The following is a 72,089-nucleotide window of genomic DNA, read 5'->3' as shown; positions in this document are numbered from 1 at the left end:
TCTGAATTTTTCCCTCATCTATATCTATCTATATCTATATCTATGATCTATCTATAATACTAGATAGGTATGTTCGTGCTTAGTACCGGCCCAATATGAAGGATTTTGAAATAATTTTTCACTATTTGCCATGATTATCTGGAGGTGTAAATCTGAAATTGAATTAAAATTATTTACTTGATAGTTTTTTTTGACATTAATAAACAGTTCTTTTAATTCAAAATCGAAATACGAAGCACTGGACCAAAAAAAATTTGTTTAATAAATTTGAAGTATAAAGTACGTTTGACTATGAACATAAAGCTTATGAAAACTTAAATTTGTCGGTATAATATATCAATAAAATTTATTATAAAAACAATTTTTGTCCTCTTTCCTGTTTGAGACAAAAGAAGAGATAATACCCAATTACTCCCCTGAGTTATACCCAAAAAAGTTATGACACACCTCAACTTAAAGGGAGTCCTATTACCCTCTCGAACTAATTAAAAGTGTAATTTTGACACCCTTAGTGCCTATATGGCACATGCGTGGTACAACACACTGAAGTGTCTGCATAGGCACACGTGTGTGCCTCGTAGGCACTAAGGGTGTCAAAATTACACTTTTAATTAGTTCAGGGGGAATAAGACCCTCTTTAAGTTGAGGTGTGTCATAGCATATTTGGGTATAGTTCAAAGGGGTAATTGGGTATTTTCTCACAAAAGAATGTATAGTAGTATGATGAATTAGTTGGTAATTTGAGAAACTCAAGCAATCTACTCAATTGATAAAACTTTGATTTGATTAATTTAAATGTTAAATGATTACATTGTCTGTGATGAAAATTGGATCCAAATACACTTCTTCACTATCAAATTTTAATTAGGTTAAGTTTGAAAAAAAATCAAATTTATTTTAGTTTACATATATAAATTAAATTTTAATGTTTAAATGTAACGAATTTCAAATTAAATATAATTTCTATTTAAAATTATTCCCCTTATTCCAATTCAAGTATATTATTTTTCTTTTTAAAAGAATAATTTTTTTTTTTTGTATTTTTTTTTTCAAATTCTGCATGCCATGTTTAACATCATAAAATCTAGGTTTAACCTCAACTTCTAATAAAGTGTTTCAATCTGACACTTTTGATTCGAATTTTAAAAAACTTTGGTTTCATCTCCTTAATTATACACGTATCAACCTCAATTTGAAATGTTATAGGTTTTAAAACTTACTGAGGCGAATGCGTATAATTAAAGACGATGATATCAACCGGGGAATTATTTTATATCACTTTCCATATGATATAAAATAGTATTGGAATTACAATTATAATTTTGAAACAATTTAGTCTACATACTAAACGAATCTTTAATCTACTTTAATTGAAAGTTGCAAAATAAAATAATAAGAAAACAAAATGAAATTGAATGTTAATTGTGAGTACTTTAATAAATGGAGTAGCAAGGATGAGGGCCCATATCTTTAGAATTGCCAGGGATTTTGATCATGATGTGATTGACATGTGAGTTGTAAACTGGTATGGTACATCAGTAATTATATCAAAGTTAGTTGGGTTTTTCGTCATTTTATTGTTCTCGATGTACACCTGCTTTATGGCGAAAATGCCCTTGGTCGTTCTCTTAGTGGCTTTTCTATATAGTAGAAATATAATCTATAATCTATTTATAATCTATTAAAAATGTGAAGACCTTGGAAAAGTGATTTGAACTTTTTACTCTTTTCTAAAAGTCTCTCCTTTAGACAAAATCGTCTTTTCACTTTTGAAAAGTATTGAATATTTATTAAAATAAATATATGAAAAATTATCTGGTACAAACTCCTAAAATATATTGAAAGACTCCTAAATAAATGCGAATAAAGATATGGAAAATTTTGATTTATAATACGTATGTGAATATAAGGAAAGTTTGTTTTATTGGAAGACTCCTATATATGGGAAGTAAAAAATTAAGAAAAGTATTCCATAAAATATTTTCTTTTCCAATTAATATTCATAAAATAAAAAGATATGCCTTTCCTTTTGCTTATCTTTTCTGTTTTTCTTTTAAAAATATAAATTTAATTCCATAATATATAATTTTATAATAAATAATTGATTCTCTATAACTTTTTTTCATTTAAATATATCATAGAAAACCATAAATACCATCCAAAATATACCGTTATAGTGCAACACATAAATCAAAATCTGTCCAATAGCTCTGTTCAAGTCCTACTTATGTCTCCTCTTAGTATTTCTAGCTATTACCGGTTTTGATTTTGCGAGTAATTTTGGTACATCATTTTTTCCATTCCTCTTGCTCATTTTATATAAAAAACATATTAAACTGATTAACACTTGAGCTGAAGGTTTTTCGGAAACAACCGTTCTACCTCCATCATGTAGTGGTAATCTTTACCTTCACGAGGTAGTGGTAAGGTCTGCGTACAATCTATCCCCCCACACCTTACATGTTCTTGTTTGTTATTTTATATTGATTACCTCTATGAGGTAGTGATAAGGCCTGCTTCCAGGAAGAACTACAAGTTTTTGGTAATTAGATAAGTGACCAAAAATAATTATTTGGAATTCAATTTCTTAAGTAAAACAAAAGGATATAGTTTGGAGGCTAAATGTCACAACAATTCCACGAATTAAGTGAGTAATAAAAGTTACGCCCCGATTAATATGTTGTTGTCCACTTTCTTAAACCCCACATGTGGTAGTGGTGGCCACACCTTATATTTTTCTACATTGCGTACATATTTGGGTATTGCATAGGTTCACGATAAAATAAATATAATATTTTAAATATATCATAATTAATAGAAAATTATTTCAAATAAAACATCTATTATAAAATACTAATATTTTAACATTTCTAAATTTACTATCTCTGCTTAAAATACTATAGGACTATAAAAATCTATTTTAAAGTAATATAAATATATCGTCACTTAAAGAATTTTACCAGTATCGAAATATTTTAGAAGGGTACTGAATTATATTATTACCAAATGACATTTAAATCAAATATTCTACAATATATTTTGGTATCACTAAAATTCTCAAATGAACTGTCTGAGAATCGAACTATCAGTCCCAGTAAGTCAAATAATTTGGGGTAGCTATTGAAAATTCCTAGACATCGAAAATGTATGAAAACACAGAAAATGACCGTGAGGGTTATTACTACATCCACTACTAAAAGAACTTCCATCCGTGAAAGTAAAGGATAAGGAAATACCTGAAGGCTCAAACAGATTGGGATACTGCGTGCGCATACCATGCTCGATCTCCCAAGTAGCCTCCTTAGCTAGACGGTGACACCACTAAACCTTAACTATTGGTATGTCCTTGGAGTGCAACTGCTTGACATCTCTTTCCAAAATAGATGCTGGCTCCTCTACAAAACACCAACCTCTAGTCCATCTGAATCGAGTCCCACTAAAGTACGTGCAACTCATCTTGAATATACTGCTGCAACATGAATACATGAAACACCGGGTGAATGGCTAAGAAGGCAGGTGGCAACGCCAATACATAAGCTACCTCCCCAACTGTCTGCAGGATCTCAAAAGGTCCAATATATCTGGGGATAGCTTTCACCTTCTCCCAAACCTCATCACGCCCTTCATAGACGATACTCGCAGAAAGACCCTATCACCAACTCTCAATTTTAATAGACGATGTTTGCGATTAATATAACTTTTCTATCTACTCAAGGATGCTCATAGCCTGTCCTAAATCACTCAAACCCAATCCAATGAATTATGAGGAAAATCTATGCCACGAGGCCTAGACTCAGAAGTCTTAAACCAACCAATAGGAGATCGACATCGCCTACCATACAATGCCTCAAATAAGGCCATCTAAATACTTGAGCGAAAGCTGTTATTATATGCAAACTCTGCCAAAGAAAGAAACTGGTCCTACTAACCTCCAAAATCTAACACATATGCGCAGAGCATATCCTCTAAAACCTGGATAGTCTACGATAACTGCCCATCAATTTGGGGATAAAAGGTTATACTAAGGTCAACCTGGGTTCCCAACTCCTCTTGAAATATCCTCTAAAAGCTAGAAGCGAACTGAGAGCCTCGATCTGAAATAATGGACACAGGACCCCATGTAGGCGAAACACCTCCTTAATGTAAACACGGGTTAACCTCTCAACATTGTAGGAAACTTGAACGGGAATAAAATATGCAAAATTGGTAAATCAATCCATGATAGCCCAAATACTATCAAAACCATGGGAAGTAGGAGGTAATCCACCTATGAAATCCATAGTAACTCTCTCCCACTTTTACTCAGGAATGGGTTGCTGCTAAAGCAATCCCCTAGGTCTCTGATACTCGGCCTTTACGTGCTGACAACAAGGAAATTAAGCCACAAGCCCTTCTATATCTCTTCTCATACCACTCCACCAGTAATGCTGCCTCAAATCCCTATACATCTTAGCTTTCCCAGGATGAATAGAGTATCTGGATCTATGAGCCTCATAAAGAATCAACTAGATCAAATCTCCAATCCTTGGAACGACCATCAAACCTTAAGACACCCCTAGAATCTAGGGTAGCCCACCGAGACTCACCCCTCAACACCTGCTCTCAAATTCCACAAAGCCTACTATCCTCAAAATAATGACCCCAAATCTGCTCTAATAAGGTAGATCTGGCCTCAGCACTAGCAATGATCCTTAAGGGTTAGAAATATCCAGATAAACCATCAAGTTAGCTAAGGATTGGATGTCAAAAGCCAATGGCCGCTGAGAAGCTAAAATAAAAGCTAAGCTACCTATACTCAATGACTTTCGGCTCAAGGAGTCTGCTACCACATTTGCCTTGCCTGAATGGTAGAGAATAGAGATATCATAGTCCTTCAGCAACTCAATCCACCTACGTTGCATCAAATTATGCTCCTTCTGGGTCATAATACACAAAAGACTATGGTGATCAGTAAATATCTCACAATGAACCCCATAATGTCTCCAAATTCTAAATAAAAATACTATCACTGCCAACTCTAAGTTATGAGTGGGGTAATTGCACTCATGCACCTTTAGGTGCCTCAATGCATATGTAATAACATGGCCATGCTGGATTAGAACACACCCTAAACCAACACCATGCGCTTAGCAATAGACAGTAAAACCCTCACCCTCAAATAGAAAAGTCAAAATAGGAGCTAAAGTAAGCAAATCCTTGAGCTTCATCAAGCTTGCCTCATAACTCGTAGACCACTAAAATGGAACCTCTTTCCTGGTCAATCTAGTCATAGGGGCTGCAATAGAAAAAAAACTAAACGAACCGCTATAGTAACCTACCAACCCAATACAACTGCGAACCTTAGAAGATAACGTAGGCCTAACCCAACTATGAATAGCCTCAATTTTTATGGGGTCAACCATAATACCGTCCTTGGATACTACGTACCCCAAGAAAGCTATAGACTCGAGTGAAAACTCTCACTTTCAGAACTTGGCATAAAGTCGTTGATCTCTCAAAGTACGAAGCACAATCCTCAAATGCTGCTTGTGCTCCTCCCCACTCCTAGAATATACTAGAATGTCATCAATAAATACTATCACGAAGGAGTACAAATACGGACTGAACATGCAATTCATCCGATCCATAAAAGTTGTTGGGGTTGTAGTAATAATAAATACTATCACAGCTATGGATAGTAGTATTAATAGTAGTAGAATAGTCTTTCTTTCTCTCTCTAGGTAAACAACTACCAATCTATGCAAATGTGGAAAGGGAGTAAATATAAGTGACACGATAAATAAATAATGCAATAAAGATAGACAAATTAAAATAACCTAACTGGGCTCCTATAAACCCGCTAGACACATTAAAGAAGACAACTAATCCAACCGTATCCCCATAAGCCAGTGGGACACATAAGAAGTAATTAATAAAAATAAACATAAATAACCTGTAACTAAATTGATCCCAAGAAACCATAGTAGTCATCCAGATATGCACCGGGCTTGAACCGGCTCCAATGATAGTAACGAGAGGCCAGCCACTGGACTCAAACCAAAAATAGTGGATAATAATGAGAGGCCACATATATGATATACAACAGTACTCATAATCAGATGTCTGACTCAAACTGGAACTCAGATGAACCACAACCATAATCAGATGCCGGACTCAAACCAGAACTCAAAGAAACCACAACCATAATCAGATGTCAGACTCGAAGTAGAAATCATAGTAACCATACCTAATTGTAATACTAAAATCCATACCATACCATAACAATGTCAACGTGGTACCAAAGTTCACAATCAATGGCAAATATAAAGTATATACTGAGCCTGAATGGAAGCTAAAATATGTTTAATCACCGTATGCATGTCTGAATTTAAAAGGGGAAAATTCAAGGTTTTGCAACTTAATTCCATGTACTAAAGTGATATATTCTATATTATACTAAAAGACAAAATATCAAAATTACTAGAACGGGGTCCTAACCGAATAATCAAGGCATGTTATATATATGTTAAACAATACGCAACTACAGTTACTTATCCAAAACTAGCATAATAGTACATAATTCAGTAAATAAGGGCAATCTAAGGTAGGGTAAGACTAGCCTACATAGATGCCAAAGTAAAATCTCTCCAAGAATCCTTGAAATATTGTCCTGCTAGAACCCGAGTTGAATAAATGGATGCGGTAATTTGCTACACCAACTTAAAAATTAAATTTTGAATAGGAAAGGAAGAATCATAGTATATATAATCGTATAGAGGGATACAAGCTTCATTATGCTGTTTAAAAGTAAGTTCAAATACTAAATTGAGAAAATGGTGTAATACAATCTGAAAGCGGGATATATTTTTGTGTCTATGGTCTTTTGTTCATTGAGAATTAGTTCATTAACTCTTGTAGCTTCCAGGAAGAACTACAAGTTTTTAGTAATTAGATAAGTGACCATAAATAATTCTTTGGAATTCAACTTCTTAAGGAAAACAAAAGGATATAGTTTGGTGGCTAAATGTCACAACAATTCCACGTATTAGGTGAGTAATAGAAGTTAGGCACCGATTAATATCTTATTTTCCACTTTCTTAAACCTCATATGTGGTGGTGGTGGCCACACCTAATATTTTTCTATATTGTGTACATATTTGGGTTTTGCATAGGTTCACCATAAAATAAATATAATATTTTGAATATACCATAATTAATCAAAAATTATTTTAAATAAAACCTCTATTAGTTTTTTTATTGGCAATAAAAGTGAACTATTACCATAACAAACAATCCAACAATTACACCTAAGGAGCACCCATGATGTTGCCCCTCCTTAGATAGGATGGCAGACCTTAGTAAGTCTCAGATAAAAAACTAATTACAAATGGTTTGCATCAAATATGATATTTTCTTTCTTGATTCTTATCGTGTAGTATTTACCGCCCTCTAATTACATTTTTCACCTATTGTATAACTAGCTCAGTATTTACATTTGATTCCTGGAACACTTTCAAATTCCTAGCTTGCCAAATCTGGTAAGTTACAGCTCTATATACGTCCATCATGATTTTCTTCTTGATTATACTCCAATGTTTCCCTGTTACTATCTGTATGGTCTCCTTTGTACCTCTCTGAAAGTGTACTCCAGTCCACTCCTTCACATCAAACCAAACTTTCTTTATCCAAGTGAATTACTAGACAAGTGCACAATAGTTTCTTTTTTATATTCTGTACACATTGCACACACTTTATTTTCAGATTCAATGCCAAGCCTTTTCAATCTGTCTTTCGTGAGTAATTTGCCTAATGTTGCTAGCCACAATATGAACCTGTGTTCAGGCAAAGTTTCTTTATTCCATACTAATTTAGCTCCCATTAATCTTCTTTCAATAGGTAGTAGCGCCAAGTATCCCCTGGAAATCGAATACCTACCAATAGTTGTTAGGAAGTATCGACCATTATTATACCAACATACCATCTTTTTCTCTAGCTTATGAATTATTTCCAACTGGCTACTATCTGGGTTTGGATTGGTAGTCCAAAAATTATCTACATCTTTCATATATATCCTATACACCCATTTAACCCACAATATGTCTTTATTTTCCATAAGCATCCATATTAGCTTCCCCATTGATGCTATATTCCATAGTTTTCTCCCTCTAATATTTAGACCTCAATATTTTTTTGGTTGGCATAACTTAGCCCAAGCCACCAATGATACTTTCTTTTTCTCAACTGCACCTCCCCATAAGAATTCCTGATATCTTTTATCAACCTCCTTCAATATGTATTGAGGAAACATAAACACAGAGCATCAAAAATTCTGTAAAGAAAATAATACTGAGTTTATGACTAGGAATTTTCCTGTATAAGATAAGTGTCTTGTGGATACTGCTCTGATCTTGTCTGTAATCTTTAGGCATAACTGCTGACATTCAACTTTGGTCTATTTCTTTGGTGACAAGGGTAATCCTAATATCTTATTGGGAATGACCCTAGAGTGAATCCTGTTACCTGTTGAATATCCATTTTAATACTGTCTTCATCCCCGTAAGAAATATGTTTGATTTGTCTTTGTTTGACTGTGTTTGATTTGTCTTTGTTTGACTCTAGGCCAGTTACCATAGAAAAGTGTCCCAAAGCTTCCCTTACCCTTTGAATTGATGTTATATTCCTTTTACAAAAGACCATAAGGTCATCTGTAAACACAAGATATGTCAAACCATGCCCCGTACACATAGGGTAAAATCTAAAATCTGGGAGCCTTCTCATTTACTGGAGTATCCTAGATAGATATTCCATTACCAAGACAAACAATAGAGGAGAAATAGGATTCCCTTGCCTCAAACCCCTCTTCCCTTCAAAGTATCCATCGGTTTCACCATTCATCTTCACTAAAAATTTTGTTGTTGTAACAGACACCATTACCAGCTTCACAAATTTGGATGGTAAACCATATCCATTTAACATTTTCTCAACAAAATCCCACCTTACCATGTCATAAGCTTTTTTCAAATCTATCTTCATTAAACATCTAGCAGATGTTTTTCTATTGTAATGTCTCAAGATATCAAGGCACATTAGTACATTATGTACTAATGACCTTCCCTGCACAAAATCTTCTTAGGAGTTGTTGATCAGTAAAGGTAATACTGCTTTCATTCTTCTACATTGGACCTTTGCTATGCATTGAGTACATTACAGTAGGATATTGGTATAAACTGACCTACATTTGTTGGCTTGTCTACCTTCGGGGTTAGAGTAATAATTATGGCATTCAGACCTCTATTATATAATACTAATATTTTAATATTTCTAGATTTACTATTTCCTCTTAAAATATTACAACAACAAAAACAACAACATACCCAGTGTATTCCCACCTAGTGGGGTCTGGGCAGGGTAGAGTGTATGGAGGCTATACCACTACCTAAGGTAAAGTAGAGAGGCTGTTTCTAATAGACCCCTGGCTTAGAACTAATAATAGTAAAGAGAACACAAAACATAAATGCATATAAATTTGTACAGTCAAAATAAACTAACAACGCTAGCCACAAGATAATACTAGAGCCACAAGATACTACTAAAAACTATATATCTGAAACCATAGACAACACTCAAGCCACGAACAAGAAACTTCAGACACAAATAAAGAACACTCCCTAGTATTACCGATGCACACCTACCTCCTACTCCTCCACCCTAATCCGCATCCTCCACACCTTTCTATCAAGGGTCGTGTCCTCCATAAACTGTATCTGCTTAAAGTAATATAAATATATTGCCACTTAAGGAATTTTACCAGTCTCAAAATATTCTAGAAGGGTATTGAATTATATTATTACCAAATGAAAATTTAAATCAAATATTCTACCATATATTTCAGTATCACTAAAATTCTCAAGAGAATCATCCCAGAACCAAACTATCAGTCCCAATAAGTCATAAATAACTTGGGGCAGCTATAGAAAAGCTCTAGACACCAAATATGTTTGACAACATAGAAAATAACTGTGAGGATCATTAAACTTGACACTGAAACACTCCCATACTTACCTTTAACAAAGACAGGAAACAAATATGTTAAGATCACACATATAACTTAAGCACAATTTTCCAAAATATGGAATAGGAACGGATACTTGGACTTTATGTCCTCCTCGACTTTCTAAGTATATCCTTATACTTTTGGTTCATACAAAAATCCTTTACCGAAACCACGTCCTTCATCCATAATTGACAGGCTTAACGATCCAAGATCTCCATCAAAACTTCCTTATAAGACAAGGAATTTGAAATGCCCACACCTTCTAGAGGAACAACCAACAAAGGATCACCCATGTACTTCCTCAGCATCGAATGAAAGATCAAATAAATGGAGCTCAAGATAGAAGGCAACTCTAATTCATATGCAACATTGTCAACCCTCTTCAAAACCAAATATGGACCAACATAATGGGGATTGAGCATTTCCTTCTTTCTAAAATGCATCACGCCCTTCATAGGAGACACCTTTATGAACATCAGTCACCAACATTAAACTCTAACTCCCTTCGTCTCACATCCTTGTAGGACTTTTGGCAAATTTGGCCAGTTTTAATCCTATCTCGATAATTGTTGTTATATGCAAACTTTATGAGAGACAAGTGATCAACCCAACTACCACCAAAATTAAATACACAAGCCTGAAGCATATCCCCAAAGGCCTAAATTTTCCTTCTGCTTGCCTATCCGTCTGTGGGTGGAAAGCGGTACTAAGAGTTACCTTAGTCCCCAAACCTTGGTAGAATGATCTCCAAAAGTAAGATAAGAACTGGGTACCATGATCGTAAATGATAGAAATTGGAGCACCATGTAACCTCACTATCTCTTGCCTATACAACTTTGCATAGTCCTCAGCAGAAAAATTAGTCCTTACAGGCAAGAAGTGAGCAGACTTGGTCATCCTATCCATAATGACCCAAATTAAATCAAACTATACCGAGATCATAGAACACCAGTAACAAAATCCATATTAATTATTTCCCATTTCCATACCGACATCTCAATCTCTTTAGTCAACCCATCGGGCCTCAAGTGCTCTACCTTCACTTATTGAAACACCATGTACCTAACCATAAAATTGGCCACATCATGCTTCATATCATTCCACTAATAAATCTCCTTAATATCATGATACATTTTCATTGAACCAAGATAAACCGTATAATGCGACTAATGAACTTCGGTCAATATTCTTCCTTGCAACCTATCAACATTGGGAACACATAACCTTCCTTGGTACCTCAATATACCATCACCACCAAACTCAAAAGCCATCATTTTCTTTCTACCCATATCCTCTTTGATTTGCATCAAGATAGGGTCCAACACTTTTCCTTTACCTCATCACCAAGAGATGACTTCACCACCTGTTGAACAATTATAACACCACCCTCAGAATCCAAGTGACAGATTCCAAAATTAGCCAAACAGTGAATTTCCTTCACCAAATCCCATTTTTCCTTATCCATATGAGATAAACTCCCTATGAAAAACTTGCTAAGAGCATCAACAACCATGTTAGCATTACTTGGATCATAGTGGAGACTTAGTCATAGTCTCTTAACAACTTAAGCAACCACCTTTGCCTGAGATTTAGATCATTCTAAGTAAATATGTATTGTAGGATCTTATGATCAAAACAAATATCTACATAGACCCCATACAAATAATGTCGCCAAATCTTTAATGCAAAGACCACAACTAAAAATTCCAAATCATGAATTGAATAGTTCTTCTTATGAAACTTCTACTATCTAGAAGCATATGGAACCACCTTGCCATAATGCATCAACACACAATCCAGTCCCACCCGGGGCATATCACAATAGACAACAAAACCAGCAGTACCCTCAGGTAGAGTCAAGGCCGAAGCCGAAGTCAACTCACAAGCATCACACCACAGGAACTTCACTTTATTCCAAGTCAACTTAGTCAATGGGGAAACAATAGATGAGAAACTTTCCACAAACCTTTTATAATAACTGGCTAAACCCAAGAATCTCTGAATGACGGTTAGAGTCATAGGTCTAGGCCACTTCTTAACTATCGCAAATTTATGTGGATCCACCATGATCCCTTCACTAGAAATAACATAACCCAAATAAATAATATTTAACTAGAACTCACACATGGAGAACTTTACATACAACTATTGATCTTTTAAGGTTTACGAAAGAAGGCAGAGATGATTGGCATGATCCACCTCACTCTTAAAATACATCAAAATATCATAAATAAACATAATCATGAATAAATCCAAGAACTAATGGACTACTCGGTTCATAAGATCCATAAATGCTATCGAGACATTAGTCAAACCAAAGAACATTACCAAAAACTTAAAATGACCATATCGGATTTGGAAAGTAGTCTTAGGGATCTCCACCTCCCTAATCCTCAACTGATGGTAACCCAAATGGAGATCAATCTTGGAAAAGTACTTAGCACCTTAAAGCTGATCAAAGAGATCATCAATCCTTGGAAGGGGATACTATCGTACCCCATGCTTTTTCCTAGCTTAATTTCGCTCCTCGAATGTCAAAGGTTAGTTTCAAAGATGAATAACTTTTACTACATACAAAATTTTCTAGATTTAGACCTCCATTAAATAGAAAATTGAATTAGCTTACCATCAATACTAATTTTGCCTAAATTTGATACTCGGTTGAGAAGTTATGGCATTTTTAGTAAAGCAGTATGCCATTTAGGCAAGCATCACATCGTGGAGAGGGCTAATTTGGAAATCATCAATTTTCAATGGACCTCCACAACTGTCCTACATTGCGGAAAAGTTCCAAGTCCCAGTCTTTCTTTTCCAGTGGCTCACTGCGATGGTGGCGCATCGCGGTGATGGCCAAAATAGGATACGTCCCTTTTTTAGAGGCCTAAAGTGATTTCATTATGTCGTGTTAGAGCCTAATTTCCTAATTGTGCCTTATACAGTGAGCCACCATGATAGTGGTGCATCGTGGTGTCTTACAAAGTTAGGATTTTCCAGTTTTGATTAAATTTTAATCGAAACAACGTCTATACTTCTTCAGAGGTAGCGGTATGGACTGCATACATCTTACCCCAGTGGGAATACACTGGGTCTGTTGTTGTTGTTGTTGATGATGATGATTAAATTTTAAAAAAGGGCAATTAGGTCAATTCCCAAGCCCTCAATTCATCCAAAAACAAGGAGTTAAGCATATCCTAAGCACTTTATGTTTATTTTCATCCATTCCCTCTCAAAACGAAACCCTAGAGCTCAAAAGCTTACTCTCTAAGTAATCAATTTCCTACATTGTTTCTCCAAGAAAACCCAAAAATAAGAATTTCAAAATCAAGATAATCAAGAGTTCATCATCAAAAGCGCAAATAGAGATTCAAGTTCAAGCTTTCTTAGAAATTTCATCAATTAAGGTTTGTAAGGTTTATGAACAAGGATCCTCTTTCATCTCTGTGCCCAAAACCAAGTTTTTATTTCAAATTTACATGATTTTATATGAATATACATGAGATTTATATTAGGGTTTATACCCAATGTTGCTATTTGCAAGAGTATGAGATTTCAAGTGATTTAGAAGTTGAATTGCATGTCTATTTTCATATTATTCATGCGTATTGCAGCAAATTCCAGATTTTAAATTGAATTATTATTGTTTTCATTACCAAGCATGATTAATATGATATTTTGACATGAGATTGATGCATGGGTTACTATCCCTAGATTGAACATGATAATTTCAAGAAAGATTATGCTTTAAGCATCAGATGATCAGTTTATCATCAAATTTTCAGTGAAGATTTAATCTTTTGATCCCCTGATAAGATTTGAAATCCACTTTATAGATTTATTATAGATTTCAAAAATCAAAAAAGTTTATTCACAGATTGAATTAGATAAATGCATAATTGGTTTCGCAATAACCCTTATGCTAGCTTTTAAAGTAGATTTTCAATAGAATGAACATATAGATTATAAGGGAGTAGTATTTAGCATCGAGCTAAAAATGTGGGATTAGCGTGCCCTATCTTTCACATAACTACATAGACAACGTAGGTACAAATTTAGATTATTACCATTTCTATATGGATGACAGATACAGATGTGATCACTTAGATTAGGTTATACTCCTTGGCAAGAGTATGACACCTCTTCCCATCGTGTGGTTTTCCCTAAAAGAAAAGACTACAAATTAATCTTAATAGAAAAGATTTTAAAAAAACTAAGTGTAAAGGCTTACAACTTTATTTAGATTATGCTTTACAGAAAGATATTAGCTACAGATTTCAACTTTTAGATTTCAGATATAAAAGTGAGTCGTTTCTACACTTAGACAACATAAATTACAGATAGATCACTAGCACAAGTTTTAGAACTAAAGGTTATGAATCACTAGATTTATTCAATATGCTTTACTACTCATGATTACAGATTTCAGTTTCTCAGTTACTCAATCTTATGTGAGTCATTTACATTTGGCATGAATTATTTTACAAATGATGATTAAGATTGATATACTATTTTTGCATGTGCATTTAACCCCCATATACTCAGTACATTCTTAAAGTACTGATCCACATATATGTCTATGTACTAAATTGTCTCATAATATAGGTTCAGGTGCTCAGTTCCAGCAGCGTGAGTAATTTCGAGCATCTCCATCTATATCTTGATAGTTGGTGAGTCCTCATAGTTTGGGGACTTAGTTATTTAGATTTTTAGTTTAGATAATTCAGTATTCTTTTTAGATAGTTTAAGTCAGCTGGAGGTGTGTCCCGACTCTCTATTTATTAGTAGTAGAGGATTATTGGGCTACTAGTTTTGATTTAGATTATTCAGTATTGAGGTTTCAGACATCATATTTAGATATTTTATTCAGATAGTTTTTCCATAAATAGTATGAATTTTATGTCTATATTTCCATCATTATGAGATTTAAACTTAGTAGAAGGCAGACAGGGTTAGCTTAAGGCTAGTCGTAGTCTTGAGAACCATGTGACGTCTTAGGACCAGGTTTTGAGGTGTTACAAATATGGTATCAGAGCTTAGGGTTTATAAGAGTTCTAGGGAGTCATACAAGCCATATTACGTAGAGTCTTAATCATGGTTGTGAAGTGCGCCACATTTATGAGCAAGCAGCTATGGGGAATTTTTAGGAAATCATCTCTTTATTTCATGATCTATCATGCTTACAGTATCTCTATCTACTTTTAACTCATGCTCTTATGTGATAGTTGAATATGCCTTCTCATCGAGATAATGCCCACAGAAATGATAACCAGCCGCCCCAGCCTGCTGATCCTCTAAATGAGAATGTATCCCATGCTGAGTTTTGGGCTGCTTTTTAGGCGTTGTCCCAGGCAATAACTGTCAATGTTCAGGGTAACCATCAGGCTGCAGTCCCACTTCGGCAGAATGGTGATCTAGCAGTAGCCAGAATTAGAGATTTTATGTCTTAATATTTATGTGTTGTGAGACTCCGAGTTGAGTTTCTCTTATGTGACCCCTCTAGTTGTATTAAATTTTGAAATAAGTCCTAAAAATATCCCAGAGACCTTCTTGTTTTCTACCCCAGTGGGTGAGTCAGTTGTTGCCGAACGAATCTATAAAAGTGTCCTATCACTGTCCTTCAAATAATCATGTTAGCAAACCTAATAGAGTTAGATATGGTTGAATTTGACCTTATTCTTAGTGTGGATTAGCTTCATTCCTGTTATGCATCTATAGATTATCGCACCCGAGTGGTGAAGTTTTAATTTCTAGATGAGACAGTCTTTGAGTGGAAAAGTAATTCAATGTCTCCCAAGAGTCATTTCATATCCTATCTTAAAGATAAAAATTTAATTTCCAAAGGGTGTATCTATCATCTAGTTTGAGTCAAAGACACTAAGTCTGAGACTCTAACAGTTCAGTCAGTCAAAGTAGTTAATGAGTTTCCTAATGTTTTTCTCGAAGATTTTGCCAGGGGCACTCCTGATAGGGAAATAAAATTTGGGATTGACCTTCCCCAGATACTCAGCCTATTTTTATTCTTCTTTATCGTATGACTTCAGCTGAGCTTAAGGAGTTAAAAGAGCAGCTCAAAGATATTTTAGATAAATATTTCATAAGGCCTTGTGTTTCTCCATAGGGCGCTCCCATCCTATTTGTGTGAAAGAAAAATAGTTCTTTGCATATATGCATGGACTATCATCAGCTGAATAAAGTTGTACTAAAAAACAAATATCCTCTTTCAAGAATTGATGACTTATTTGATCAACTCGAAGGTGCAAGTTATTTCTCAAAGATAGACCCTAGATCCAGCTATCATCAACTTAGAGTAAGGGAGTACGATATCCTAAAGACAACTTTCAGAACCCGTTATGGTCATTTTAAGTTTCTAGTTATGTCCTTCAAGCTAATGGATGCCCTATAATCCTTCATGGACTTGATGAACAGAGTGTTCAAACAGTATCTGAACATGTTTGTCATAGTCTTTATTGATGATATTCTCGTCTACTCTTGTAGTGAAGATTATTATGCAGACCATCTTAGAATTGTATTACAAACTCTTAGAGATCACCAGTTGTTTGCCAAATTCAGCAAATGTGAATTTTGGCTAAGATCAGTAGCTTTCCTTGGTCATATTATTTCCAATGAGGGAACTAGAGTTGATCCTCAAGAGACAGAAGCAGTAAGGAATTGGCCTAAACCTATTTCTTCATCAGACATTAGAAGTTTCTTGGATTTAGCTAGCTATTATAGATGTTTTGTTGAGGGTTTTCTCATCTATTGCATCTCCCATGTCTAGATTAACCTAAAATAAAGTTAAGTTCCAGTGGTCAGATTCTTGCGAGAAGAGTTTTTAGGAGTTGAAGACTCGACTCACTTCAGCCCCAGTTTTAGCATTACCTGATGGAACAGATGGTTTTATTGTGTATTGTGATACCACTAGAACTAGTTTAGGTTGTATTATGATGCAGAGAGGTAAGGTTATAGCCTACGCTCTAGACAGCTTAAGCTTCACAAAAAGAATTACCCGACCCATGATCTTGAGTTAGCTGTTGTTGTGTTTACATTAAAAATTTGGAGATATTATCTTTATGGGGTGCATGTTAATATGTTTATAGACCACAAAAGCTTGCAGTATGTGTTCACTTAGAGAAAGTTGAATCTTCGATAGAGAAGGTGATTAGAATTGTTGAAAGATTATGATATGAGTATGTTATATCATCTAGGCAAGGCCAATATAGTGGCATACGCCCTTAGTAGATTGTCTATGGGTAGCGTTACTCATATGGAGAATGATAAAAGTGAGTTAGTTCAGGAAGTTCACCGGTTAGCTAGATTAGGTGTTAGATTGGTTGATTCAGCTGAAGGGAATGTTTGGGTTCAAAGTAGTTCCAAATCTTCTCTAGTTTCTGAAGTGAAAGAGAAGAAAGATGATGATTCTAGTTTGGTCAAACTTAAGGAGTCAGTTAAATACCAAAAGATAGAGGTTTTATCCCAAAGGGGAGATGGTTTGTTGAGGTACCAGATTAGATAATGTATGCTACGTGTTGATGATTTGAGGCAATGGATTATCGTGGAAGCATATAGTGCACATTATTCCATTCATCCAGGTGCTACCAAGATGTACTGTGACTTTCGAGAAATTTATTGGTGGAATTGTATGAAGAGAGATATAGTAGAGTTTGTAACTAAGTGTACAACTTGTCAATAGGTTAAGGTAGAGCACCAAAGACCTGGTGGTACATTACAATAGTTTGGTATCCCTACTTGGAAGTGGGAAGAGGTGAATATGGACTTTGTGATTGGATTACCCCATTTGCATTGTCAACATGATTCGATTTGGGTCATTGTAGACAGATTGACTAAGTCAGTTCATTTCTTGCCAGTTCACACGTTCTATACAACTAAAGATTATGCCAAGTTGTATATCAGAGAGTTGGTTAGATTTCATGGAGTTCCTTTGTGTATCATCTCAGATATGGATACTCAGTTTACCTCTAAGTTTTGAAGTGCCTTTCAGAAGGGTCTTGGTACCCAAGTTCATCTTAGTTCAGCTTTTCATCCACAAACAGATGGTTAGGAAGAAAGGATTATTTAGACTTTAGAGTACATATTGAGGGTATATGTTCTTGGCTTTGGAGGTAGTTGGGATGAGCATTTGTTGTTGATTGAGTTTACTTAAAATAATAGTTACCATGCTAGTATTCAGATGACCACATTTGAAGATCTTTATAGGCGGAGATGTAGATTGCCAATTGGTTGGTTCGAAGTGGGTGAGGCGGCTTTGATTGGGCCAGACATGGTGTTTGAGGCCATGGAGAAAGTTCAGTTGATTCTAGAGAGATTGAAAGTAGCTCAAAGTTGTTAGAAATCTTCTACAGACGTAAGAAGAAGAGATCTTGAGTTTGAGGCTGATGACCTTATATATTTGAAAGTTTTACCCATGAGAGGGGTGAAGAGATTTGGCAAAAAGGGGAAGCTTAATCCCAGATATGTAAGCCCCTTCAAGATTTTGAGTCGTGTTAGAAAGGTGGCGTATGAACTTGAGCTACCCGTAGATTTATCCTCAGTTCATCCAGTATTCCATATGTCCTTGTTGAAAAAGTGCATGGACGATTCAACTGTTATAGTTCCTCTAGAAAGTACATATATTCAGAATAGCCTTTCATATGAAGAAGTTCCAGTATAGATTCTTGATTATCAGATTCGTAGACTAAGGAAAAAAGAAGTTCCCTTGATCAAAGTTCTGTGGAGAAATCAGTCCGTTGAGGGTGCTACTTGGGAAACAGAAGCAGACATATGTACCAAGTATCCTCATCTCTTCTCCACAAACTCAGATTCAACCGAAGGTAATAGTCTTCCTTCATTCAGTTCTTTTCCAGTCTCAGATTCAGCTATATAGCTATTTGCATGTAAATTTATGCACTCACAGATTAGTTCAGTAGCTCAGTATATTTTTGATTCAGTCATTCAGTTATTTCAATGGTGCATGAAAGCTTATAGCCTCAGATTCCTCAGTATTTTCAGCTTAACTAGCCACATTCAAGGACGAATGTTCCCAAGGGGGAGATATTGTAATACCCCATACTTTTTCCTAGCTTAATTTCGATCCTCGAATGTCAATGGTTGCTTCAAAGATGAATAACTTTTATTATGTATAGAATTTTCTAGATTTAGACCCTCAATTGAGTAGGAAATTGAATTAGCTTCCATCGATACCAATTTTACCTAAATCCGTTACTAAGTTGAGAAGTTATGGCGTTTTTAGTAAAGCAGTATGCTATTTAGGCATGCATCATGTCGTGGAGAGGGCTAATTTGACAATCATCAATTTCTAGTGGACCTCCGCCACTAGCCCGCGTTGCGGAGAACTTCCAGGTCCCAGTCATCCTTTTCTAGTGGCTCACCGCAATGGTGGCGCATCGTGGTGATGGCCAAAATGGGACTCATTCCTTTTTCCAGTGGCCCAACGCAATTTCACCGCGTCGCATTGGAGCTCAATTTCCCAGTTTTCCCTTATCAAGTGAGCCACCGCGATAGTGGCACGTCACGGTGGCATGCAAAGTCGGGATTTTCCAGTTTCAATTAAATTTTAAAAATGTAACACCCCACATTTTACATGTACTAGTAATGTTCACATAAAATGACATACGACTTGATTTAATTACTACCAAAATTTTTCAAGTGTTCAAGTGTTAGATTGGGGCACTATATGGAAGTCTATTTAGAGACTGTGGCCTTAAACGGAAAAAAAAAAAAAACATTGACATGCTTATGGAACTTAGGGAGCTAGCAGGTGAGTCACCTGTGTGCTTAGCTTAGAAATTATATATACATGAGGGAGAAGAATTCATTCATAAGTGAACTCACTTGAAGTCTAGACGTTAGTAAAAAGAAAGGGGAACAAAGACAAGGCTTAACGCCGAAACTTTCCAAGTCTTGTGACAAACGAAGCCCAAGTTAGGGAGGCTATTAAAGACAATGGTTTAACATTATATTGGGCCAAGATGTTCAGACCAATATTTTTATATAATAGGCCCAACCACATTCATTCACTACTAACAAAATTGAGCCCAAACAAAGTGCAAGAAAGAGTAAGGAAATGGGCCACTAAAGCCCATTGATTTAGAGATCCAAAAGGCCCAAGTGAAAGGGGAAAATTAGTCATTGACCAACTTGAGTTAATCAGCTACAAATGTTAGGAGAAAGTCGGTCTAAAGTCTCCTTAAAAAGGGACCAAAACTGAGCTCTAGGTTAACCAAAGAAAAGACCAAAAATTTCAGAATTTCTCTCTAAGTTTCTCTTGGTATTTCTTCACCTTGGAAGGCAACCAAAGGCTACTTTTGGAGTTCTTGAATTATACCTACACCTTGGGAGTTAAGGTATGTAAAAATAACCATATACTTGATATGAATTTTCCATGGAAAACAAGATAAGTTGGCTGGTTCACTGTGCAGGAATTTCTGGACAGCTTGTGTCCTGAAAGTTGTTGTTTGGTTTTCTTGGCTTTGGAACGATTTTTACCCTGATTTTTCACTTTAATATGATGTAAAGTTGAGGTTATTAACATGTTATAGTGTGTATATGGTTTCCAAGGTTGCTGGACTGTTTTGCTAGTTCTTTGGAAACAAGTATCCTTATATGATCTTATGTGCTTCCAAACTGGTATTGGACTGTTTTGTTGAGGGGGCTGTTGTTTCACGTTTCCCCCTACGTTTTGAGCTATTTTGTGACTATGTTAAGATTTATTTGATGTATATATATGTTGGGAGCATCTGGTTCAAAGTTGGGACAAGTATGAATTGTTAACGATGAAATGTAGGGAGACGACGAGATGTTGTGCTTCTTAGTTGAGCGTTTTGTAAAATGGTTATGTGTTGTAGTTATGGACTGTTGCCAGCATGTTATAGAACTAATATAGGCTGTATACATCATGTATATGATAATCTATGCTGGTTGAATACAGTTAGAATTGAGAAAGTCGGAATAACACCATTGAGTTGATGGTTATACGTTTGTTGCCAAAGTGTTGTGTCTTGTGAGATTGGGCTGTCCAGATGCATTGATTAGCTGCTAATACTAGCTTTAAAACATGATATTGTAGATAAATAGTTGGAAGAAAAGAAGTCATTTCGACGTAAAAACAAGTTGATATGTCGAGGTATGTAAGGCTATTCGATCTCTTATTATTTGGCATGGAATCCAAAGTCTTCATTGGCACATAGAGATCTTTACAAACTTTGACATAACCACTCCACTCTTTAACATGTACTTGTGTATCCAGATTCGAGCATTGTCACTGCTGCATACATACATTGGGTACCATGACATATGAGTCTTCTTTTTAGCTAAATAAAGTTCATACGTTGTTTATGTCCTACATGTTTCACTAATTGTACAACCCACTCTTTTCATTATGACATGATGTTACATGGACACATACTTGTCATTTGTCATGCTTATAGTCTTATAGCTCAAATGTTACGACCACCAAAGATTCATCTCAAAAGTAATAAGAAGATATATGTATACAGTTGCTTCTGTTGGGTGGTATCCCAGGGGTGAAAGAATCACCTAGCATGGGTCAATCCCAGTATTACAGGGGGTATCCCAGGGGTGAAAGGAAAGCCTAGCATGGGTCGATCCTGATATAGAATTACCACTGATCAGCTGGTCATTTGTATTACATGTTGTGCACAGATTATTCAAGTAATAAGAGTAAAGTAACATAATTGTTATAAGATACATGACTCCACAATATTCATAAAGGTGGTCTTTTACCCTACAACAGTACATGGTTTCATTTGAGTTTTTATCTCATATATAGTACATGTTGCCTTACATATTCAGTACATTATTTCGTACTGACGTCCCTCTTGGGGGACCTGCATTCCATGCTGCAGGTACAGAAGCTAATAAACCTCCCTAGTAAGAGTACAGGATATCAACCGCAGTCACTGAGCTCCAGGTTGCTTCGGGGCTTTGAGTCTTATCATATCTTTTTGCATTGTATAGTATCTTATCATGAGGCGGGGCCTGTCCCGACCCTTATAAGATAACGTTTCTTGTCTAGAGGCTTTGTAGACTACGTAAAGTATAGTATGGTCATGTATCGTACCGTAGACATTGTGTCTCCAACGGCCTAGTCATATAATATCTTTTGGCTTGCTAGTCCTATTTATCTTTTGAGGGCATGTTTAGTATGAAAGTAACTTATAATGTTCATAGGTAATGTATCGCTACAGGTTGGTTCTCCCGAGCCTTACCGGCAACGGGTGCCAGTCCGCCTTAATAGGATTTGGGGCGTGACAAAAAAGAGGCAATTAGGTCAATTCCCATGCCCCCAATTCATCCAAAAATAAAGAATTAATCATATCCTAAGCACTTTATGCTTATTTTCATCCATTCCCTCTCAAAACAAAACCCTAGAGCTCAAAAGCTTACTCTCTAAGAAATCAATTTCCTACATTGTTTCTCCAAGAAAACCCAAAATTGAGGATTCCTAAATCAAGATAATCAAGAGTTCATCATCAAAAGCACAACTAGAGATTCAAGTTCAAACTTTCTTAGAAATTTTATCAATTAAGGTATGTGGGGTTTTTGAACAATGATCCTCTTTCATCCTTGTACCCAAAACAAAGTTTTTATTTCAAATTTATATAATTTTATATGAATATACATGAGATTTATGTTAGGGTTCATACCCAATGTTGCTATTTGCAAGAGTATGAGATTTCAAGCAATTTAGAAGTTAAATTGCATGTCTATTTTCATATTTTTCATGCGTATTGCAGTAAATTCTAGATTTTAAATCGAATTATTATTGTTTTCATTACCAAGAATGATCATGCTTTAAGCATCAGATGATCAGTTTATCTTCAGATTTTCAATAAAGATTTGATCTTTTGATCTCAGATAAAATTCGGAATCCACTTTACAGATTTATTATAGATTTCAAAAATCAAAATAGTTTTATTCACAGATTGAATCAGATAAATGCATAATTGGTTTCGTAATAAACCTTATGCTAGCTTTTAAAGTGGATTTCCAACAGAATGAGAATACAGATTAAAAGGGAGTAGTATTTAGCACCGAGATAGAAGTGTGGGATTAGTGTGCCCTATCTTCCACAAAACTACATAGCCAATGTAGGTACAAATTTAGATTATTCCCATTTATATATGGATGAACGATACAAATGTGATCACTTAAACTAGGTTATACTCCTTGGCAAGAGTATGACACCTCTCCCCATCGTTAGGTTTTTCCCATAGGGGAATAAGACGTTGAACTCCATGATAGCTCATATGGTTTATGTCGGTTAGAAGAACCTCCCTAAAAGAAAAGACTACAAAGGAATCTTAATAGAAAAACTTTTAAGAAAACTAAGTGTAAAGGCTCACAGCTTTATTCAAATTATGCTTTACAGAAAGATATTAGCTACAGATTTTAACTTTTAGATTTCAGATATAAAAGTGAGTCCTTTCTACACTTAGACCGCATGAATTACAGACAGATCACTAGCACAACTTTTAGAACTAAATGTTATAACTCACTAGATTCACTCAATATGCGTTACTACTCATGATTACATATTTCAGTCTCTCAGTTACTCAAGCTTATGTGAGTCATTTACATTTGGCATGCATTGTTTTACAAATGATGATGATGATTGATATACTATTTTTATGTATGTATTTGACCCCCATATACTCAGTACATCCTCAAAGTACTAATCCATATATACATCTATGTGCTACATTTCTCATAATATAGGTTCAGGTGCTCAGTTCCAGCAATGTGAGTAATTTCGAGCATCTCCATCTACATCCCAATAGTTGGTGAGTCCTCATAGTTTGGGGACTTAGTCATTCAGATTTTCAGTTTAGATGATTCAGTATTCTTTTCAGACTGTTCAAGGCAGCTGGGGTCTGTCCCAGTGACTCTTTAGTTATTAGTAGTAGAGGCTTGTCAGACTGCTAGTTTTGATTCAGATAATTTAGTATTGAGGTTTCAGATATTATATTCAAATAGTTTTTCCGCATATAGTATGACTTTTATGTCCATATTTCCATCATTATGAGATTCAAACTTAGTAGAAGGTAGAAAGGGTTAGCTTAAGTCTACTCGTAGTCTTGATCACCGTGTGACGTCTCGGGACTAGGTTTAGGGGCATTATAGATACTTATTCTTCTCGGTCACCTTTTTCAGTTATCAGTAATCTATGCACATTCAAAGGGACCCATCCTTCTTACGCACAAATAAAATTGGAGCACCCCAAAGAGAAATACTAGAGCAGATAAAACCCTTATCTAGAAGATTTTTCAGCTGCTCCTTGAGTTCTTTAAACTCAGCCGGAGCCATTCTATAAGGAGGGATAGAAATAGGACGAGTGTCCAAAAAAATCAATCCCAAGATCAATTTTCCTATCAGGAGGAACACCAGAAAGATCATCAGGGAACACCTCAGGGAATTCATAGACTACAGGGACAACCTGTAAAGAAGGACCTTCGAATCTATAACCTTAACATGCACTAAGTGATTGAGGCATGCCTTAGAAATTAATATTTGGGCTCCAAGATACGAAATGAACCTTTCCTTAGGAATTAGGGAACTACCTTCCCACTCAATCACCGGCTTATTAGGGAAGTGGAAAATGACCCTTCGGGTTTGACAATCAAGAGACACATAGCACGAATTCAACCAGTCCATCCCCAAGATCATATCAAAGTCTATCATGTCCAACTCTATTAGATCCACCAAAGTCTCCCTTCCACATACTAATATTACACATCCCCTATAGATCCTCCTAGCCATAATGGAATCACCCACCAGGGTGGACAAAGAGAAGGAATCCAGAATACGCTCGGGATCAAAACCAAAATGAATAGCCACATAAGGGGTCACATAAGAGAGGTAGACCCAAGATCAAGTAGACAATATACATCATAAGAGAAGAGTTTGAGCATACCAGTAATAGTATTGGAGGATGCCTCAAAATCATAGCGGCCGACAAGAGCGTACAGACGGTTTCAACCAGTGCTAAAGCCAGAAGCAGAAGTAGTACCCTATAGTGCAGGAGTTGACAAAGTAGCAACAATGATCTTATTTTTACTAGAAGCAAACCTAGAAGTCAATCCCTCTGGATATGAACAATCTGCCCATATTTAAAGCACTTGTTCCTTTCCTCTTCACAAATACTATGATGTACCTGACCACAAAATCTGTAAGGGAGATATAATGGACCTGACTGAGCCCTATAAGCCTGAGGCTGGGCACCATATACGCTGGGACTATTACTATTCTAAAAACAATGATCATCCGATGACTTTAAATAGGGAGCACTAGCCATAGAGTAGGAACCAGAATTTCCCCACATCTTCGTAGACCATTTTCCATCTTCTCTGCCACTCTATTGCTGACCTCCACCCAGATATGAATATCAAAACTTCTTATTCTGCCATTCACTCATCTTAACTTGCTTTTTATTTTCCTCTTCCATTTGTTGCATGTACACCATAAGTCTAGATATGTCCATATCCTTGTTCAACAAGGTGGCCTTGCTCTCTAAAATCAACTCGCGGGACAACCCAGAAAAAATTTCCCTATTCTAGACCTCATTCTAGGCACTAACTCCAGAGCATAATGCAACAGCTGATGAAACTTCAAGGCAGACTCCTTTACTGTCATCCTACCTTACTTTAAGTTCACGAATTCCTCAGCCTTCGCCTCCCTCAACTCTTTAGGAAAGAAGCAATCAAGAAAAACACTAGAGAAGTTATCCCAGCAAATGGACCCGACATCATCTCCCCTAGACTGGTCCTATTCCTCATACCACTAATATGCCACATCCTTCATCTGATAGGCAAGGAACTCCACACCCTCCACATCAGTAGCATGCATCATACAAAAAATCTTTTCCATCTCATAAATGAAATTTTGAGGATTTTCTTCAACTTTACAACCAGTGAAAGTCAGAGGACTCAACCTCATAAATTTACCAATTTTAATGACCTCAGAAGATGGAGCAACAGAAATAACATGATCAGTCTGAAAGGCCACCAACTGGGTTAGAAAATAGATTGTCTAGCAAAACTCACCATTAGACACACCATCCTGAGGTATCCAAGGAGGGATAGAGAGAACTAGTGGACTCCACTAAGGTAGAAGAAGTGACCCTAGTCTCGGTCTGAACTTCTGAGTAGGATGAGCTCCATTCACATAGTCCTCAAATGAGACAAATGAGTTTTCACGAGCATCAGATTTTCTGGGAGGCATGATATGAAAAACGAACATATAATAATTAGAGGAGATTTCAAGGTCTTAGACTCTATAGCCAAAAATAGAACAACAAACAAGGAAAACATTCCTAAATGACTCATAGCCTCTTTCTTATAAGTGTGGCACGCTACACACCTACAAAAGAGACTCTACTTGACATGGCTTTGTGGACACCCAATGTCACCAAACCTAGTCTCTAATACTAACTTTTTCATGACCCAAACTAGGGCCTGAACGTGATGGGTATCTCATGTCCAAAAAGGACCGGAGACCACTCCCTATACCTAACCATATAAAACACAATACCCCAACGTCGGATAAATTTTGAACATATAACAAGATAGAATAAGATAAGCTCAAGAAATTTAAAATGTGTTTATAACCAGTAATTGATAACCGACCAAACACAACCAACCAACATCACCACCTAAGTCTACAGTAATATAACAAAGCCTTTTAAACAAACCAAAATCAATAAAGCATCGGGATATGCCCTCGACCCTGACAATAACAATGACAATATTAATGACAATGTAAACTATCAATTCTACTCTATAAAAGGAACTGATAAAATGTCTAAGTCTTCTGGAGAATGGAAGCTCACCACTTTACCACATGAACTGAGTCGACCCAATTAATACTACACAGAAAAAGTAAAAGTATCTCTGGTGCCTGTATCGCATGGGAATACAACATCTGAAGACGGTTAGTTAGTTGAGTACTAGCATGTAACTCAGGGGTAAGGGAGCAAAATAAGGCCATGATCAATACTTCAAAATTTTTTAAAATCCAATGCACAAAATAAGATGCATATACATATATATACCACGTGTTGGGGTAGGGAACAAGGATTAGCATAAATCTTTAAAATCTTAGCCTGAGTCGTGTAGCTCAACCATCATAACATAAAAGGCACTACGGTCTATATGGGCCCAACTTCCCTTTAGCTGGAAGGGCCCTAGTACATGTAGCCGTATGAACCTGGGGATGTACATAAACACCATGGGGGACTCAAAACTCCCGACATACTAAGGTGACTGAAGCGCTCAATCATGTAATGTAATGTGGGGGACTCGAACCTCTGAATCATATGATAATAATAAGAGAGACTCGAACTACTTGATCATATATCCCCTCGCGTCGGCAACCACAGTTTCCGGTGTTGGTCCCTTGAGACCTCCACTTTCACGACTCAGCTACACATCATGACTTAGCTACACAACCCTCATTAAAGCCCAATTAAAATATTTAACACATATTACTATTTATTGAACCATAATACATATTTAGGCATACACTATTGGTATCATCATACCAACTACACTTGCAAGGTAACATCAACATGCCAAACCAATTATCATTACTTGGGGGAATTCACAAGCCCCTTGGTTCAATTATACATTAGCTTTGGGAAGTACACAAACCCATGAGGTTCAATTCAAAATCATTATGCTTTATTAGCTTTTCACATTATGCAATAGTTAAAGAGTAGTTCAATATGCATACTTTGCATATTCAAAACAAATTTCACAATATAGGATTGAGGTCATTATCACTTCAATGGTAAATATTCATAAATTGGGGAAAATCACAATCCCCTAGTTTATTCACTATACCCATGCACTCTACAAGTTCAAAACCATGAATAAAGCATGAACAATCATATGTAAACCATGGGAAACATTGTTCAAAAATAATATTCAAGAACCTCAACCCATGTTCCAAAACCAACATCAAAATCATATGAATAACTATTTAAAACACATGATTTTACAAAATAATCATTTGGAAAGAGTAGAATGCCTAAAATACCAAGTTTTATGGGAAGAATTCAACTCTTGAGCCCTTGGATGACCTACTTCTTGGAAACCCTAAGTATCTTTCTTGAGAGAATTGGAGAGACTTTTGAGAGTGTTTAATTATGTTATGAATGAGAAATAACCTCTTTGAGTGCTTTATGAACGTGGGTTTTTAATTGGTTAAGAAAGAAATTGTCCAAAGTGCCCTTAAATTAAAAGTTGAAATTTAGTCGTTAGTGACTACGGGTCACTATAAGACTCGTAGGGATTTGTTATGACTCGTAGCCAAGATAGTTTCTAGAGCGCACACACACTATTGACCCAATGACTCACCTAATAAAACCTGTAATGGACACTATGACTCGTAAGGTCCATTCGTAGTCAACACAAAAGCCATTTGGGTATACACTGGACACCCTACGATTTGCACACAATGACTCGTAATGAGTCCTCACGACTCATAGTGAGCCACTCATACTCAGAGCAGAAGACTTAAACACACATACTAGTTAGGATATGATTTAGGTCCAATGACTCTTCATGCATCCCTACAACTCGAAGGGTAAGTCATAGTCAGGATAGAGAGGATAAAATTTCAAAGGACCAAAAACTCGGGGTGTTGCAGGAGGTTTCAATTCTATAAGCTCTTGGAACCAATAGAGATGTGTATATCTACTTGCGAAACATTTAGACCTAAGTTAAAACAAAATTTTTGTGCAATATAATAATGAATAAAGACATGGAAGGTTATCTTAGGTTTGAGATAGAAATAAAGGCATAAGGGGTCGGCTGCTAATCCTATATGATAATGGTACGAAGAAGTAGGTATCTTTCTTGCAGAGCAATGCCGAAGAAAGATTTTAAATTTCAAGTGTGGGAAGACTTCAAATCCAATAAAATTCATAACTGGACTGAGAGTGAATAAGAAGAGAGGTATATACTGACTTTGTAGAGAAATACCATTTTTATTATGAGCCAACAAGGCTTATCCTGACCACTTCTAGTGGTATTGAGCCTGATTTTATAGGCATAAAGAAGAATATTGGAAGGGATACCGAAGGAGAGCTTATCCAATACCAAAAATGACCATTCCAGAGACCAAAAAGGCATAGAATACCCTTATTATAGTTTAGGGGCCCATGAATAATGTGATGAAAAGTGGGGTGTTCTGGGATCCAACGCTGACTCCAAACATTGATAGTGGTACCAGTAGCTGGTAACCAAGCCGTAGCTTGGTTGAAAATTGCACCTACTAATAGTATGTTCTTCCAAATAAATGTTTAATAGAAAACAACGGGGTTACAATTATATTTTGAGAATAGAACACATACCTAAAGGGAGGTGGGATTAGAACACAACCTCTAAGTAAGGCTAGTCAAAATGGTCTTGTTTTTAGGAGCTTCTTGCTAGAGTCCAATTCCTTTTATAGTTTGTTGGATGGTAACTATATCCCAAGCTACATAATTGACACGACCCATACAAGGGCCTAGTCTATTCGGGTGCCTCAAGCCCAACAGAGACTAGAGACAACCCCCAATACCCAACCATAACTGCCATAATCCACATGTCGGATGAATTCCAAATATATATATATATATATATATATGACATAAGACAATGGAAAAACATAAATCAAATACAGTCAAACGGTGTCAGCTCCAATACCAATACCAATGCCAAGGATGACACCAATACTGACACCGCCCATGCTAACCCAGAGTAGTCTCACATACCCAATATTCAAAATTAAACAACATCTGGTCGGGACATGCACCCGACCATATCCAAAAACCAAAGTATAAGAAGTAACAAAAGTATATAGAAAAGTCCATAATATGAAAAGGAGCCTTACAGAGTATGGAAGCTCACCACTTCAATCCGACACAAAACTGTCCCCGAATCCAATCACTAAGCAGGAGGAGTTGTATGGCCAATTCCTGCTTCGCGTGGGGATACAACGCCTGAAGACGGGTTAGCAGGTGAATGATAGCATGTACTCAGGAGAAAGGATAAACTAATCCCAATATTTAGAACTAAGTAAATAACCATATACAATCACATCCAGCCATTCATCCACACACACATATCTATATTTATTTTATGCCAGGAAAGGGAACCAATTTAGCATGTATTTAAAATCTTTAAACTGGGTTTATGTAGCTTTATCGTCATAATCCACCCACGGGCTATATGGGTCCAGTGTTACCCCCTGAACAGATCCCAGTGTGTGTAGCCACACGAACCGAAGATATCACAGGGGCCAAGGATTCCCGTGTACCCTTAACCCTCAATGATACATGTATACAAGTATAAACTTAGTGGATTCTCGTGTACCCCACAAGTATAAGGTCGCCATGACCAACCCTCATGTTGGCAAACATGAGTTTCCAGTGTCCATCCATCAGACTCACACCTTCACGATAAGCTATCACAACTTGCCATTATTGCCCAAATAAAACCATTAGCACACAACCAAACCACCAATTCTATGTGTTAATTACCAAGGCATTATGTAGTGGTATCACTTGCAAGAAATGTCATTACTCTACACTTAGAGAATTCCCATGTACCCCAAATGATTTCCAATTAAACCAATACCATGGCTACCAAGGCCTTACCAAACCATTTAAATCTATTTAGACCAATTTACGTTCCATTACCATATTATGCAATGCAATAGTTTAAATAAAAGTCAAACCATTTGACAAAACCATTCTCATGAGCATTTTAACAAACAGGTTTAGGGCATATAGTTTCTAAAACCAAAACCAAGTACTAATTGACCACAACCACATATTCAAACCACAATTATAATATGAAAAAAAACATAAGTAAAGCATAGGAAAGCAATATCCAACCATTTACAACCAAAACCCCCAACATATAGTTCAAAACCAAATAATACCTATAATTAAACCATGAAAACCATTCATTATAACATGAATTTAGTTAATCTAAAAATGAGGAAGGAGTAACATGCCTTAGATACCAATGACTATGGAGATAAACTACCCCTTACAGCCTTAATTGACCACCTTGAAGGAAACCCTAACCTCTTCTTAACCCAAGAGCTTAAGAGAGGTTTGAGAGTGTTTAAAGTGTTTCTGATTGAGAATAATATGGTAATGAAGTCCCAAAAATGTTTTAAGTCATAGAGTCAAAAGGGGTTAAGAGGGGAAATATCTAGAATGCCCCCAACTTAAACTGTAAAAATTTCCGCAAGTGGGTACGGTTTGGGCACCTCAGTTGTACCCCATCATACGAGTAGTACCCCTAACTCCTACCCAGAATAGAAAGTTGGACTCTATATTCTGTCCAACATATGACTCCACTTGCCCAAATCATACCATCACCATACAACAAGTACCCACCTAGTCGTACCCTAAGCAAAATGTCAAGGTTAGACATAGGACATCATACGATTTGGCACTATACTTCTCGTACCCTAGCATACTACTAATCTGATACCTTCTCATATCTTGGACACAAACCAACTAAAATCATACTGAGTATCATATGACCAGGGACTCCAAACTGTACCCATATCATACGACAAGTACCCTTAAGTCGTATGATGTCCAAAAGCTCAAAACTTAAGAAATTTCTAAGGGTCAAAATCTAAGGTCAATTTTCCCTCACTTGGATCATTCGTCCTCGAATAATGGAATAAGGTAGTACAAGCATGATTTACACCCCACCACCTCAACTCCAACCTTTAACTAAGTTAGAAATAAAGATCAATGAAGTCAATCTTTTCTTTAAACAAAGTTTGAAAAAAAAGTATATTGAAGAATACATACCTTTCGCACAAATTTCTGAAGCAGAAAATAGGAATGGATACTTGGACTTCATGTCCTCTTCCATTTCCCGAGTAGACTCTTCAACCTTGTGGTTCCTCCAAAGAACCTTGATTGAAGCTACATACTTGGTCTACAATTGACGAACCTACCGATACAATATCTCAATCGGGACCTCTTCATAAGATAAAGAACTCGAAATACCAATACCCTTGAGAGGCACGATTGAGACGGATCACCTACACACTTTCTCAACATAGAAACATGGAACACCAGTGAATAGAGCTTAAAATAAAAGGCAACTTCAATTCATACGCAACATTACCAACCCTTCTCAAGATCAATAAGGACCAACATACCAGGGACTGAGCTTTCCTTTTTTACCAAACTGCATCACTCTCTTCAAGAGAGATACCTTTAGGAATTCCCAATCCCCAACCTCAAACTCTAACACTCTTTACCTCATATCTGCATAGGACTTTTGGTAACTTTGGGCAATCTTAAGTTTATCTGAGATCACCTTCACCTTCTATATTTTTCGGAAACAAAATGTCAAACCACCCAACAGGATACCTATACCTCCTACCATACAAGGCCTCAAATGGAGCCATCCAAATACTGGAGTGGTAGCTATTATTCTAAGAAAACTCCACAAGAGGCAAAATCTCAAATGAACTACCACCATAATTAATTACACAACTACGTAGCATGTTCTTCAATGTCTGAATAGTCCTTTCTGCTTGTCCATCCAACTGTAGACTCACCCTGGTCCCCAACTCATACTAAACAACTACCAAAACTAATATGTAAACTGTGTACCATGATCGAAGATGATCAAAATAGGCACCCCATACAACTTTACAATCTCGTGAAAATATGACTTTGCATAATCCTCAGTCGAAAAGTTAGTCCTCACTGCAAAAAGTGAGAAAAATTTTTCATCCAATCCACGATGACCCAAATTGAATCAAATTGATTCTGAAATTGAGGAAGATCAATAACTAAATCCATGTTGATCACTTCCTACTTCCACTTTGGCAACTTAATTTCTTGGTACAATTCCCCGGGCTCATGTGCTCAACTTTCACTTATTGGTACATGATGCACTTGGCTACAAAATTATCCATATCCCTCTTCATATTATTCCACCAATACATCTCCTTAAGGTTATGATACATTTTCGTTAATCTAGGATGAACAACATAGCATGACTCATGCACCTCATCCAAGATCCTTTCTCGCAAACAATCGATGTTGGTAACACATAATACCCCTTGGTATCACAAAGTACCATCATCACTAGTCTCGAAGGTCATCACCTTCTTCCCACCAACTTCACCCTTAATTCTCATCAAGACAGGATTTAACATTTGCTTATCTTTAATATCATCACTAAGAGACAACTGTGCCACTTTCTAAATGAATATACCACCATCCTCTGAGTCTAAGAGGCAAACTCCAAGGTTAGCTAAATGGTTAATATCCTTCACCAACTCTTGCTTCTTCTTATTTGGATAAGCTAGACACCATATGGATAACCTGCTAAGAGCATCAACAACCACATTATCTTTACCTAGATGGTATTGAAGACTCATGCCATAATCCTTGAGAAGCTCAACCTATATCCTTTGCTTGAGATAAAGCTCTTTCTAATTAAACACATACTGCAGGCTTTTATAATTAGCAAAGATGTCCATATGCACTCCATATAAATAGTGATGCCAGATTTTCAAACCAAATACCATAGCTAGTATTTCCAAATCATGAGTTGGATAATTCCTCCCATGCACCTTTAACTGCCTAGAAGCATAAGCTACCACCTTGCTGTGTTGCATCTGAACACAACCTAGTACAACACGAGAAGCATCACAATATACCAAAAATGCATCCATGTCTTAAGGAAAAGTCAAAATTGGTGTCAAAGTTAGCTTATCCTTCAGCTTTTCAACCATAAGAACTTTACCTTTTTCTGAGTCAACATAGTCAATAAGGCAGCTATAGAGGAAAAACTATCTATAAAACTCCTGTAGTAACTTGATAAACCCAAGAAGATTCAAATATCGATTGGAATCATGGGTATAGGCCACTTTTTAATCATGGTAATCATTTGTGGATCCACCATGATCCCTTTATTAGAAAGATATGACCCAAAAAAGTGACAGTGTTTAACCAGAATTCATATTTTGTAAACTTGGCATACAACTGTTGCTCTTTTAAGGTCTGCAACACCACATAGAGGTTATCGGCATGATCCATCTCACTCTTAATGTATACCAAAATATCATCTAAGAACACAATGATAAACAAATTCAAAAACTAACAGAAGACCCTATTCATCAAATCCATAAATATTGTCAGGGCATTGGTCAATCCCAAACATATAAACCAGAAACTCATAATGCCTATACCGAGTACGGAAGGTAGTCTTAGGGATATCCACCTCCCTAATCTTTAACTGATGATACCCAAATTAAAGATCAATTTTAGAGAAAAATATAGCACCCTACAATTGATCAAATAAATCATCTATCCTTGGAAGAGGATACTTATTCTTTACTGTTACCTTATTCAACTGCTGGTAATCAATACACATCCAAAGGGAATGATGTTCTATAGAAATATAGCACTTTCAACCCTTAAAACAAGGAAAATATAGAAGTTTTTGAGTCCTTTTTGTTAGATATGATCCGTATTGGATATGTTTTGTAGAAAACCATGAGTTGGATGATAAGTTTGTGAAAATAGTGAAAAAAGTGTTTTGGGCTACTTTTAGAGTGATTATGAATGATTGGGATGTTTTCTGGCTTGATTATGATCAAATCATGTTTGAGAATCGAAGAGGAGCTGAAAAACTAACTATCGGCACCTACTAAGCTGACCCTCATACTGCAGGTAGGACCTACGGATCATAGGTATGCAAAGCGAGTACCAAAAGTCCAAAATCCTGAGGGTTGACTTGTAGGAAATCTACCATCCAATACCTGCGGTTGGTACCTACACCTAGAGAAGACCGCAAGTACAACTTGGGGCCATGACCAAACAACAGGTACAGGAAGTGGGTGGCCACCGATCCTATTTTCTCCTATTTTATTCAGGTTTAGTTTTTAGGGTTTTCTCATGTACTATAAATACTCCTTATGTATTTTTAGTAGAGTTTACACACTTTTAACACTTAAAAATATATTTTGATTTCAAGATTCATCTTTGATCTTGGGATTCCTTTATATTGACTTTGATTGATCATTCAGTTTATGGTTGTGGGTTTTATTTTATCTCATCATTGTGATTTCATATTTGCTTTCCAATATGAATTTTATTGATTTCTTCACAAACATGAATGACTAAAACCCATAGCTAGGGTTGTGGAAACCTTGATAAATTAAAAATGTAGGGGAAGTGTGATTGTTGACAAAAACCAATACCCATGGCATGCATTACTTTATCATCATTATAATAGTTTTCTTAGCGGTTGCAAATGTTAGGGTCCTGCCTAGATATAGCTACTTACTCTAAAAAAGGGTAGTAACTAGGAAAAGATAAAGACAACAGTAATTTGGGAGTTAATAGTCGATCCATTACTGCACAATGGTATGTTTTAATGATTATAAATTTTCATCTAATAACTTAAAACTCAAAAGGTGATAGTTATCTAGGACCAGGGTAAGGGTTAGTAACGCGATATCCTAAGACTCAATAGGTAAAGGATGAAATCCTTTTACTTATCTTAAAGACTGTAGGAGGTATATAACTTATCGGTTATGCATGCAAGTTATTGGGTTGGTTCAATAGTGCACGATAAACCTATGGAGTTGAGATGCCGAGGGAACACAATCCTAGTGTTCACTTACGATTAATTTTTAACCAAGTTAATACTTTCTGTGTTTGAGATGACTATAAATAAATCCCCCCATTCACTTTTCTATTTTTCCCATAGATAGTAACTACTGAGATATGTCAAACCTCATATTCCCTTGGGATTAACCCCAACCTTAGTGGGTTACTATATCTTGACAGTGATCGTACCATCATCTAAAAAGAGGTCACTTATATGTCATCAAGAAAATGGCACCGTTGCCGGGGAGCATGGTGTTTATTTGTGGATTGAAGTTGCTATTTTTAGGTTTTTCTTTTTGTTCTTAGTTGGGTATACATTGGTGTATGCCTAGCACATGGAGTATAGGCAATCCCTTACCCCTACTAATTTAAGAGAAGATCCTACAATCACATAGTAGGATATTAGAAGCAACTAGGGACAATCTCCCTAAAGACGAAGTTTGGGATATTGTTAAGAGATAGACAGCAAACCACTGAGCAACACTCGGTGGATATCATAACATAATTCGACCTCAAGCGATCCCAGTATATCAGTTTATTTAGTTGTATGTTGATGATGAAGAAGATTTGGGATATGATGAGTTAGTTAATACAAAAATCTTTATTCCTCCTGCCTTATCTTCAAATAGAAGTTTAATATCTCTAGTGCTATAATTCAGCTCTTATACTTAAAGGGTGTGTTTGTAGAATTGCCAATAGATGATGCAAACATGCACTTTGCAAATTTTTTTAGGATATGCACTTCATACACCATATAGAGGGTAGATCAGGAGGCACTGAGACTGAGGATGTTCCCTTTTTTTCTTATAGGATAAGAATCTTTATGGTTACGTGAACTGATAAGAGGATCTAATACTATGTGGAAAGAGTTTCGCAGATAATTCTTGAACATATTCTTTCTTCCATCTAGGGTGTTGAAGCTCAAGGATAAGATCTATAATTTCAGAAAGCTATAATCTGAGCCCATGTAAGAGGCTTAGTTCAAGTTTAGGAAGAATCTAAATATGGTGCCCAACCATCAGATTTCAAGGACAAACTTAATGGAGTTATTCTATAGATCCCTGACCATCAGTTCTAGAGATATAGTAGATACTATCTTTGGAGAAGTTCTTATAAGATTATGGTGAAAGATAGCTTCTGATATTCTAGATCAAATCTCTCTCACTAATTGAGGGTGGCAAACTTGAGAGGAACAGAGAGGTTTCGATACTTATGCTATTGGAGCTATTGGTGACCATAGAGTAGTTGATGATTCTATAACACAAAAGATCGCACTACTGAAGAATGATATTGGTGGGTTGGCAAAACAATTTGCAATCTTAAATTCTTAAAAAGTTCATATAGTGGGAGCACAGGGTGCAGCTTCCAGAGCTTATAAGTTTGCATTAGAAGAAGAGGGTAGGTATACGAATCATCAGTTGGAGGGTTTTTGAGCCCAAGGGCAAGGGATCCAAGATTGGAACTATTATGACAAATATAGAGACCACAGTAGGGATAGAGATAGTGATTGGAGATAGAGAGATAGTTACAGAGAAAAGAGAGACAGGTACATTCCACTTGGCAGACGAGATATGAAATCAAGAATGGAAAAAATGCTGACCAAAATAATGAAGGGTTAAGAAAATCAACAGAACAGCCTTATGGAGATTAAGGCTGACATTTCAAGATTGAACCAGAAGGTGGAGTCTCATGCCCCTATTATCAAGGAGTTGGAGCACTGGTTCGGGCAAATGTCTACCATGATCAAACATAAACAACCTGTTACTTTTTCGAGAGAAAAAATATAGAGTCCACTAGTTATAAGTAATTGTCTAGCTATCACTACTAATAGTGGTGCCACTACTGATGATCCACATGTACCTGTTATTAAGGAGTTAAAGATTGATAGCACTAAAGGAGATGAGACACTTGAGGCAGAGTCTGAGAAGTCGACATTAGGTGACGATGACTTTGAGTATGGTAGTGGTGAGGATTGGGATGTAGATCCTAATGATCATGTGCAACCTTGTAGTACGACCTCTTCATTACTGTTAGTAGAAAAAAAGAAGGATCCTGGAGCAGTCACCATTCCATGTTCTATTGGGCCTTTAAATGTCAAGAAGGCTTTATGTAACTTAGGATTAGGAGTAAATGTGATGCTAATGGTTGTGTACAAGCTGTTGAAGATGGGGGAACTCAAACCTACATCCATAAAGCTGCTGATGACTGACTTATCTATGAAAAAACCGATGGGTGTTTTGTGTGATGTAGAAATGAGGGTTGAATCCTTTATATTCCCCAGTGATTTCATGGTTCTTGATTTTAAAGTGAATTATTAATCCCCCATTATATTAGGTAGACCCTTTCTATCCATTAGTAGGTTATTGATTGGCATGGACTTGGGGGAAATCACCTTTAAATTGAATAATGAGCAAGTAGTGTTTAATGTATGTATGACTGTGTAATAGCCAAGCGATATGCGAGTGGTATCTGTAATAGAAATTATTAATGAGGATGTTGCTACAGAGGCCATTGTACCGAATGTACTAGGTGTTGATGAGACACATGTAGGAGATAGGTTTGTAGAGGTTAAGTCACCAGAGTTAGAAGATTTTAGGGAGAAGGTGGACCAACTTAGATTAGAGGTGTGCTCTCTCACTGATAGCCATATATCATTTATCCCCCCAGTTGTATCCCTAATTATTCAGCCATCACCATTGCATGGTCCTAAATACTTCAGTTTATTCATGAAGGATGATATGTTGATCCCCGTAATTGGGACCAAGAGAGGCCAAATGGGGGAATTATAGAATCCAAACATGCAATATGAGAAATCCTAGAAAAGGGATACCTATGATTCGATGGAGACTACATTTGTTGATAAGCAGAGGCTTGCTGAGCCAGCTGTAGGTGTATCTTCTTATAGTGCACCGCTACCACCATGGCCTCCATTTGTTGATATACCTCCATTTGGGGAAGATCATGACATGGACGCTTAGTGTGCCCCAGGTATATTCTCACTTTCTTTGTTTTATTTTAGCACATTGAGGACAGTGTCCAATTTTTAGTTGGGGGTGGGCATACCATGCCATCGCATATTTTTGTTGCCATGCTTCTTTTTCTATCCACCACGGTATGGTTGTAGAATCAACATATCTAGGTTAATTTTGCGTTGTAATGTGTATTTCTTTATATTGTTTTGTTTTTGTAAAATTAGGAGATTTTTAAGCATTTAGGGCAATAGTCATATTTTGATTGATTTTTGATACCCCTCCAAAATTGTGTTATAGAACTGTGTGGATGTATATATGTGTGAACATTGTGGATATTGTTATGGCATTAGAATTAGGGACATGATAACCACTTGCTAATAATTGCATGAATTAGATAGGTAGTAGTTAGTAATATTAACTCTGTGCCATGTGTGTCTGAGATACTACCTAGTTACCTTTGTGTGTTGAATTCAAAACTTGTCTGGTTAGCCTTACCTAGGTTGAAGGATAGTTAGTTAGGAAAATATCATAGGCCATTTTTTTATTTCACTCCACTTTTAGCCTAAATGACCTTCCATGTGTGCATTATATCCCTTGATCCCTGTTTTGAGCCTTATAGCCTATTTCTCTTGTTTCACCTATTCACTTTCCTAGTTGTATTATAATGAATCTGTTTCCGCCCTAGTTCTTCTTGGACATTATGCACCTTAACTCAGGAAAAAAGCCTAAGTTCGGGTGGCTATCATAGGGCCGTGTAGTGTATAATGGGTATGAAGAAGGGTAAAATAAGAGAAAAAATTAGTATGGTTGGGTATGGTAGCAAAAGAAAAAGAAAAATTGTGAAAAAGGTGAAAAAGAAATAATAAAACACCACACCCAACCTGAATGTGCAATAAAAGAATAAAAGCGAGAAATAAGGATAGAATAAAAAAATTGGCTAGTAAGTGAGACCCCAAGGTTAGTGTAGTTCTAAGGAGGCTTATTCACTTTAATTTTCCATATATATCATATCATCCCCCAAGCCTACATTACAAGTCGATAAAAGTCCTATAGTGATCCTGACTTGACTATCTGAATGCTAAGGTAAAGAAAATAATGGCAGCCTATGGTACTTGACATTCATTGACTGGAACTTCTTTGTTGAGTGTGTGTGTCTCTTGACCATCCTTGCATTGACATGCATGATTTCATATAAGTGAGTGGGACATTCTTGTTGTGAGAGAAATTGAGTCATGTTGCTAGCTATCTGCTTGTTTCAGATAGTGTAATTTATATATAAGAGTGGTTGTTTGTTGCTAATGTAATTTCCATAGCTTGATTCCTTTGCGTCATATTTTTTTACTTTATATTCATACACAGTTAGTTTTGAAAAGATATATAGGAGGGGATGTTGTAATTTGAACTAAATATGATGACTGACCGCCTTGAATATCTTAGATTCTCTTATTTAAGTGTCGCTTTTATTTTATTGTGTTTTTATTGTCTGAGGACATGCAAACATTCTAAGTTGAGGGTGTTGATGTGCTATAGAAATATAGCACTTTCATGCTTAAAATAAGGAAAATGTGCAAGTTTCTGAGGCTTTTTTGTTAGATATGAACCGTTTTGGGTATGTTTTCAGAAAATCATGATTTACATGATAAGTTCATGAAAATGGTGAAAAAAGTATTTTTGGATACTTTTGGAGTGATTATGGATGATTGGGATAGTTTTTGGATTGATCGTGTTCAAATCATGTTAAAAAATGAAGAAGAGTTGAAAATCGAACTCCCGGCACCTACTAAGTTAACCCACAGACCACAGGTAGGACCTAAGGACTGCAGGTAAGCAAAGCAGGTACCAGAATTCCAAAATCCCTTGAGATGACTTGCATAAAATTTCCTATCCGGTACCTATGGTTGGTACCTGCTCCCAGAGCAGACCGTAGGCACAACCTGTGGCCATGACCAAACTGCAGGTACAGGTAGTGGGTGGCCACCGACCCTATTTTCTCCTATTTCATTCAGAATTAGTTTTAGGGTTTTCTCGTTTACTATAAATACCCCTTGTGTAGTTTTTAGTAGAGGTTACACACTTTTAACACTTTGAAACATATTTTGATTTCAAGATCTAACTTTGATCTTGGGATTCTATTAAATTTACTTTGATTGATTATTCAGTTTACGGTTGTGGATTTTCTTTCATCTCATCATTGTGATTTCATCTTTGCTTTCCAATATGAATGTTATTGATTTCTTCACAATCATGAGTGGCTAAAACCCTTAGCTAGGGTTGTGGAAACCTTGGCAAATTGACGAAGTAGGGAAAGTGCGATTGTTGACAGAAACCAATACCCATAGCAAGCATTGATTTATCTTCATTATAATAGTTGTCTTAGCGGTTGCAAACGTTAGGATCCCACCTAGATGTCGCTTCTTTCTAAAAAAAGGTAGTAATTAGGAAAAGATAAAGACAATAGTAATTTGGGAGTTAATAGTCGATCCATTGCAGCACAATGGTATATCTGAATGATTATTAGTTTTCATATAGTAACTTGAGACTCAAAAGGTTATAGTTAAATGGGACAAGGGTAAGGGTTAGTAACACAACATCCTGAGACTCAATAGGTAAAGGGTGAAATCCTCCTACTCGTCCAAAAGACTGTAGGAGATACATAACTTATCAGTTCTGCATACAAGGTATTGGGTTGGTTCAACAATGCACAATAAACCTACAAAGTAGAGATGCTATGGGGAACACAATCCTAGCGTTCACTTACGACTATTTTTCAACCAAGTTAATATTATTCTATGTTCGAGACAACTACGAACAAATCCCCCATTTACTTTCTTGTTTTACCCATAGACTATCACCACTGAGATATGTCAAACCACATGTTCTCTTGTGATTCGACCCCAAACTTAGTTGGGTTACTATATCTTGACAGCAACCACACCATTATCTAAAAGAAGGTATTGCTTGGGCGTCACCAGGAAACCATCCTTCTTACGCACGAAACACACCGGTGCACCCCACGGAGACACACTAGGATGGATGAACCCCTTATATAAAATATCCTTTAATTGCTCCTTAAGCTCTTTCAACTCAGTCGGAACCATTATATAAGGAGGAATAGAAATTGGACGAGTGTCTGGAACAAGATCAATCCCAAACTCAATCTCCCTATCCGGAGGAACACCAGGAAGGTCATCAGGGAATACCTCGGGAAATTCATTCATCATCGGGACAAATTGCAAAAAAGGACCCTCTGAGTTAAAATCTTTAACCCAGACTAGATGATAAAGACACCCCTTGGAGATTAATCTCCAAACTCTAATATACGATATAAACTTTCCCTTAATATCTAGGGAACCACCCTCCCACTCAATAACCAACTCGTTAGGGAAATTAAAGACAATCATACTGGTCCAATAGTCTAGATATGCATATCACGAGTGCAACCAATCCATCCCCAATATGACATCAAAATCCACCATATCTAATTTGAATAAATCCACCAAAGTTTCTTTACTACCAATAGATACACCCCCCCTATAGACTCTTTTAGCAATCACGGAGTCATCTACCAAGGTAGAAATAGAAAGAGGGTCCAAAATATACTTGGGACCAAAACTGAAATGCACAACCATAAATTGGGACATATAAGATAGAGTGGACCCTAGATCAAGTAAACAGTACACATCACGAGAGAAGAGCTTTAACATACTAGTCATGACATCAGGCAATGCCTCAGACTCCTTTCAGGTAGTGAGAGCATAAAGATAGTTCCAACCAGTACTGGAACTAGATGGTGCACACTTTGGTGCTGGAGCTAAACAAGATGCAATAGAAACCTTGTTTTCCCTAGAGGAGCCTTACCAACAGGATAGTTTCTAAGCATATGGCTTGGCTGACCATAATCGAAGCACCTGTCCCTTCCCTCATTACAGAAACACCGATGCAAATGGCTATTGAATCTACAAGGAGGATATAATGGGGATGACTGAGCCCACTATCCTGAGATTAGTCACCCTATGCCCTGAAGTTGTCACCATCATGGAAACACCTATCACCGAACAACTTTGGGTAGGGAGCACTAGCCATTGAATAAGACCCTAAATTACCCCACTTCTTCTTGGGCCATTTACCTCCATCCATGCCATTCTACTATTGGCCACCACCAGCTTAGAGAATCTGAACTTCTTTCATTGTATTTCTCCCAACTCAGCCTGCTTCTTCTTTTCTTTCTCTACGTGCTGCATGTACACAACCAACCTAGAGATATCTATGTCCTTAATTAATAAGGTAGCCTTACTCTCAAGAATCAACTCATGCGATAATCCTAAAACAAACTTTTTCATTTGGGATCTCATACTAGAAACAATTTTAGAGCATGTCATGATAACTGGTGAAACTTCAAGGCATACTCCATGACTGACATCTTACCCTACTTCAGATTAACAAACTTTTCCACTTTCACTTTCTTTAACTCCTGAGAAAAGAAATGGTCCAGAAAAGCATTGGAGAAATCCTACCATAGTGATAACTCAGAACCATCACCCCTTGACTATTCCTATTCCTCTTACCATTAGTATGCCGCATCCTTTAGCTGACAAGCTGCAAACTCCACGCCTTCCACATTCGTGGCATACATAACTCAAAAAATCTTTTCCATTTTATCTAAAAAACCTTGAGGATACTCCTCCAAATCAACACCAGTAAAGGTCAGAGGGTTTAACCTTATGAACTGGTCAACCTGTGTGGCCTCAAAATATGGAGTAATAGGAACACCATGCTCAGAAAGAGTAGCTACCAACTGTGCCAACATATGAATAGACTGACAAAACTTAGCGTTCATTACTTTATCTCAAAGAGCCTGAGACGGACTAGACAAAACTAGTAGAACTCTAGAACAATCCAGAACTAGACCCCTAGACCGAGCATGGATCCCATGAGTAGAGTGTGCCCTATATACATTGTCCCAAGTTAGGACAGAGAAATTTTTGTGAATTTCAGATCATCGACGCATGATTTGAAAAGCAGAAAAATAGGAATTAGAGAAGAATTTAGTAATTAGACTCCATAGCTTGAAAATAAAACACAAGAAAGAGAAACATTCCTAAATGCCTTGTAGCCTTTTCCTTATGTATGTAGTATACGACACACCCTTAAAAGAGACTCTACTCGATATGACTTTCTGAACTCCCAAGTGACTATGAACCTAGGGCTTTGCTATTATTCTGACACGACCAAACTAAGGCCTAGTCATGTCGGGTGCCTCAATGAAACACCCTAGGATTTGGACCCTTGCAAAATTTCTTAAGTTTTGGACCTTTTTGACTTGGTACAACTCAAGGGTATCAATCATACCCTTGAATATGACTCATAGGCTATCTTGAATGTTTACCCGTACCCTAGGTAGTATGGTTTTCTTGGCTACTACCAAAGATACGACTCACTAGGGTAAGAATCATATAGGAGTATACGAGTGGTGTAGAGCAAGCCATGTGGTGCATGATCATCTTAGTCTTATAAATTCTGCCCTAGATATGATTGGTGGGTACGATTGACGGTGTCACTCATACCCTTAAGATATAACTAGGGAGGTTGAGTCATATAGAAACTAGTAGGTACGGTCTTCGCATGGTCTTGGGTATGATTTGGGGTACTAATCATACCCTAGGATACGGATGGTAAGGAGGAGTCGTACCCCTAGACGTGGCTTATTTTAATTTTAAGTCAAGGGTAGTTTGGATATTTCTTACTTCTAAACCCTTATGTCCTCACATTATATAGCCTTTGGTGGCCTTCCATAACACTTATTAAAGGGTTAAAACACTTTAATTACTCTCTCAAACTTACCCTTAAAGATTAGAGGCTAGGGTTTATTCATATGTTCTTCGTAGGGCTCAAAGGCCGAGATTTCTTTCATGAATGTTTTTGTATAAGGCATGTTCTCTTCTCTTGTTGTTAATTATAACTAAAACAATGGCTTTTATGAATGTTTTCATGGCTTCATCGGTTGTATAATTTTAATTTTCAAATATAAATTGGGGGTTTTGATATTAAATGGTTGGTTATGGTTTTCCCTGATTTTAACTATTCTTTATATGCATTAATGGTGGTTTTGGATAATTAGATTACATGGTAATGGTTTAATGATAATTGGAATTGGTTTTGGCTATATTATGCCCTGATGTATTTGACAAAATGCCTATAATAATGCTTCATTGCATTGAGTATTTTAATGGAACTCTTGCTTGTTTTAAAACTTGGTCAAGGAATTATGCATGGTTTAAATAGATTGGAAAGGTAAATGGCTAAATAGTTATGCTTGTGGGGTACATGGAATCCCCCAAGTGGTTTAATATGGTAAATAAAAGGGCACTTGGAAGTTCCCTTAAACCTACATATGGTTGGCTATGGATAATACTTATAAGTATGATAGTATGATGATACCACTAATAATAGCCTTGGTAAATAAAAGGCTAATGGAATTAGTTGGTTATTTGAAACTGGTTTTATTTGGGCAATAATGGCGGGATGTGTAGCTAAGCTGTAGAAGGTAGAGGTCCCGAGGGGACCAAAGTTGGAAACTCATATTTGCCGATGTGAGGTTTGATCTTGGTAATCATGTGCATGATGTCACACTTTATATTGGGGGATTACTAGTCATCCCAAGATTTTCTTCCCTGGTCATACGATTGCACGCGCTGGGCCTTTTCAGTAGGGGGAGTTGAACCCATATAGCCCATGGATGCTTTAGGACAACAACGCTACATAACCTAGGTAAAGGTTTTAAAGGCATACTAAACCCTGTTCACTTTCCCATTATGGTTATATATATATGTATGTATGATTGTATGCATATGGATGGTTTTACTTGGTTTTATAAATGGTATTATCTTATCCTTATCCTGGGTGTATGCTAGTATTCACTATTAACTCGTCTACTGGCAGTTGTATACCCATACTATACAGTATCCAACCATTTCACTTCTCCTGCTTAGTGATCGAATTAGAGGACAGTCATTGTTGGATTAAAGTGGTAAGCTTACATAGTTCAGAAATTATCTATTTTATGTCATGGGTAACTTTACATATTCTCTTGTCTTTTATAGACTTTGGTTTTTGGCTATGGTCGGGGGGCATATCCCAACTAAGTACTTTTTGGGTTGGTCTAGAGGATTTGTATCAACAACTGTGGACTTGGGTATGGTATGGATGGCTTATGTTATATATATATACATATGTTGTATTATTATAATTGGTTTTGGTTATTAGTTTCTGCATTGGTTTGGTTGGTTATTACGTGGTTGGACTTGATTGGGTTGGTCTCGATTATAGACTTGTCCTAGAGTTACCACATGGTTGGATATGCTATCTTGTTATTTGTTCGGACTTCAGACAACTTAAGGTATGCATTTGGTGGTTAGGTTAGGTAACGGGGGAAGTTCTCGGTCCTGTTTGGACTTGGGATTGCCCATTATGATAAGGACCTAGTTTGGGTCGTGTCAAGTTGATATCAGATCTTTAGGTTCTGGTGTTATAGGGTATCCACAAAGTTATGTTGAGTAGAGTCTTTCTTATGGGTATGTCATGTACCACACTTATAATCAGGAAGCTACGAGGCATTTAAGATGTTTCACTTTCTTGATTATTCTACTTTAGGACTATAGAGTCTAAGGTCTTGAAATCTTCTCTAAATATTCATTGGTTCATCTTTTGAATCATGCCCTCTCAGCAATCTAAAGTTCATGGAAACTTACCTATGCCACTCGAGGTAAACATGGACGGATCTAGTCCAACTCATGAGGCATAGAAATGGTTAAGGGTCGCAGCTTTTTATTTTTCCCATGGAATCTCACCGATCTCCACTAACCTTATTTCAAAAGAAGAAAACTCTATCAAGCCAGTTCGGTTCTATTAGTACAGGGAAAAATAAGGTAAGGTTGGGAACATGCAAGGTAAGGAATCTCAATTTCCTAAGCCAAAGGGGAGGCCTATGGTATGGTGGTAAATGGTCCAAGAGGAAGAGTTAGGTGGTCCTAACTTTGTTCTATGTGTTGTACTTCCCACCTAAATCCGTTGGGAGGTAGGTATTTTTAGATTGACACAAGGTGCCTAGTCTCAGGCTAATGAGTCCTAATCCACATCATCTTATTTTTCTTTATAGATTTTATGGTCGATCGCACCATGGTTGTTGCGAGAAAGAAAGGAATTGGTGTTTTGGTTGTGGTCAATTGGGTCATATGCAATGGGAGTGTCCTCTAAGGGATACCACTTAGACAAGTCGGGCATTGGGAGCTTTCTCTATCTCTGACATTAGTTAAAATCATCTTACTGTTCTTACTATCCCTCGGGAGTTTAAGGTATCTTGTGATACCGATATGGTCATGTTGGAAACTCTTCTCTTTGTAGTGTATATGGTTTACTTGGCTTGGGGTCCCTTTTCTGTTATGACCCTATTAGTGGTTTTGTATTTTAGTTTTGGTCCCAAGATTATAGCGGATTCTTTTATGTTTTTACTGGTAGATGACTCTGTGATTACCAAAAGAGTCTATGGAGGTGTGTGGTACCATTGGTAATAAAGAGGTCTTAGTGGATTTGTTTGACTCGAATATGGTAGATTTTAATGTCATTCAAGAAAATGGATTGGTTGCACTCGTGCAATTCATCATTAGATTATCGGACCCGTTAGGCTCCCTGGTAAGTCAGTTGTGGAATGGGAGGATGGTTTCATTCCCTAGATATTAAGGGAAAGATTGCATTCTATCTTAAAATTTAGAGATTGGTCTCCAAAGGGGTATCTTTATTATTTGGTCTGGGTTAGAGATTTTAACTCGAAAGGTCTTTTCTTATATTCGATTTTGGTGGTGCATTAATTTCTTGGGGTCCTTCTAATGATCCTTATGGTGTATTTCTAATGGGGAGGTTGGTTTGGGATTGTTCTTGTTTCAAAACTGTGTCCAAATTTCTATTCTTTCTTTATAGAATCATTTCAATTGGGTTAAAAGGAGCTTGAAGGTAAATGAAGGGATCTTTTAGATAGAGTTTCCATCTATTCTTATATTTCTCCGTGGGGTGCTTTCGTGCTTTCATGCATAAGGGGATGGTTTTGGAGGAGTCAATAGTTTGTCGGAGGGTGACTAAGGAATTTAGGGTGTCCTTCTAGTGAGGGAGGACCTTATGTGTACATTCCATTTTATATGGGGTACTTTGATTGTAGTACATGGTGGTTGGTAGATCCTAGGCTTGAATCTAGGTGTTTGATCATGGTAAAGAAAGTATGTTAGCTCGGGTATAGCAATAAGAAAGTTGTAGAGGTGAATTGGTAGGTTGGATAAGGTTGATAACTTGAGAAATACAATAGTGGGGAAGTTGTGACGTATAGGCCAGGGATTCAGGTTAAATGGATGGATATAGATTAGGGGTCTAGTCATGGGATGGAATAGATCATACATTTTATGCGTATCATTGTCCCTATACTTGTACTTTATTATTGGCATGAAATTGATGTTAAACTCATGGTTTTGAAAATGGGTTTTGGCATGATTGAGGGTTTTGACATGATTACTCATTTAATTGATTTTCCATAAATTATGATGCATTATTCATGTTTTATAAATGTTTATGAACATTGTGAGATGTATGGGAATGATAAATGGATTTTGGGGTACTATTGATTCCCCCAATTACTTGGTTCTAGTCTTGAGAATTTTATGACCTCAAACTATTGCAAAATTGCTATTGAATATAATTTTGTCACATAGTTTGACTACTCTTAAATCTTTGCATTACATAAATAGTTACAGGAACATGAATTGATTTTAGTTGGATTCAAATGATTTTTGAAAGACCTTGGTGGCCCTAGTTTGACTTTTAATGGTTATGGCTTAACTGAAAACCTTGGAGTCCAGTTGGTCTCATGATTTTTGCATGTCTATGCTGGGATCTAGGTAGCAATGGGATGAATAAGGTTTTGGGCATAAGAAAACCAAGTGTCTTTATTATACGTCCTTAGTAATAACCATTAGGGGGGAGCATTATGCTTGTAAGTGTAATAGGATGAAGGTTGATGGTTAATCTTAAGTTTCTTTTAGCAGTGGATTTTAAGAGAAGGTCGGGTTGTATATCCTTGTGTTGCATGCATTCATACAATGCTTATGCCAAACGTTCGCATTTCATATTCACCTTATTCCCTGGATATGAGTCTTAACCTTATGTTAAGTTACTTATGGTATATATGGTTGTTTTTATTTAGGTGTACCGTCTAAGGAATCCTCTTATGGTATGGTTTGGTCGGGATGATTCTCTATTATGGTCTAGGTGGTTGCTAGGAAATATGCCATGCCTATGGTGTCGTATCTTGTTTCAGGGGTCTTTGTATTGCCTTGGGTGGCAAGGATAATTTTTGTACCTTGGTTTCTTAATGAATCTCCTTGTGTTAGGATAGTAGTGGCATTAGAGGTGTGGTGATATCGTGAAATAGGGAATGTAAAAGTCCCTTAGTAGGGGAGACTCTCAAATAACTATTAGAGTTAAGGTTTTGAAAGATGAGGTAAGGGTTTTGTCATGATAGATGGTTAGGAAAGGGATAGGTGGTGGAAACCCTTGTTAAAATTATAAAAAGTGTTAGATCTTTTGGTGGATAGATCATACTACAGGTATATAAGCGGTAGGCTTAAAGGTTGTGGTTGGTAGATATACCAATAAGTAGTCTTGGGTACCTGAGAGGTTTGGTAGGGCATGGTTTTATGAATTATTCTGTGGCATAGTAGTTTATGGTTTTGTGTGTTCAATTATAGGATGGAGGTTTTGGTTATAGTGGGTGGATATAGGTTTGTGTATGTCTTTCACTCCTAGTTTCCATGGTGATGGAAGTGGAGTAGTGTTTTGGGATAGATGTAAGGAGTAAAGCCCTATGGCTTACATTAACTCTTTTTTCTTTGGATAGGCTTGAGCATGGAAGTGGTGGTGTATATTTAGACTCAAGCTCTTGTGATGATGTGTCTCGATAAATTCTAAGTTGAACTGGACTTGCTCTCTAGCATGAGTCCATTCATCCGGTAATCTATGTTGTGTGGGGGTATGCATGGTCCTTGGTTGGTTAGTTCCTTTAGGTGGTATTGGTATCTCAACTTCCTTGTTCTGTGAAGAGGTCTCCGATGAGGATCTTGGGTTGGTAAGTTCACCGGTTGCGAACAACAAGGTATATCTTCGATAAAGGTTTCATGGTGAAACCAATAGTCTGAGAAAGCCATTTGTGATGCTGAAGAGGACATGGAGTCCAAGTATCCATGATGGTTCCTTATTCTAGAAATTCGTGCATAAGGTGTGTGTTACTTAAATATATCTTTGTTTTCAAACTTTGTTAAAGGAAATATTAATTTCCTTGCATCTTTGTTTTCTAACTTAGTTAGAGATTGGAGTAGAGGTATTGAGGTGTAAATCGTGTTGGGGTATGTGATGATTTTCTTATCTTGGTTTGTGTTCTTGTCCACTATTTTGGTTGGAGAAAAGTTTGATGTGTGTTAATGTGTTACCTCATGCTTGTTCTTACCCTTACCCGTGATTCGAGGATGAATGATCCTAGGGGGGAAACTGAAACACCATAGGATTTGGACCCTTGCAAAATTTCTCAAGTTTTGGACCTTTTTCACTAGGTACGACTCAAGGGTACCAATCGTACCCTTGAATATGACTTATAAACTATCTTGAGGGTTTACTCGTACCCTATGTAGTATGGTTGTCTTATAAACTGCCCAAGATATGACTCACTAAGGTATTAATCTTATAGGAGCATACAAGTGGTGTAGTGCAAGTCATATGGTGCATGATCGTCTTGGTCTTATGGAGTCTGCGCTAGATACGATTGGTGGGTATGATTTGGGGTGTCACTCATACCCTTAAGGTATGAATAGAAAGGTGTGAGTCATATAGAAATGAGTAGGTAGGGTCTTTTCATGGTCTTTGATACGAGTTGGGGTACCATTAATACCCTAGGATACAGATGGTAGGGGGAAGTCGCACCCCTGGACGTGGCTTGCTTTAATTTTTAAGTCAAGGGTAGTTTGGACATTTCCTACTTTTAAACCCTTATGTCCTCACGTTATATAGCCCTTGGTGGCCTTCCATAACACTTGTTAAAGGGTTAAAACACTTCAATTACTGTTTCAAACTCACTCTTGAGGATTGGAGGCTAGGGTTTCTTCATCTGTTCTTCAAAGGGATCAAAGGTTGAGATTTCTTCTGTGAATCTTCTTGTATAAGGCATGTACTCCTTCCCTCATTTTTATTTCCAACTAAAGGCATGTGTATTGTATTTTAAACATTGATTTATGAATCATGAATGGTTGTTTTCGAAATATATATTGAGGGTCTTGATGCATATGGTTTGGTATTGGTTTAAACTGTGATTTTTTTTACATGTTTTTGGTAATGGTTTGCATATGTGGTTATTGTTTGGTTATGGTTTAACAAATGGGTCTTGAGTAACCCAAATAGTGGTGGTTTATGCATTGGTTTTGGTGTTGGCAAAGGTATGCCCTCAACAAGTTTGATAAAATGCCTTAAAGAATGTCTTCACTCTACTGTTGAACTTTCATTGGAACTCTTGCATGGTTTGGTTTGGTAATGGAACTCTAAATGGTTTTGTATGATTTTGCATGGTTTAAATGGTTTAAATTCTCTAAATGATTTAAATGCTTGGAATGGTCTAAAATTGTTTGGAATGGTTTAAAGGGTGAAGGTTTTGGTGGTCATGGTTGGTCTATTTTGAAAACCTTGCAGGTACATGGAAATCCCTCAAGTAAATGCATTAATGGAGTTGGTTAAATGGTTTGGTAAGGTAAAAGGATAAATGGTTATGCTTGGGGGGAACCTAGAAGTCCTCAAGTGGTTTAATATGGTAAATGGAAGGGCACTTGAAAGTCCCCTTAAACCTATAATTGGTTGGCTAAAGATAGTATTTGCAAGTATGGTGGTATGACAATACCACTAATAATGGCCTTGGTAAATAAATGGTTAATGGAATTGGTTGGTTATTTGGAACTGGTTTTAATCGGTCAACAATGGCGGGATGTGTAGCTAATCCTTGGAAGGTGGAGGTCCCAGGGAGACCAAAACTGGAAACTCATATTAGCCGATGTGAGGTTTGGTCTTAGTGACCGTGTGCATGATGTCACACTTTATATTGGGGTATGTAATAGTCATCCCAAGGTTTTCTGCTCTGGTCGTGCGGCTACACACTGGGAAAATTTCAGCAAGGGGAGCTAAACCCATATAGCCCATGGATGGTTTAGGAAGGCAAGGCTACACAACCCAGATAAAGGTTTTAAAGGCATGCTAAACTCGGTTACCATTCCGGACATGGTTATATATATATATATATATATATATATATATATTTATATGTGTGTCTGTGCGTGTGTCTGTGTGTATGGTTGTATGCGTATGGATGGTTTTACTTGGTCTTATAAATGGAATTATCTTATCCTTATCCTAAGTGCATACTAGTGTTTACCCACTAACCCGTCTACTGGCGGTTGTATACCCACGCTATGTAAGAACCGGCCATTCCACTTCTCCTTCTTAGTGATCGAATTCGGGGACAGTCGATGTTGGATTGAAGTGGTGAGCTTCCATAGTTCGGAAGGCATCTATTTCATGTCATAGGTTACTTTACATATATCTTGTCCTTCATAGAATTTGGTTCTCGGATATGGTCGGGGGAATGCCCTGATGAGGTACTCTTTGGGTTGGTCTAGAGGCTTTGTATGGACAACTGTGGACTTGGGTATGGTATGGATGGTTTATGTTATATATATATATATATACATATGCTGGATTATTACAATTGGTTTTGGTTATTGGTTTCCGTATTGGTTTGGTTGGTTATTGGATGGTTGGACTTGCTTGTGTTGGTCTCGGTTATAGACTTGTCCCAGAGTCACAACATGGTTGGATACGCTATCTTGTTATAAGTTCGGACTTCAGCCGACTCAAGGTATGCGTTTGGTGGTTGGGTTGGGTAACTGGGGCGGTTCCTGGTCCTGGTTGAACTTGAGATTGCCCGTTACGACAAGGTCCTGGTTTGGGTCGTGTCATTCAAGCCCAACTGGGACCAGAGACCACCCCCAATACCCAACCATAACTGCCCTACACCACATGCCGGATGAATTCCAAATATATATATATATATATAACATAGAAAAATGGAGCAATCATAAATCAAATACAGTCAGCGATGTTATCCCCGATACCAATACCAATGCCAAGATTCACACCAATACCAACACCACCCATGCCAACCCAAAATAGTCTCATAAAGCCTCTATCAAAAATCAAAAGAACATATGCCCCCGACCACAGACAAAAACCAAAGTCTAAGAAGTAACAAAAGCATGTAAAGAAGTCCATAACATGAAATGGAGCCTTTTGGAGTATGGTAGCTCGCCACTTCAATCTGACACAAAGTTGTCCCTAAATCCAATTAATGGGCAAGAGGAGAGTATGACCGATTCCTACATCGCATGGGGCAACAACGCCCAAAGATGGATTAGCGTGTGAATGCTAGCATGTACTCAGGAGTAAGGATAAAATCATGCAAACATTTAAAACCAAGTAAATAACCATATGCAATCACATCCATACATATACATATATATATATATATATATCATATCGGGAAAGAAAACAGGGTTTAGCATGCATTTAAAACCTTTAACCTGGGTTTGTATAGCTTTACCGTAATAATCCACCCAGGGGCTATATGGGTCCAGTGGTATCCCTGAACAGGCCCCAGTGCATGTAGCCTCACGAACCGGAGATATCACACGGGCCAGGGATTCTCGTGTACTCTTCACCTTCTGATAGCGCCCAAGCGCACACGCAAGTGTACATGGTCATATCAAGTAGTAAGTGGCTTCAAGGAAACCCAAGTATCAATCTCTCAGGGACTTGCGTTCGCCGCCTATCTAATTCTAGTCTACCAATTGAGGAAATTAGCAAATAGAGTTTTAGAATGTAAACTAAAAATAAACTAAACAAATGCGGAAAAGTAATGACTTAGGACAATCTATGGATAGAAGCCCAGGGTTAAGGCTTACGAACAATCATACTACGTTATTGAACTTCATTCATTAAATTGCTTATCGTGGTTGTTGATTCGTAGATTTCATGATTATAGTTTCCCAACCTTTAATCACTTACCTAATTTGAACCTTACAACTACATCATTGAGCGGGGATGTAATAGTTCACTTAAGTTCTTTACAAATATCATCCTACATACGATTCAAGTAAGGTTTCTAGGTACATCCCTATCCTAGATGCTAATCCGAAATCCTTATTTTATAAAAGACTACGAACCTTACCTTGTTTATTCCCATGTTCTATCACCCTATTCCCTCTCCCGAGTTCACAAGGTTGACAATTGATGTATTATAAGGGTAGATAATTCTTAAAATAGTTAAAACAGGAATAAACAAACAACCAACAATGATAAGCAAATCAACAAACTTAATTCAAAACGAAAGTAGTCCTGATCTTGGCCTTAACCCCGGAAAGAGAGTTTTAGCCTTTAATGGTCGGACATATTCATCATCCAATCCCTTGGAATGATGATACAAACCATAAAAGAAACTAAATTAAAGATAATAAAACCCTAAAGAGAAGTTGTGGAAGCCTCCAATGCACCAAGATGTCCAAAAGTTGTGTAAAACGTGATACAACATGTATTTATAGTGTAGGAGAAAGCCCTTTCTGTGTTGGAAAAGAAAACCTTCAGTTATTGATCCCCGGAAAAGGTGGGGCGGCGCCTTAATATCGCACTACCTCGCTGGAATTTGTTCTCAGAAATTTTTCTAAGGCAAAGGGGGCACCGAAATGAGACTGGGTCGCGGTCTAATCGCCTCTAGGACCAACACGCGCCACATGGTTAAAATTTTGGGCCTATTATTATTCAATGGGTGTTTTTAACAAGTTAATTATCCACTCCTAGAAGATACAGGTGCCCTATACATTCCAGGTGTCCAGAAGTACGTCAATCTGCGTATTGTGACTTTGTTGAGCCATTCCGAGCATTTTTTTAGTTGTTCCAACTTGATTTGAAGATTTTATACCCTTCATATATCATAATAATCCATTAAAAAAGCATACTATAGCATTAAAAACAACAATTTAAAGCTCAAAATAACACAACATCCAACACGACGAACTAGAAACACGAGCTAAGCATAGGCTAATTTCGCTTTGATCTTTAACTCATTGTTTTGACCCTTGGTTGATACAATTGCCCCTTGAGCATTATAAAAAAGTTTTTTCACATATAAATATATAATAACAACCTTATGAACTCATTAAACACATTAGAACTCAACACGACGACTAGACAAACACCTAGCTCAAGCTAGTAACGCTAGTTTTTCGGGTTGAAATCTAAATGAATCTTATAGGTACAAACTTGTTTGAAACTCACTCTTTAACATCATAAACACATGTTTTAAAAAATTTATCTCATTATTAACCATTATATCTTAGAATCATCCTCAAAACAAGACTAAAAAGGCTAAAATAGTTATGCTAGAATGCATAAATACACCCAACATCACTACCCCACACTTAAAGCCTTGTTCGTCCTCGAAAAACTCTTCACTCTAAGTATCATGAGCTGGAGATTCTACACTTCTACTACACGCAAGACACTCAAACTAGTACTACAATGACAACAAAGAATGCAAATTTCTACAATAAGCATGTTATTTGCACAATTGAAAGCTTATGAACACTACTCCAAAATATCCTAGCCTCAAGAATTGACTCTCCTAGTTGGCAAACTCATGCTTATAATTCAATCAAGGACATCATACAAAGCACCCACATTCATAAAACATGTTTCTCTCACAACAAGAGAGTTACCCATAATCACTCATAATAATGCAATTTATAACATGATGGGTGCAAGAATCAAATTACACTCACTCTCACAAGGAATTCACAAGTTACACACAATGAACCATAGGATTACCCTTAGTGTAATGCTCTACTAATAGTCGAATGTAAATCTTAGGATCAATTAGGACTTTTTCGGTTTGTAATGTAGGCTAAAGGATGGGTAGGAACTATTTGAGAATAGTGACTAACCTCTCTAAGCACTTTAATACACTACATTGTACAATTAAAATCACTCTCCAACAACCAAACTACACTTATTTATTCATCCATACCTTTTGTTTTTGCCCCATCTCTTTTAAGCATTTTCACAAACACTTGGTGGACACCTAGTTTACTACCACAAGAATCAATTTTTTCTTCTTTTTTCACAATCAAGAAAATATTTTTAGCATAAAGTATATCACAACCATCCACCACACATCAATTATACACCAATAACTTTTACCGTGGGGCATCAATTTTACCTTTTTCTTCTTTAATTTCTCAAACTCCTTTTTTAATTATTCATTTTTTGTAAAGCACTTAGGAGCTTTTTGGATCAAATTATGGTTTATCAAAGAAGAGAATTAGGCTACATATGAAGCTACCAAAGAATAAGCTAAAGGCTTAATGGGGGTTAACTATGATAATGCACAATGGGTAGGACAAATAGAAGGTATAGAACAAGGCTATCAAAGAAATGCCTAGATAATATCCTAAACCCACATTCTTTATTTCGCTTCACACATACACCGGGCAAGTTCTAGACATCATATGCAATAAGGAATATACAAATTCTCGTACTAACATGGCACATGCTCAACTCAACAGGATCATCATAGATTCTCAACCAAACAATAGCATAAATTCAAAAATAAGCCAACAAGTACAAAAGTCACAAACATGAGCCTAAGAGTCACAAAAGTAGCAATTCATTCAATCAACATGCTTTTACCAACAAACCCACTTGCATCTTGTAATAAAAATAGCACCAACAAGAATATCTCATATATTCCTAACCTAAAATTTTTAAATTGAGCCAAGATTTGGAAATTTCCCCACCCTACACTTAAAAATCTACTTTATCCCTAAAGTGAACTTTTAAATTAAGAGATAGAAATACTCCCTGAGGCCTCTGGGTCTAGCTAGTAGCATCTTCACACATAAATGAGGTCCATAGAACCCCACACTCATTCTTTTCCATTCTTCAAGCTCAAGTTTATGGTACTCAGACTTCCCATTAACCTGTAACTTAACCAAAAATAAAAACTACGTGAAGTAAAAACATAAAAACTGAAAAGAAAACCTACTTACCTTGGGTTGCCTCCTAAGAAGCGCCTAATTTAGTATCGCGGCATGACCCATATAAACTCAACCATATTTCTTTACCCTTTTTCTCCCTCTTGGGAGCTATTCTTTTATTCGTTTCAAACCTTTTAACATGTTGGGAATTGGCGGTTTCATCTTATGCCGCTCAATCAGGTAGTCGAAAGAGGTCTTTAGTGGTTTAGGCACCCCATACTTATCCCTTTCTAATATATTGATCATGTATAAATCTTTATATAAGGGATTTTTAATAGGTTCCTTGTAAACATCAAATACCACCTCTTCATCATCTACCCTCATCTTGAGTATGCCTTTTCAAACATCAGTTAAATCCCCTCCATCGCTAAGAATGTTAGCCCTAAGATAATTGGTACTTGTTCGTCTGCCACAAAATCAAGAACAAAAAAGTTAATAGGAATAACAAATTTATTAACCTTAATAAGGACATCCTCAATGATTCCATCCGGATATGCTATAGATCTATTTGCTAGCTGCATCACCACTCGTGTCGTTTTAGGCTCTCCCAAGCCCAATTTTCTAAATAATGATAGGGGCATTAAATTTATGCTTGCCCCTAAGTCACTCAATATATGGATTTCTTTTTCCCCAATTTGTATAGGAATAGCAAACTTTCCCTGATCTTTCAATTTCTTGGGATTTTTTGTCTCATCACAGTGCTACACTCTTCAGTGAGTGTTATAGCTCCCATATCTTGCAATTTTACCTTTTTTACCACCACATCCCTCAAGTACTTTGCATACTTAGGCATACTTTGCAAAACATCTAGCAAAGGTAGATTAATATGCAACTCTTTGAATATGTCAATAAACTTTTTGAACAATGCATCCTCCTTTGTTTTTATGTACTTTTGAGGGAAGGGTAGTGGAAGCCTCTTCTTCACTTCTTCTTCGAAAACCTTTTCCTTCAAGTACTCAGACTTTCTTGAATTTTCAGCAACTCTATTGGAAACCTGTTGAGTCACTACCTCAGCATCTACCTTCTTTGTTGCCTTAGGAGGTTCTTTATGAAGCTCTTTACCACTCCTCAAGGTGATTGCCATGACTTTTTTTGAATTTTCTATAGGCAAACCACCTTATGGTATGGTATTTAACACTTGTTGAATTTTCCCAACCTACAAATCTAAATTTCTCTGGGCCACTTTTTGATTCTGTAATTCTGCCCTTTGATTGTTCAAATCTAAAATCAATTGTGTTTGACCAACTATGAGTTGTTTCATCATCTCTTCCATGTTACTCATTGACTGATTCGATTGGGCCTGTGGTTGTGGAGCGTTCCATGACTGATTTGGTGGCTGAATTTGCCACTTTATGTTGTAGGCATTACCGTAATTTGGCCTTTGAGTATTGCCTATATACATCACAAATTCTAAATTTGAAGCACACATGATAGTCGCATGACCACTATTTCTGCATACTTCACAACAACCTGCTTCTTGTTGGATGGCATCGACTGTGGCTACAGGTTATGTTGCTCCCAACTTCATGCTGCTGATGTTATGTTGATCAAATTCTGCAATGCAGAAACCTGAGCTGATAGGGTTGTGAATTGGTCCACCTTCAACACACCCGTAATTTTTTTGTGGCACTTTTAGACTCTGAATGCTACTATGGATTTCCTTGTGCTATGCGGTTCAGTAATGTGTATAGCTCATCATAAGTTAGCTCCAATGCTTGACCACCTGCGGCTGAATCTAGCAAAATCTTTGTTTTGTGATCAAGAGCTTCTACAAAAGTATGAGCAAGTACCTCATTCGACTATTTGCAGTGTGGACAATCCTGAAGAAGGGCCTTGAAGTGTTCCCAAGCATGATATAGATTTTCATCAGGCTTCTATTTGAATTTCACTATCTCACTGCGAAGACTCGTAGTTTTGCCTAATGGAAATAATATGATAAGGAATCTTCTGGCTAAGTCATCCCATGTTATGATTGAACTGACCGGCTCTGTATTCAACCACCTTTTAGATTTCCCAATAAGTGAATAGGGGAAGAGTGTTAGCCTCACATAATCTAGAGTCACCTCGGTTGAAGTGAATATATTTGTAAGCTCAGTGAAAGTCTGCAAGTGGACTTATGGATCCTCGTGTGGAAGCCCTGCAAACTGTCCACTGCTAAAAAAAACCCGCACCATGTTGTATTTCAACTCAAAATTCCCCCTAGTTGCCGGTCTTTGAATTAGGGAAGTTAAGTTCGTTGGAAGTGGGACTGCCATTTCCCTAACCTTTCTACCAGTTGCTTGTAGTTCAGCCATAGGAATAGTATTCTCTTGGTCTTCTTGGATTTGCAGAATTCTGGGGAGAAGGATTTCTTCTCTCCTACGTTGATGGTAAAGTCACTCGGGTTTTAGGCTTGATTCTACTAGCTCCCGATCCCTTGCTAGTTTATCAACTTAAAAACCTATTTCCTACAAATACAAAAACAGGACCAAGCGTAAAAACACCAAATAAATCTAAAATAAACAATTGCTAATTTCAAGTCCCCGACAATGGCACTAAAAAAATTGACAGCGCCCAAGTGCACATGCAAGTATACGTGGTCTTATCAAGTAGTAAGTGGCTTCAAGGAAGCCCAAGTATCGATTTCTCAGGGACTTGCGTTCGCCGCCTATCTAATTCTTGTCTAACCAATTGAGGAAAGTAGAAAATGGAGTTTTAGAATGTAAATTAAAAATAAACTAAACAAATACGTAAAAGTAATGACTTAGGACAATCTATGGATAGAAGCCTAGGGTTAAGGCTTACGAACAATCATACTACGTTATTGAACTTCATTCATTAAATTGCTTATAGTGATTGTTGATTCGTAGGTTTAATTGCATGATTACGGTTTCCCAACCTTTAGTATTTTACCTAAGTTGAACCTTACAACTACATCCTTGAGCGGGGATGTAATAGTTCACTTAAGTTCTTTACAAATATCATCCTACATATGATTCAAGTAAGGCTTCTAAGTACATCCATGTCCTAGATGCTAATTCGAAATTCTTATTTTATAAAAGACTACGAACCTTATCTTGTTTATTCCCATGTTCTATTGCCCTGCTCCCTCTCCCGAGTTCACAAGGTTGATAATTGATGTATTACAAGGGTAGATAATCCTTAAAATAGTTAAAACAAGAAAAAATAGACAACCAACAATGATAAGCAAATCAACAAACTTAATTCAAAACGAAAGTAGTCCTGATCTTGGCCTTAACCCCGAAAAGGGAGTTTTAGCCTTTAATGGACATATTCATCATCCAATCCCTTGGAATGATGATAAAAACCATAAAAGAAACTAAATTATAGTTAATAAAACCCTAAAGATAAGTTGTGGTAGCCTCCAATGCACCAAGATGTCCAAAAGTTGCGTAAAAATGTGATGCAACATGTATTTATAGTGTAGGAGCAAACCCTTTTCGTGTTGGACAAGAAAACCTTCAGTTATTTAGCCCTGGAATAGGTGGGGTGGTGCCTCAATATCTCCCTACCTCGCTGGAATTTGTTCTCAGAAAATTTTCTAAGGCAAAGGGGGCACCAAAATTAGCCCGCATCGTGATCTAATTGCCTCCAAGACCAACACAGGCCACATTTTTGCAATTTTGGGACTCTTATGATTCCATTGGTGTTTTTCAAAAGTCAATTGGCCAATTCTAGAAGTCTCACACGCTATAGATATTCCAGGGGTCCAAAAGTGCATCAATCTACATATTGTGACTTCGTTGAGTCATTCCGGGCCTTTTTTAGTTGTTACCACTTGATTTGAATCTTGTATATCCTTCATATATCATCATAATCCATTAAACAAGCATCCTATAACATTAAACACAATAATTTAAATCTCAAAACAGCACAACATCCAACACGACGAACTAGAAACACGAGCTAAGCATAGGCTAATTTCACCTTGATCTTTAACTCATTATTTTGACCCTTGACTTGATCCAATTGACCATTGAGAATTATCAACAAGTTGTTTCACATATAAATAAATAATAAAATCCTTAGGAACTCATTAAACACATTAGAACCCAACACGGCGACTAGACAAACACCTAGGTCAAGCTAGTAACGCTAGTTTTTTGGGTTGAACTCTAAATGAATCTTTTAAGTACAAACTTGTTTGAAACTCACTCTTAACATCATAAATACATGTTTTAACACATTTATATCATTATTAACCATTATATATTAGAATTATCCTCAAAACAAGACTAAAAAGGCTAGAATAGTGATGCTAGAATGCATAAATACACCCAACATCACCCTCCATGATACATATATACAGTTATAAACTTAGGTGAAACCCGTGTACCCCATAAGTATAAGGTCTCCAAGAACAACCTTCATGTCGGAAAATTTGAGTTTCCAGTGTCCATCCATCGAACTCACACCTTCACGGTAAGCTATCACAACCGACCATTATTTCTCAATTAAAACCATTAGCACACAATCAAACCAACAATTCCATGTGTTAATTACCAAGGCATTATATAGTGATATCGTCATATCGACTATAGCTTGCAAGCAATATCATTAGCCAACACTTAGGGGATTAACATGGATAATACCGGCCACCAAGGCCCTACCAAACCATTTAAATCCATTTAAACCAATTTAGGTTCCATTACCATATTATGTAATGCAATAGTTTCAATAAAAGTTAAACTATGCGACAAATCCATTCTTATGGACATTTTAACAAACATGTTTAGGGCATATAGTTTCCAAAACCAAAACCAAGTACCAATTGACCATTCCCATGCAATCACATGTTCAAACCACAATTATAATATGAAAAAAAAAATAAAGCATGGGAAAACAATATCCAACCATTTACAACCAAAAACCCCAACATATAGTTCAAAACAAAATAATACCCACAATTAAACCATGAAAACCATTCATTATAATATGAATTTAGTTAAACTAACAATGAGGGAGGAGTAACATGCCTTAGATACCAAAGAGTATGGAGAGAAACCACTCTTTAGAGACTTAATTGACCACCTTGAAGGAAACCCTAGCCTCTACTTAACCTAAGAGTTTGAAAGAGATTTGAGAGTGTTTAAAGTGTTCCTGATTGAGAATAATAGGGTAAATGAAGTCCCAAAAGTGTTTTAAGTCGTGGGGTCAAAAGGGTTTAAGAGGTTAAATGTCCAGAATACCCTTAACTTAAACTGTAAAAATTTCTGCAGGTGGGTACGGTTTAGGCACCTCACTCGTACCCCATCATACGAGTAGTACCCCTAACTTGTACCCAGGATAGAAAGTTAGATTCTATATTTTGTCCAACATATGACTCTCCTTGCACAAACCATACCATCACCATACCCCAAGTACCCAACTAGTCGTACCCTAAGCAGAATGTCAAGGCTAGACATAGGACATCATACAGTTTGGCACTATACTTCTCGTACCCTAGCATACTACTAGTATGATGCCTTCTCATATCTTGGATAGAAACCAACCAAAACCATACTTAGTATCATACAACCAAGGACTATAAACCATACCCACATCATACGACAAGTACCCTCAAGTTGTATGATCTCCAGAAGCTCAAAACTCAAGAAATTTCTAAAGGTCAAAAGCCAAGGTGTTTCAATAATTGACCTTTCTTTTCTGTGCAGTAGATCCCCAAAGAAATTCACATTGTATTTGATCTATGGAGTTGCAAGTTTTTGTAGAAAGCCAGAGGTATTGCATTATATACTCCGAGATAGCATTGAGGGACGATTTCAATAGGACTAACCTACCAACTTGAGAAAGGAAAGGGGTTTCCCAAGAAGCTAGTTTTTTCTTGATATTGTCTATAAGGAATTTAAAGTCCCTATGTTTAGTTTTATGGTTTAGAATTGGGAACCCTAAGTATTTACCAAACTTATCAAAAAGGGAAATGCCAAACTTAGTTTTGACAAAATATTTAAAATCGTTTGAACAACCTGAGGAGAAAGTGGCTTCAGATTTGGCCGCATTAATTTTTTGCTTAGACAGGATACAAAATTAGTTCATACTATCATGCATAGTGTAAATAGAATTATGAGTTGCTTTAGAGATCAACGTTAAGTCATCCACAAAAAACAAGTAAGAAAGTGGAGGGGAATTTAGGCTTAGTATAATAGAGCCCCATTTTAGGAGATCAACTTGATGTGATATAACTTTGAAAGCAATTCCATACAAGAATGAAAGTATACGGTGACATAGGGTCACCTTGATGGATTTCTCTCACGAGAGCAAAATAGTTAGTCTGAGACCCATTGATTAAGCTAGCTATGTTGCTAATAGAAATGCAGTGCATGATAAGCTTAGTGATATTAGGAGGAAATTTGAAATACAACAGGGTACGGTAAACAAAAGACCCTTCTAGATGATTGAAATCTTTTTCTAAGTCCATTTTAAGCATAAAGCAACCTTTTTTTCCTTTGTTTTTACGAAGGTTGGTCATAGGCTCTTGGATGAGGATGACATTATCACAAGCTCTGCTCCCTTTAAGAAGTTTGTTTGGTAAGGTCCTATAAAGTTAGGAAGATGAGGTTTAATGCGTTTAGCAAAAATTTTTGTAATAATTTTGTAAGCAGTGTTACACAAGCTTATAGGACGAAAGTTCTTTAAGTGGTTAGCATTTTCAAATTTTAGGATGAGGCAAAGGAGGGTATCATTTAAGAAAGTAGGGGCGGATTGATTGGCAAAGAATTTGTGGAACATATGCCCACTATTTTTCGTTATGATTGGAAAAAATATGGATGAAGACCATCCGATCTAGGTGTTTTAAAAGGCTTGAAGAAGAAGATAGTCAGAGTGACTTCTAAGACTTCTAAGACCTGAAGAGGACTATCTAGAACAGTGAGGTCAGGACTGTGGAAACTCAGAGTAGAGTGCTTGATGTGAGACCAGTGAGTAGTGACGTGACTAGTAGTAAAACCATTAGTAAAGTAGGTCATGATGTGATCGAAAATTTCTAGGGGATTAGAAATCCAGTTGTTATTATCATCTTGAAAATAAGAGATTTTATTTTTCCTTCGTTTATGTAACGCCCCAAAAAATGGGTCCCGAAGCGTCACACGGTGCTTGAGGCTATGAGTAGCCCCAAGCTAACCATTTGAGCAATTTTTATTCAGTTCAACACAAATTAATGGGGTTTCCATAAATAACCCTCAAATATCAACAGAGTAATCATCATCCAAGAATAAAAGAATTTCAGAAAGATAACAAAATATGACTTATTAGTCAACTCCTAACATCTATACTAGTCTGACAAGCCTCTAAGAAAATCAATAAAACCAGCGATCCATTGAGACATGCCCCAACTAAATCATACTCAGTTATCAAATGTAAACAATTTTGTGAAACCAACATCAAAAATCACGTCCTCGAAACATGACGACTCACCACGAAAGAGGATGTAGAACAGCATGCCTGAAGAATCACTGTCGAACCTGGAACTGAGCACCTGAACCTACATTCAAAGAAAATGCAGCCCACGTCTGAAGATGTGGGTCAGTACCATGGAAAGGAACCGAGTATATGGGGGTGTATGCAGTTTTATAAACATCATCATTATAAATATTTATAAAAAATATACAGGATGTATGAAAGACTCACATAGCTCGAAGAAAATCATCATAATCATGAGAGGATGAAATAAGTACAATAACACATGTGAGTCATCATATAATTTGTCAATCACTTTCAGTTCATCAAGAATATCAATTCTCATAATGTAAATATCATTTAAATCTTTCGAAAGAATAACTTTCACAATCCCACTTTTAAATCACTTCACCATTCACCATAGACACAAGGAAACACACACACACTGGGAGATCCTATAACTGACATAAATCATGTGAGCTACATGGAGTCCAACGTACAAGCCACGTTGGGTAGAGCCATCCTATCTTTGCCATCGGAGTAAGACTATCGATATCAAATCCATACAAACTAGTGATCACTATATAAATTAGCCTCAGGCTCACTCCTACGGAAAAACGTAGTTCTAGGAAAGTAAGGTCGTTTTATACCTCCCACTCGGTGCTAAAGATTTCTCTTGGACTTAGCGCAGATCATTTCAAAGACAATCCACAAAAAAAAATTTTAGTAATATATAAATATACATCGGGAGCCATCATGCTTCTCATCTATCAAAATCAACCACGTTGTGGATTTCTTTCACACTCGAGTTCAAAACAACTCCATTAAGACCAAAAGGTCGAATCATTCAAAATATCTCAAATATTCAACATCAACATGCTTATAACACACACTATCTAAAAAAACACAATTTTCAATGGGGATTCATGACCCAAATATCAAAATCATGATAAATATTGTTCAAGATTCATGCTTTACATCTCCACACATGTAAATCATCTTTTAAAATCATAAATATCAAGATTTCATAATAATCATCATAAGATATGGGTTCATGCTTTAAATTCGTAAAAATCAAATAAAAATCATTCCTTTGTAAAGAAAATTACGTTTGGGCACAAGAACGAAAGAGGGTTCTTGTTGAAAAACCCCAAATACCTTGAATGATGAACTTTAGATCGATACTTGTTTTTGAGATGTTAATCGTGCCTTTGAATGATGGTTATTGGAATTTTTGAACTAGGAACTTGGAATCTTGAATAAATTTGCAGAATTAATGGTGAACTTTGGAGGTTCTTGAAGTTCTTGAACTAGGAACTTGGAATCTTGAATAAATTTGCAGAATTGATGAACTTTGGAGGTTCTTGAAGTTGGATGTAGGAGCTTAGGGTTTTCTTTTTGAGGGAATTTGATGAAATATAACATATAATACTTCTAATAGGCATTAATATAGGATTTGGATGGATTTTGGGTGAGGGGGAATGACCAAAACGCCCCTAAAAATCAAATAATTCTCGAATCTGTCCTTTGGTGGACTGTTTTGATAGTCTGAAGTAGATCAACCATAACGATTTACTTCGATATCTAAATTGGATGAAACTAATTTCATTAGAAAGAGAACTCTTATATCTTTCCGTTGATATATAGTATCTCACCCAGATCATTGTGTATGAGGAGTTATGATCGTTTGAAGTTGACCCAAAAATTCACTTTTGATTGGATGAAGTAGATCGACCATAACTTTTTGCTTCGATAGAAAAATTGGATGAAACCAATTTCATTGGAAAGAGAACTCACAGAGCTTTCCGTTAATATATAGTAGATTACCCAGATCATTATGTATAAGGAGTTATGATTGTTTAAATTTGGAGAAAAAATACGTCAGGCCTCAGTACTTTTTTCTGCACGTTTTACTGTTCACTACTATTCACGGTTCGATCGGAATGTTCATAACTCATCGCTCGGGTGTTCATTTTTGATGATCCATATATCGTTGGAAAGATTATTCGATACTCTACACAATGGTGGGTCATAATATAAGATATTACGCACAAAAAAATTTATAATTCATTCTATAAGATAGAGCCCAACACGTTTACGCACAAAATTTTAACGAAAAATTTCTTGGGGTATTACATCATCCCCCCCTTTGAAACATTCGTTCTCAAATAATGCTAGACATGCCAAGATTAGATAGGGAACAGAGTATATAGCTGAAACCATTCGTTAGACTCATCACCACATCGTTTCTCACTCCGAATGCAACATAGAATGCATAAATTCAAGAAATTACAGTTGAACACATAATAGAATGGTACCTTCGGCTTGATCGGAGTTCACGAAAAATAGATGCGGGTACTTGAATCGCATATCCACTTCAGCTTCCCAAGTTGCACCCTCAACAGATTGGTTTCGCCACAACACCTTGACCAAGGAAACTTCTTTGTTCCTTAGTCTTCGGACACTGAAATCAAGAATATCAACAGGAATCTCATCAAAAGAAAGATTTTCTTGAATGTCAGCACTCACAGAGGAATCCACTACCACAGCATCGCTAATATGCTTTCTAAGCATGGAGACATAGAATATTGGATGGACAGAGGACAACTCAGAAGGAAACTCGACCTCATAAGTTACATTACCAACACGGCTAAGAATTTTGTAAGGAACAACATAACGGGAACTAAGCTTCCCTTTCTTTCCGAATCTCTTCACCCCCCTCATGGGTGAAATTTTCAGATACACTAGATCACCAACTTCAAACTCAAGGTCTCTCCTTCTAACATCCGCATATGACTTCTGACGACTCTGAGCAATTTTCAATCTTTCCCTAATCAACTTAACTTTTTCCATAGCCTCAAATACCCGAATCAGGACCACTCACAGCTGCTTCACCCACCTAGAACCAACCTATGGGTGATCTACACTTCCTCTCATATAAGGCTTTAAACGGAGCCATGCCAATACTAGAGTGGAAACTTTTATTGCAAGCAAACTCTATCAACGGTAAGTAATCATCCCAACTTTCCTTAAAGTCAAGTGTACAAGCTCTCAACATATCCTCTAAGGTCTGGATGGTCCGCTCAGCCTGACCATCAGTCTGTGGATGAAAAGCAGAACTCAAAAGCACTTGGGTACCAAGACCCTTCTGAAAAGCTTTCCAAAATTGCTAAGTGAACTGAGTACCCCTATCCAAAATGATAGATAAGGGAACTCCATGCAGTCTGAATAGCTCTTGGATATACAATCTAGCGCAATCCTCAGTAGTATATGAAGTATGAACAGGAAAGAAATGAGCAAACTTAGCCAACTTATCAACCACAGACCAAATGGAATCATGATGGCATCGAGAAGGAGGTAAACCCATCACGAAGTCCATATTTATCTCTTCCCACTTCCAGGTGGGAATACTAAACTCTTGCATCATACCACCAGGTCTTTGGTGTTCAACCTTAACATGTTGGCATGTTGCACACTTAGCTACAAACACTGCTATATCTTTCTTCATGCCACTCCACTAATAGATTTCCCGCAAGCCTCGGTACATCTTGGTGGCACCAGGATAAATAAAATATCGCACCCCATGCGCTTCAGCCATAATCCTCTGTCTCAGATCATCAATATTTGGGACACACAATCTACCCTGCAATCTTAACACACCATCTCTCCCTTGGGAGAAAAACTCTAATTTTTGGTCCTTGATTGACTCCTTCAGTCTGACCCTGTCCATGCTGCTCAGACCTAGCTCTCTTATTCCCTCTCATTCTATCTCTCTCCTTAATCTTGTCTGCCTCAATCTATTGGTCATAAGCCATCAGCCTAGAAAGATTCATCTCACTATTCAGCATAGCAGACCTACACTCTTTAACTACATAACTAGACACTCCAGTCACAAACTTACTCATACTAGCCCGATTATCAGCCACTAAGTCAGAAGCATACTTGTCCAACTGATTAAACTTTAGACAGTACTCCCTAACAGTCATAGAGCCCTGTCGTAAGTTCATAAACTCTTCCACCTTCGCCTCCCTCATCTCCAAAGGGAAAAACTTATCCAGGAATGCATTCTGGAACTCTTGCCAAGTTGTAGGGACAACTCCCTCACCTCTACCTTTCCTCCAAGCAACAACCCAGTCATAAGCAAGGTCTTTCAACCTATACACAGCCAATTCCACACTATGTTCCTCAGATACATGCATCACCTGAGTAATATTCCGCACCTCCTCTAAAAATAACCGTGGATCCTTATCAGACTTGGACCCATAGAATTTTGGCGGATTCATCCGCATGAAGTCACGGATCCTGAAAGCAGCTGAATCATCTCCCTATTACTGTGGAGCCAGGGTCGGGTTGGCCTGAACATTTGCAGTAACAGCTTGCGCCAGCACCTGAAAGGCTTCCCGAAATTCAGCATGAGACACATTTTTATTCAGTGGGTTGAGGTTGCTGACCATCATTATTTCTTCTCGCTCGATGTGGAGGCATATTTCTGAAAAAGGAGAGCACGAATCAATAGCGGAGAGAGACACTTTAAGCATGATAGACTTCTGAAAGAAAGAATCACACTTTTTCCTAAAATGTCTTGTAGCCTCTTGCTCATAGATGTGGTGTGCTACACACCAATGATCAAGACTCTACTTAACGTGGATTGTCAGACTCCCTAGGACACCTTAAAATCTTAGGCTCTGATACCAAGTTTGTAATGCCCCAAAAAACGGGTCCCGGAGTGTCACACGATGCTTGAGGCTATGAGTAGCCCCAAGCTAACCATTTGAGCCATTTTTATTCAGTTCAACACAAATCAACGAGGTTTCCATAAATAACCCTCAAATATCAACAGAGTAATCATCATCCAAGAATAAAAGAATTTCAGAAAGATAACAAATTACGACTTATTAGTAACTCCCAACATTTATAATAGTCTGACAAGTCTCTAAGAAAATCAATAAAACCAGCAAGCCATTGAGACATGCCCCAACTGACTCATACTCAGTTATCAAATGTAAACAATTCTGTGAAACCAAAATCAAACATCACGTCTTCCGAACATGAGGACTCACCACGACAGAGGATATAGAATAGCGTGCCCGAAGAATCACTGTCAAACCTGGAACTGAGCACCTGAACCTACATTCCAAGAAAATGCATCCCACATCCGAAGATGTAGGTCAGTACCATGGAAAGGAACCGAGTATATGGGGGTGTATGCAGTTTTATAAACATCATCATCATAAATATTTATAAAAAATAAGCAGGATGTATGAAAGACTCACATAGCCCGAAGAAAAATTATCATAATCATGAGAGGATGAAATAAGTACAATAACACATATGAGTCATCATATAATTTGTCAATCACTTTCAGTTCATCAAGAATATCAACTCTCATAATGTAAATATCATTTAAATCTTTCGAAAGAATAACTTTTATAATTCCACTTTCAAATCACTTCACCATTTACCATAGACACAAGGAAACACACACACGCTGGGAGATCCTATAACCGACATAAACTATGTGAGCTACATGGATTCCAACGTACAACCCACATTGGGGAGAGCCGTCCTATCCTTGCCATCAGAGTAAGACTATCGATATCAAACCCACACAAACTAGTGATCATTATAAAAATCAGCCTCAGTCTCACTCCTACGAGGGCACGTAGTTTTAGAAAAGTAAGGTCGCTTTATACCTCCCACTCGGTGCTAAAGACTTCTCACGGACTTAGCTCAGATCATTTCAAAGACAATCCACAATAAAATAATTTCAGTAATATATAAATATACATCGGGAGCCATCATGCTTCCCATCTATCAAAATCAACCACGTTGTGGATTTCTTTCACACTTGAGTTCAAAACAACTCCATTAAGACCAAAAGGTCAAATCATTCAAAATATCTCAAATATTCAACATCAACATGCTTATAACACACACTTTCTCAAAAAAAAAAAACACAATTTCCAATGGGAATTCACGACCCAAATATCAAAATCATGTAAATATCATTCAAGATTCATGCTTTATATCTCCTCACATGTAAATTTATCTTTCAAAATCATAAACATCAAGATTTCATAATAATCATCATAAGATATGGGTTCATGCTTCAAATTCATAAAAATCAAATAAAAATCATGCCTTTGTAAAGAAAATTACTTTTGGGCATAAGAACGAAAGAGGGTTCTTGTTGAAAAACCCCACATACCTTGAATGATGAACTTTAGATCGATACTCTTTTTTGAGATGTTAATCGTGCCTTTGAATGATGATTTTTGGAGTTCTTGAACTAGGAACTTGGAATCTTGAATAAATTTGCAGAATTTATGGTGAACTTTGGAGGTTCTTGAACTAGGAACTTGGAATCTTGAATAAATTTGCAGAATTAATGGTGAGCTTTGGAGGTTCTTGAAGTTGGATGTAGGAGCTTATGGTTTTCTTTTTGAGGGAATTTGATGAAATATAACATATAATGCTTCTAATATACTTTAATATAGGGTTTGGATGGATTTTGGGTGAGGAGGAATGACCAAAATGCCCCTAAAAATCAAATAATTCTCGAATTTGTCCTTTGATGGACTGTTTTGATAGTCTGAAGTAGATCAACCATAATATTTTACTCCGATATCCAAATTGGATGAAACTAATTTCATTAGAAAGAGGACTCTTATATCTTTCCGTTGATATATAGTATCTCATCCAGATCATTGTGTACGAGGAGTTATGATCGTTTAAAGTTGACCCAAAAATTTGCTTTTGATAGGCTGAAGTAATTGACCATACCTTTTTGCTCCGATAGACAAATTGGATGAAACCAATTTCATTGGAAAGAGGACTCGTAGAGATTTCAGTTGATATATAGTAGATTACCCAGATCATTATGTACAAGGAGTTATGATCATTTAAATTTGGAGAAAAAATATGTCAGGCCTCAATACTTTTTCCTGCAAGTTTTACTGTTCACTACTATTCACGGTTTGATCGGAATGTTCATAACTCGTCGCTCGGATGTCCGTTTTGGATGATCCACATATCGTTGGAAAGCTTATTTGATACTCTACGCAATGGTGGGTCATAATCTAAGACATTCCACACGGAAAAATTTATAATTCATTCTAGAAAATAGAACCCAACACGTTTACGCACAAAATTTCAACGAAAAAATTCCCAGGGTATTACAGTCTATTAACGACAGAGATGTGTAAAAATTTTGTACTAGCGTCACCATTGTTAAGCTAGTTTATATGGGAACGCATTTTCCAGTAATCCTCTTCTTTACGGATAAGATTATTATACTCAAGCCTAAGAGCACCTCATATTGTGGTAAAAGACCATTAAGATTGATTTCTATTGGATGAAAACTATTATGATTGTTCAATTATTTCGTATTAAGATTAGTAGTTAATTATTTCTTATTATTTTGTGTTTTATTGATTATTTATTTATATATTTAATATTATTTTATATTATGGTAGAAAATATTAAGATTCATTTCTATTGGATGAAAACTACTATGATTTAATATTATTTCATATCTTAATATATAATAAAGGAGGATAGTCTAGCCTAAAATTAAGGCAAATGGCATCTTGAGAACTTCCCACTTGAATTCTTACAACAAAAAACTATCATTTTATAACAAAAAGCTTCAAAAACATACTAAAAATTTAGAAAACTTACCTCAAAGCACAAGCAGATTTGTTTCTTCAATCATAAGATATATCTAGATTTCACAAAAGAAACTTCTCGATGAGCAATTGTCTATCAAGGTAACTTAATGAACATAT

The sequence above is a fragment of the Capsicum annuum genome, chromosome 8 (assembly GCF_002878395.1).
Source record: "Capsicum annuum cultivar UCD-10X-F1 chromosome 8, UCD10Xv1.1, whole genome shotgun sequence".
In the NCBI taxonomy this organism is placed as follows: Eukaryota; Viridiplantae; Streptophyta; class Magnoliopsida; order Solanales; family Solanaceae; genus Capsicum; species Capsicum annuum.
Note: the sequence above shows the minus strand (reverse complement) of the source record.